General features: G+C 43.1%; 1 protein-coding gene and 1 long non-coding RNA gene across 3 annotated transcripts; one reads left to right on the forward strand and one right to left on the reverse strand.

Moving 5' to 3' along the window:
* Nucleotides 1-12,195: 12,195 nt before the first annotated feature.
* On the reverse strand, nt 12,196-23,781 carry PPP1R3B (protein phosphatase 1 regulatory subunit 3B). 2 transcript variants are annotated; one of them, XM_043893601.1, is made up of 2 exons: nt 23,535-23,781; nt 12,196-17,098 (listed from the first exon to the last, which is right to left on the reverse strand). In XM_043893601.1, exons 1-2 carry the CDS (start codon nt 23,669-23,671, stop codon nt 16,216-16,218), a joined length of 1,020 nt encoding a protein of 339 aa, XP_043749536.1. In that variant the 5' UTR covers nt 23,672-23,781; the 3' UTR covers nt 12,196-16,215. The 2 variants fall into 2 exon arrangements, with proteins under 2 accessions (XP_043749536.1, XP_043749537.1); XM_043893602.1 differs by lacking the exon at nt 23,535-23,781 and adding an exon at nt 22,711-23,007.
* Nucleotides 20,668-36,999, forward strand: LOC122687874. Its single transcript, XR_006339248.1, has 2 exons — nt 20,668-20,956; nt 35,931-36,999. It is a non-coding gene; the product is annotated as an uncharacterized LOC122687874 (long non-coding RNA).
* Nucleotides 37,000-72,089: the final 35,090 nt, after the last annotated feature.

Genomic DNA, 72,089 nt, shown 5'->3' on the forward strand with positions numbered 1-72,089 from the left:
AGTCGGTAGCAGGGGATGTGGCTTTGGAGGTAGGCAGAAGCCAGATGACAGAGAACCTGCATCAAGACGCATAGTGTTTTTTAAGTTTGGAAATCAAATGGTATCTCAGATATAGCTTCATCCCTAGGGCTCTTGCTGCCCCAGCAGCCACCACACTTCCGTGGACGTGATCTGGTTTTCAGAGTTCCTCATGATCCCCAGGGTTCTCTTTGCATGCACGCTGCTCACATTTTCAGACTTAGCAGTGCTGGTGAGATTGTTCCTGGAGATCCAGGACAAGGAATGTGATCCAGGAGGGAATAACCAGCCCAGGCAGACAGCCCCATGTTTGATGTCACCTCCAAATGCTGCAGAGGAGCTGGAGCAGGAAGGACCTTTGATTTACTGGGTCAAGGCAGCGGTGTTTGTGTTCTTCCTAGATGTGCCACACTTGCTGACAGTGCTGGGCTGGCACCAAATATCCTGCTGGTTCTTTGATGGTTCCTCCAGCTGGCAGACTTGGATGGCCCCAAAGGCCATGTGACCCAGCATGGTGTGCCACTCCCCAAGCTACTGGAGTCCCTCCTACTCTGAACTGCAATGTGGAAGTTAGGTGATTATATTTACCCTGGCAACACACGTTCTCAGTAACAGAAGTGGAGCAGTATGTGTTGATGCATAAAAACAGGAAGTTAAAAAAAAAAAAACTCACTCACTGGTTTGGAATGAGCAAGTAGAATCCACCCAAAAGGCAAAATGTTGAACTAGCAAGTACAACTGTCTCCAACCATGTGAGAGAGACACACCCAATAGAAATTTTGTTCAAATAATAGAATTACTAACAAGTAGAAGAACAAGAAATTTTAAAATTGAATGAAGATGCTTTTTTCCAGTTTTCTAGACACAAATGCTAAGCATGATATTTGTAGGAGATCTCTCTTTTAGGTACAGGGGAGGTTTTCCTTAAAGTTTCATGCAACGTTTTTCCCTTTGTTAATTCACTTAGACGTGTTTCCTCAGTTAGTATTTTTTCTTCTCCATAACAAGAATCTGATCAGTGTTCATTTGGTAAGAATTAACAGCGAGTTTGTGGGAGTATGGAGAGATGTTCCCGTCTTTTGAGGGCTGTATAGATGCCAAGGTAGAAACCATCTTGAACAGAAAAAGTCTATGAGATTGTTGGTACTTGCAGTTCACTCTGGGTCCTGTGGGTGCTGACCACTTTCATCTAAAATGCTTCGACGTGTATGTTCTGAACTGGACACTTGAGAAGCATACGCTTATGACTATTTTTAACTGTGACTCACAGGAGAGAACTCCAGTCCAACAGCCTGCTCTATGCAGTTTTAATCCATGTTTCATTGTCATTTACACCAGTGCTATTCTATTAATAAGTGACAGTCTCCGATGATATGATGGGCTTGGTGCAGAATGTAAACCAATGTATTACTTCCTTCGTGGAGAAAGTCAAGCTTTGAAAAACCCATCTGCTGAACCACAGCATACTTTGTGAAGGGTTGATATGCAGTGTGGTGTAAGCCCTTTCTCCTGATGTGGGTGGTGAAATCCACAGACCAACCTGTCTGCAGACTGCATTTTGACACACACCAGCATACACATTACTGTCACTTATGTCATTTTTCTAATCTATAACTATTAATGTCTTTATAGATTTTCTTGAAGTATAGTTGATTTATGATGTTGTACCACTCTCTGCTATATAGCAAAATGACTCAGTTATACGCATATATACATTCTTTTTTAAACATTCCTTTTCATTACAGTTTATCATAGGAGACTGGATATAGTTCCCTGTGCTACACAGTAGACCCTAATAGTTTATCCATTCTAAATGTAATAGTTTGCACCTGCTAATCCCAAACTCCCAGTCTATCCCACTTTTTCCCTATAACTATTAATCTGTCTTAATTAAAAAAAAAATTTGTAACAATTGCAAACTTACAAAAAAGTTGGAAGACTAGAACTAAGAATTGTGTACATTGCACACACACCCTTGCACATTTCACTCATGATATGCTTGGTAGCAAACACACCATTTCCCAACCACATGATCTAGTCTGTCTAGATCTTGAGTTTCATGCCCTTGACCTTTATGAAGGTTATGTTTCCTAGAATGATCCCTAGCTTAAGTTTATCTTGTGCTTCCCCATGATTAGCCCCAGGTTATGCCCTTGGAGCAGGAATATCAGCAAAGTGCTATTATTTTCGTGTTGTCTCATTAACTTTGTGCCCCTGTGATAGCTTTTGATCCCTTGATTTAAGAGAGTGTGTCCCATTTCTCCATTGGAAAGTTACCTTTTTCTTTTGTAATTAATACATATCATATAAATATCCCATTACTCGTTCCACTCTCACATACTTGTTTTAGCTCCCATTGATGTTTCTTACCCAAATTTATTACCCTGATATTTGCCAAGTAGTAATTTTCTGATTGCATCCTTCTTACACATTTACTAGTGGGCATTGTATTTCAGGGAGGAATTCTCATCTCCCATTTGTAAATGTATCTGTTTATAAACAAATAAGTTATTATTCATTACAATCTATTATCCAATGTGTTATAATCCATTATTTTCATTAATTATTTTGATGCTCAAATTGACCTAGATTTTGACAACAGGAGCCCTGAGAAAAAGTCTTCTGTGTCATTTTGACTTGTGCCCAGCATTCTTGAACACTGCCTGCACAACAAGCTCTTCCTGGTGTATCTTGTACTTTCCCTGTCCCAGCTTTGAATCAGTCAGTTCTCTAAGGAACCTTGGTCCTTTTCATGGAGAATGATATTTAGAAGCCAAGATCTTGATGCTGAGTATGCCTAATGCTACCAGAGTATTGCTTCTCCCAGGCCCCCCCAGAGGACAGAGCTAAGAAGTATATGCATTTTTTTATACACACATGCAGGCCTACACTTGTATGTATTAATACATGCATACCTTTACATCTTTATTTCTGTTTCTCTGGGTCCCCTTATCTTTAATATATTTACTTGCTCAATCCCCTGTGTGTAGCCATTCTCCCTGCCAACATGAGTCTGCCTTTCCACCATGCTCTGATATTGTCTTTGTAAAGATGATCCTTCCTAGCTAGCACAGGCTGCCCCTGTCACCCTGCTTCGATACCATCCTTTTCCAGGCCCTGTTAACCCCTTGCTTGTGTCTACCCAATGACTGTTGGACTGAATTAGGATGGAAGGGAAGAAAAGCAAATTTTTGTTTTAAGAAAATATAATTAAGATTAGAAGAAAAAAGTAAGCAAAAGTTAGATGGAAATTATCTGCAATGGTTGCTTTCTGTTTACTTTAAGATTTAAACTATTAGGCCATCCACCAGTATGGTAAAACTGTTGACATTAAAGAGTTTCAAGGGCCTCTAAGTCTACTTTCGGACTGTAATTATGGCCAGGAGGTGGGGAGGAGGTAGCTGCCTGTGCCTTCTCTGCTACATTTGGGCCTTGGCTGTAATAGGGACAGCACTGTCAGCATAGAATGCTTGTCGACGGGGCTGTACATGTATCATGCCTAATGAAAGAAGGACAAAAGCAAACAATTGATTTTTTTCAGTGGTTCTCACCAAGAGGTTATACTTTTTACTCGCAAAGTGGCCTTGACCTCTGCTAAAATAAGTACCAGAAAACTGAATGTGTTCCCATGATCGGTAATGACAGTTACCTCATTATGAGTTCACATTTCCTGTCACTTGGGCAATAAGTAATTGCCAGCCCTTCAGGTTGATTGTAAGCTCCTTGAGGGCAAGGGACAGGATGGTTACTTACGTAATCACCCACAGTGACTTGTAATTAGTGGCTGACTAGTGACTGATGAATCAAGGTTTTATTCTCCTCATTCTCCACCCAACTAGACCATTAACCTAACACTGGGGGAAGCATGTCTACTTTTCTATCATGTTCTAGTCACCTCCATTATTCACATGTTAGAGAGGACTAAAATCTGGAAACTTCTGAACTGGTTAAGGGAGGCAGAAGCAGAAATCAGCCTTTTAAAATTTCATCTTCTTGTCCTGCCTCCCTCCTTGCCTCCCTCCTTGCCTCTGATTGAAATCCCAGCAGAAGATGATGCAAGAATGACTTCTGGGGACTTCCATGGTGATCCACTGGCTGGCACTTCACTTTCTAATGCAGGAAGTGCAGGTTCAATCCCTGGTCAGGGAGTTAGGATCCCACAGGCCTCTTGGCCAGAAAACAAAAACATAAAAAAAAAAGAAACAACAACAACAAAAAGAAACAGCAGCAATATTGTAACAAATTCAATAAAGATTTTAAAAATGGTTCACATTTTAAAAATCTTTTAAAAAAGTGACTTCTGATGTTGGTAGGTAAATAGCCCTGCTGCTAAATTGTGCTTCCTCGAGATCAGAACCAGCCATGTGACAGGACATCCAGGCTCAGGACTGCAATCAGAGCCCTGGTTGTAGGCTGGCTTTCCCCAAGAACTTTCTGTTCAGCTTTCATCAAGTCTCCTAACCTCCCTGGGCCTCATTGTCTGCATCTATAAAATTGGAGATTGGAACTCATGGTCTCCTAACAGGCCCTGGTTCTACAGTTGTCTTACTCGGGCCTTATGAAATACTTTGATTCATGGACACATCCTGAATGAGAGCACAAGGGTAGCAAATTAACAAGGAAAACTGAGAGTGAAAGTGTAGTTTTTGATAACACTAAGACCATTCTCCGATGCTTAAACCGAAACTTTTTTTTTTCAGTGTATGTGTATGCATTTGCTTGCAATTATAGGAAGAACTATAGAAAGCCACTTACAGCTGCTGCTGTAGATTATTTTTATTTTTACTTTTTATTTTTTTATTTTTTTTTTATTAGTTGGAGGCTAATTACTTCACAACATTTCAGTGGGTTTTGTCATACATTGATATGAATCAGCCATAGATTTACACGTATTCCCCATCCCAATCCCCCCTCCCACCTCCCTCTCCACCCGATTCCCCTGGGTCTTCCCAGTGCGCCAGGCCCGAGCACTTGTCTCATGCATCCCACCTGGGCTGGTGATCTGTTTCACCATTATTTTTAAATTTTCATGAAAAAATAATCTCTAGAATAGCTAAAATAATCATGAAAAAGAAGAACAAAGTGGGAAGGTTCACTCCCTGGTATTAAGTCTGATCATACAGCTAGAGTGATCAAGGCTGTGGAGGGACAGACATATTTATCAAGGAGCCAAATAGAGAACCCGGAAATCAACCACACAAATATGCCCAACTGCTTTTCAATGGAGATGCAAATTAATTCAATGGAGGAGAGAAGGCTTTTTCAGCCAGTGGGGGTAAAACAAGTGGATATCTATAGGCAAAAAGAATGAACTCTGAGCTAAGGTTCTCATATAAAAGTTAACTTAAAATGAATTGAATATTTGAATTTAAAATGTGAAACTATAAAACTTTTAAAGGAAAATGGGGGAAAATCTTTGGGTTCTAGGGCTAGTCAAAAATTCTTAGACTTGACACCAAAAGCATGATCTCATAAATGGGAAAAATTAAACTGATAAAAAGTAAAAAATTTTGCTCTGGGAAAGTCCATGTGAAGAGGGTGAAAAGGCAAGCTACAGAATCAGAGACAATATTTTCAAACTACATATCTGACAAAGGACTAGAATGGACAATACATAAAGAACCCTCAAAACTCAACAGTTAAAAGAATTCCCCAAAATCTAATTAGAAAATGGGAAAAGACATGAACAGATATTTCGCCATAGAAGATAATAATGGCAGATAAGCACATGAAAAGATGTTCCACAGAACTGGCCATTAGGGCAATGCAGATTAAAATCACCACTATACACCTATTAGAATTGCTAAATACAAAATAGTGACACCACCAAAATCTGATGAGCATGTGGAGAAATTAGATACATCACCGGTGGCATTGTAAAATAGCATAGCCACCTGGAAGACAGTTTGGCAGTTTCTTCTAAAACTAAACATAGGGCTCTTCCCTGGCAGTCCAGTGGTTAAGACTTTGAACTTCCAGTGCTTCCCCCTGTAGAGGCGAGGGCTGGATTCCTGGTCAGGGAGCTAAGATTTTTCATGCTACTCTGCGTGGCCAAAAAATGAAAACAACAACAACAACAACAACAAAAAACCAGAAAAATAAACACAGGACTACCATGTGACCCTGTGGTTTTACTCTTGGGCATTCACCCCAGATCAGTGAAGACAAGTTCACAGAAAAACCTGTATATGAATATTCATAACTGCTTTATTCCTAACAGCCCCAAATTAGATACACTGGAATTGCTTTTTGGTGTATTAATGGTTAACCAAACTGTGGAGTATCTATACCATGGAATAATACTTAGCAATAGACAGAAACACTTTCTGATCCATGGGACAAGTAGGCTGAATCTCCAGGGAAGTATGCTGAGTGGGAAAAGACAGTTCCCAAAGATTACATACTGCATGATTCCATTTATATAACATTTCTCGAAATGACACAATTATAGAGAGGGAGAACAGAGAGGCGGTTGCCAAGGTCAAGGACTCAGCGGGCGGGGGCAGGGGGGCTTAGGGAGAGGTAGAGCAAGGAAGAGAAGCCGTGTGCCTATAAAAGGACGTAAGAGAGCCTCGTGGTGGTGCAAAGTTTCTCTGTTGCCTGCACGCATGTCAGCATCCTGAGTGTGACGTTGTATTATGGTTTTGCCAGATGTTCCCATTCGGGTAATCTCAGTAAGGAGTTCATGGGCTCTCTTTATTAGTTTTAAAAATTGCATGTGAACCTACAATTATCTCAAAATAACAAAGCTTAATTTAAAATAAAAAAAACATTAGGCTTCTCTTTGAGCTTAGTTTGATACAAGTAAATGGAGTAAAAAGATGTACAATTTGGGAAAAGACTTGAATAGCCATTGGAGAGATTATAAATAGCTTGGTGACAGTGATGTGTCTTTTTCTTTCTATATCTGCCAGAGTACTTGGCCCCAATCACAATCTTACCCATAGAAGCACTCAGTCATTTTGTTGTACGTAGCACTGTCAGTAAGGAGTAGAAGTTGCCCTGTGGAGCAGTTTATTTTTTGTATTAAAGTGTAAGACAAGCAGGTACGATAATATGCAAGTCAGATGTGGTTCTGTATGAACAAGCGAATGATTTTTTGTGAAACATGGATGGTAATTAACCTTGATAACATAATCGTAACATAACCAAAGTCCTTTTGCATAATATAAGGTTAAATCATTGTGTTTTCCTCCCATAGAGGGTTTGCTTGTTAGCTCTCTTTTGTTTTATTTAACAGAGTATCCTTGACCCACATTCACTAGCATAAAAGCAGGGACAATGTACTCTGGGCTTGAAGGCAAAGGGCCTTGCCTCTATTTCAGAAGCTCAGGGCTCTTAGGAAGTGTCTCAGGAATCTGGGGTGGGGTGTTGCTCCCTTCCTGTGGTATCTACCTTGGGCAGCTCCCTCTCTGTCTATTTTGCAAATTGATTTCTTGTAAGATTTGGTTTAAGAACAGATTCCAGTGCTTCACAAAACCTTTGAACCGCCAGTGGTTCACCGTTACTCGGGGCTGAAGTTGCAGTCAGAACCCAGTGTCTCAAGTCCCCAGTCTGGGGAGATAGTGCAGAGGCTGAGCAGAGGACAGTGAGGGTTTTGTGGAGGGGGAGAGGCACCAGTGCCTGGCGGCATTCCGTCTCTGCTGCTGCAGCCACCGCCAACCGTGTTGGGCATTCAGTGTTGCCTCTGCAACCCTGGGACAGAACACACCGCCTGCAGAAACTCTGGGGTAGAGACTCCACATTTCAAAGCGGGAAAGGGAACCAGTGGGAGAAGGATGCTTGCAGAGCAAATACGTTTTGGTTTCACTTCAGTCACGGCTGACTCTTTGCGACCCTGCAGACTGTAACCGGCCAGCCTCCTCTGTCCATGGGATTATCCAGGCAAGAATACTGGAATGGTAACATACAAGAAACATAAGTCCGGAGGACCCAAGATAGTGAGGTCATCAATCAGTTGGTAAGAAAAGCAACTGGAGGCTGGAGAATTCAAACTAACAAATGCTTCTTGCATGAGGAATGGGCAAAGCAGTGTGCAAAAAAGAATTTGTGAAAATATCTGGCAGATATTTCGGTGTTTGTTTCAATAGGCAATTGATGAATGGTGAATAATTAATACTAAAATAAATTGTAATAAAATGGTGTGATAAGATCAGCAAAATGCCACCTGGCTAATTCCACATTCAAATGGGACCAAGATGTCCACCAAGGCACTGAACAAGGTGGCCGTGGGAGTGAGCCCAGTAGGAGTGGGGGCGGGGGGTCATTTTCTTTCTGCAGTGAAGCTTGTGACGTGTGACATGTCCACATTCCCTGAAAAGGAGTGAACTGGGGAAAGCTGAGCCCCCCTTGGATGTATCGGGGCTTCATAAAGACATTTCCGAGTCCCTGCCGCTCTCATACTGGGGTCCTCTTTACACTGTCACCCTTCCTTCGGCACTGGGTGGTGGTGACTGCCAACTGTAGGAGGTGACAAAACCTGAAGAGCCTGTGTGTCCACATCACCAAGATGGCCACTGGCAAGGGAGAGAGGATTTTCAGAGTCCGCGCCCAAAGCATTTTGGAGATGAATTTCTACTTGTTTGGTCTTCTGTGGGGCTTAAGGCCTGTTGAATGTGCTGGGCCAGAGATAGATGAGCTGAGACCCTGTGGTTTGCAAAATTCCTGGGAGCACTTCAGTGGTAAATACTTTCTGGCGACTGGGGCTTGGAATACTGAAAGATTTAGCCTGTGTCTTGGTCCACAGTGAACATCTTTCTTGGGGAGCTAGGCCATGCATGCCCTATTTTGGGGCCCAGGGGTGGGGGTGGAGAGAAATAGGATGTAAGCCCAAACCATTAATAACCCCTTTCCTTTTAAATTCTCTGCTTTTAAGACTGAATTGGCTGAAGTTTCCAGAGGGCTTTTGGCCATCAACACTACCATTAGGAAACAAACCTAACCAACAAAAACACATTGAAACCACAGACAAAATCACCACTCTGATATAACCCATCTCCCCAAAAGCACTATCCAACCAGAGTTGATTCTGGCTCATGACTTGCTGGGGTTTTCTCTTTTTTTTAATCGTTCTTTTCCCTTTTTTAAAAGGCATTAAAAAATAGTTTCTTCTGGCTTTTAAAATTTTTTAATTATTATTTATTTATCTTTGGCTGAGTGGCATACAAGATCTTGGTCCCTAACTAGGGATTGAACCCATACCCCCTGCATTGGAAGCAAGTAGTCTTAATCACTGGACAGCCAGGGAAGTTCCATAAGTTCCATGGCTGGGGCTTTCGGAGTTCCTCGAGGTTGAAGGAGATCCTCAAGTCCAGGATAGGTGAGCCCGGCAGGCCTGACACAGTAGGGCTTGCCCAGCTGCTGGTTTCCATGAGTGCTCCAGGGTCCTTCAGAGCAGCCCTATTCATTCTCAAAAGCATCCCAGTTTAGACCATAAATTATACGGTCTTTAAACAAACAAAATAGAAAGTCGACTCCAGGCCTCAGCTGAGGGGCGACAGTCTCCTCTGAGGGCTCTCTCTATGTGATTCTTCAACCAGGGTCGGCAAACTACAGCCCTTGGCCGGTTTGCATTTGGCACACAGCTGAGAATGATTATTATATACATATATTTTTTAAAAAAAGAACATGTGACATAGGTAAACATGATGTGCAAATCCTAATATAAGGACTATCTGGCCCTTTACAGGAAAAGGTTGCCAAGCCCTGATCTTGCCACCTGATCTCGCATTTGGTGTAGAGGGCCAAGGTCCTGGATCATTGTTGTCTTTGGCTCCAAAGAAGAGTGAGTGTTGTGCAACCTCTTCCTACCTTGTCTTGACTCAAGTCCAGCACAGGGTCTGATACTGGGGAAGTGTCTGGGGAGTGTCACCCCCTGGAGAACCCCACTTGGACGAAGACCTCTGTTGAGATTACTTGTTTCCTCTCCAGGAATGGTTGACGTCGCAGGGGAAGAAATGAGGGTTGGGGGTCCTGGGCCACAGGTGAAAGGCAGTGTGGGCTTTGAATCCTTAGATGCGTGGGTAGATGGGGCCCTTTGGTTGTTTCCTACCATCAATCACAGCCTGCTGTCCAACTGGGCCCTAGGATACCCAAATCTTTTAATGATGACCTTCATGCTTCCATGTGGTCAGTGGTCCTTGCCATGTGCCTTTTGGGTGTGAAGATGCATGTGTGTTCAGAGGTTTCCCTGGCTGTCCAGTGGCTAGACTCTGCACTTCCACTGCAGGAGGGGCATGGGTTTGATCCCTGGTTGGAGAACTAAGATCCTGTAGACACAGGGTACAGCCAAAAAAAAAAAAAAAAAAAGATGCAAGTGTTCATGCCTCCCCAGGGAATCACATCTCTCCAGCATGAGGAACTTCTTTTCAGAATCACCATTTTAGTTTCGGTTCTGTGAGAGAGCCTCCAGTCTGGGGGGACAGTTCTTGGAAAAGAGACTCTCATGCGCAGTCCCCTCAGATTTGCCACCAACTGACTCTGTGACTCTCGGGAACACACCAAGGGCCTTTGCCTCTTAATCCATAAAAAGAGCTCCCAGATAGCCCTTTCAGCGTGAACACCGATGGTTTTCTGAAGTCCACACCGTTGTCTGGAATGCTTTTGTTCCTGTGATCCTCATGAAGAATGCAAAGTGTACGTGGCACTTCTTACAAGTTTATATTTAGAAGCATTTTAAAAGCAAACATGTTGGCCAACTCTAAGAAGTACTCAGGGCACCGCCAGAACCCCTAGTTACCTTATTCCTGCTAAAAATACTCAGAACCCTGTCAGCAGAGAGTTGACAGGGGGCAGCAGGGTCAAGGCCAGACGCCAGGCTTACCGACTGCTGATACCCCTGGCAGCACCACCCACCACTTCCCACGGCCCCTAGAGGACTCACCTAAAACGTGACTGTCTCATACAGGGTTGGGTAGAAACAGCACCTAGACGACCTCCCTGGTGGTGCACTGGGTAAGAACACGCCTGCCAATGTAGGGGATACAGGTTTGATCCCTGGTCCGGGAAGATGCCACGGAGCAATGAAGCTCATGTTTCCCAACTACTGAAGCCTGCTCGCGTAGAGCCCACGCTCCACAAAAGAAGCCACGGCAGCAAGAAGCCCATACTCTGCAACTAGAGAGTAGCCCCGGATCACTGCAATTAAGAGAAAGCCTGCATGCAGCAACGTAGACCCTGCACCCAGTACGGGCAAAACTGAAGTAAAAAAAAAAGAAAAGAAAGAAACAGTACCTAGAAATGGGCTTGCCCATGAGCAATAAATATTCCTTTGAATTATTCACATAGCTGGATATTTGCTATTCTGGGGACGTTGCTTTAGAAAAGTGGTTTGGCTTTTTTTTTTTCTTTCCTTGTTTCTTTTTACTCTAGACATCTCCTGAATGTCTGTCTCATAAATGAGAATTATGTAATGATTATGAAAACCACATTGTATCTCAAGTCGACATTCATAAAAACGAGTGTTATTTTTTTCCCCTTATTTCTGGAAAGCCAAAACATGGGCAGTGTTTGCCAGGCTTGAGAAAGACGGTTACGCTTGTAGCTCGCTTTGGGCACTTATCGACCAGGTGCTAAGACTGAAAATGCTCTTTCTACGGCAGAACCACCGCTGCCTTTCCCCTGCAGCTGAGACTGATTGGCAGAAAATATCTGGCAGCAGTTGACCTTGCCTGCATCCCATCTTCTGAACTTTGAAATAAAACATCTCTGAACTCTTACTTAGGGTGAATGTCCTGCACCCCATGGAGGCAGGGCCCCACTAGGAGCTGTGTGGTTTGCTGGTTGCAAAGTCTGTCTGATTAAGCAGTTCAAAGTTATGATAGCTGCTTATTAGTTTTCCCACTGTTGCATACACTAAACCAAAAATACTCTTCGAGAGCAAGTGAGAGGGTAGGAAGAGACCTGCCCTCAGATCATTAAAAATGATTCATAACAACTCAGGCCCCTGTGCCTCTTCCCTGGCAATCACTTTCTTAGTTGTAATCAGCCTTGGCTGCTTTAACAGCTTAAAAAGCAATTACTCCCTTCTCTGCATCTTCCAGCTTTTCAGCTTAGCCGCTGATTGTGTCCTAGCCCTTTTGGAAACTGGCTTTCTATATGTGGAAACACACTGATTGAAAATGTGGCTCCCCATCCTCTGACTCTAAGAGAGTCAGTTTTAAAATAGGACACTTTCCGTTTGGGGTTTTCTACCTTTATTACATTTTTGCATTTGAGATCCAAACAAACCACTCTCTTATACCACACACAAGGCATCCATTCTTGTGATTTTTAAAGTGCATTTCCCCTTTGTGTACAAAAATATGTATTTTTTTTAAAAAACCTGTGAACTTTCTCGACAAGGCACTTTTAGGCACAAAAATGAAGTTGAGTCTCCGGTTCTACATTCACATAGAAGTAAGAGTGGACTGCCACCATCACAGCTGTGTTCTTGGAGTCCTCACAGGTCCAGACGACTCTAGAAACTGATAAACAGGACTCAAAGCATCCACAGCGTTACAACTTGCACTCCAATGCTTTACAACCCTAACAAGGAAAAGCTGCCCGTCCGCACAGCTGTCTGTCCTTCTCCATTCAGATGTGTCCCACTTCAGGAGGTGAAGATACGCTGGCAAACTGTCTTCAGATGACCTGAGAGATCGCATTGTAAGTATAACATCTCAGCCCCAATGTCTGTGGTCATTTCAGGAGAGACGAGGACGTCAGGACCTCCCAGGGCAGAAGCCATGGTGCTTTCTCTAGCAAATCACATCCAGTCGAGGGCTCTGAAGGAAGGACACTGAAGTTTTCACTCACTGTCCATTGAGAGGGAAACCCTAGCCCACAGCACTTCTGAAAAGTGAGCAAATACTTTTGGGGGGTTTATACACACACACACATATATATATAGAAGTCATTTAGTATCCCAGTGGCTACAAGTAATGCTTGTTTTTAGAAATGTCAAATTATAGGCAAAGATCAAAACCACAAAATATTCTTTTAGCAGTTTAAAATTTACATCTTCAGAAAACATTGAAAGAGTAATGTTTTGCCACCGTTCAGATTCAACCTTAGAAAATACATCCTACCCTGACTCTGAAATTGTTTTAATCTCTGGAGAACTATGTAACTTCACTGTTTCTCACCTGTAACAAGAACACTTGAAGAAAAAAACAATCTTGCCCAAATGCTGCCATCTTCCAAGAAACACTGAAAGCTTATTGTATAAAATCTATCTTTAGAGCACCTAGTTTATTTATTGCACCTAATTTGCAAACACTCCCCAGGACACATGGGGGAATAAATATGAAACAGAAATGAAGCTGCCTCCCCGCCCCTGGACAGCTGCACCACTGGCAGAAGGCTGGTCCTTTGCGGGGGCGGGGGGGCAAGTTGGGAACGGGGCCACTTGTCATCATAACCAAGAGGGTCAGACCTACAGGTCAGGCTGCAGTCATGTCTCCAGATAAGGAACCTGTCCCTTTCTGAAGTGTGCAGACATATTCCTGCTGGTGAGTTAGCAACCAAGGAGAGAGCCCCTGGGAGCAGGTCCTGAGACCAGCTGTTGATATCCTGGAAGAGAATTGGCCCCAGAGCAGACAGCATGTGTGCCTGCTAAATCACTTCAGTAGTGTCCAACTCTTTACGACTCTATGGACTGTAGACCGCCAAGCCCCTCTCTGTGGGATTCTCCAGGCAAGAACACTGGAGTGGGTTGCCAGGCCCTCCTCCAGGGGATCTTCCCAACCCAGGGATCAAACTTCTCTTAAGTTCTCTGCATTAGCAGGTGGGTTCCTCACCACCAGCACCATGTGGGAAGCCCAAGAGGAGACAGACTGACTGGTAAAGAGGAGATAGTGCTCTTCAGAGGCCGAAACCTCACTGCCTGACAATGCTGCCAGGGAGCTCGGGCAGGCACTTGCTTTAGTCAGAGAAGGGTCTTTCTTTGCCAGCAGGTAAGGACTTGCCCAGTGGGGTGAGCAACCCAGGTGCACTGGTGAGGGGGTTTGCAACCAGTGCCCCCAGCAGAAAAGCTGGGGTGAGCTGGGAGGAAAGAAGGGTAGGGGGAGGGTTTGTGGTTGTTTTGAAAGAGATACTTATCACTGAATTACCATATTTCAAATTTTGACATGGGAATGCCTTCAGATCACAATGACTGAAAACCATACAGAAGTCACTTGAGACATTTTTCTTACTAACAGAGAAGGATCTGGTCATAAGGAAATGACAGTACACTTTGTACCTTCCATAAACTGCAGGAGGAGGGAGGGGACTTCTTAAAGCAAAATAAATTCATGACCCGTATAAAATTAGGTTTGCTTCCAAATGATGTAGATTTACACTCTTGTATAACAATTCTGATCACCAGATTTGTAACACAGAGAATCTTGTCTGTGTACTGGATGTAAGACATGCTTAGATAAAACTCAGTTCTGCCCAATGTCGGCGTAAGAAAAAAATGTGATTGTCCCTTATATTACATTAGCATGTAATCCCCCAGTGCTGGCCACCTGGGAGAGACATAAAAAATAAAGCACTAGGTTGCAGACTAATCACAGCCAGTTTTAGGGATAAGAACTCTGTGGAACACCACTTAAGAGCATTTTAAAAAATCAAAACTAAAGTTTGAAAAAGAAAAGGAAAAAAAAACCCAACCACAAAACTCTAGGAGCCAAGACACTTGAGATCTGCTCAATGCTGATTTACAAAAGCCACAGAAAGCAGGAGGTCTCTTCCAACTGATCTGGAGAATGCAAGCAAAAGAAGACTCTTTGCTTGCAGAGTCCAGGGTCTGTGTCCCCAGATCTAGGGAGTGAGGCACCCCATCTCCTGCCTCCCCTTAGGAAGACCTCACTATAGTAAGATCAGGCAGAAGAAAAACGAGACGGTCTTTTAATTAAGTTCCAAAAATAAAAACAAAACCCAAACCTTCTACAAATACACATATAAAAGTACTTTTTAAACACTCCCAAGTACCAATGAATCTTGCCCAAGAAAAATCACAGGGTTTGGGGATCCATTGGACAAGGAAAGTCCCAGGAATTTCACAACAGTGTGAACCAACAGACTTGTAATGCTTTAGTCCAATATGGTTAAGAACAATGAGTCTATGATATTTCAGAGTTGGCAAACAGTAAAAATCAAATCTGAGAACTTGGTGAGGTTTTTCTCCCCATCCTTTTCCACACCCACACACCATAAATAAGAACAACCAAATCAAAGTCTGTGGGGGCTGGTAAAATGTTGTTTACAACGTGGATGTTGTAAATCACAGTAAAAATAAACCAAATGTTTTCTGGAGGTGTGGAGGATATATTGAATCTGCAAATCCAAACATCCCAAACACGGCGTAAATGATGACTCTCCAGGAAAAGAGATTCTAAAATCCTTTTGTGAAGAGAGAGACACGGGCAAGTCAGCTGAGCAAGTTACAACAAGTCTTGTAACCAAGCTGTCCGGTTACTCAGGGTAAGAGTGAGGGCTTAGAAAGCTCCCCCAAAGCCAAGAGGAGAAGCTAAGTGTCCCCCTCGTGCCTGTCCTGCTGGCATCAGCCTAGTGCACCGCTGGTGAGACCACCCAGGAACCAGCTGACTTCCCAGAGCTGGTGTGTCGTCCTCTGCTGGGCTGTCAAAGCGGGGTCAGAAAGAGGAAATGCCCGTCTCCATCACAAGTTGATAGGCCTGTATCATCTTTTCCTGAACATCAGCTGAACTGTGGAAGAAAACCAAGTGCACAAAAATGCAAAGATAAAGTGTGAAGCCCATGTAGACACAGGGCAGCTGCAACAGGTGAGAAGGCCCTGGCTGGGTGGCGAAGACCCCCAGAAGAGGGGCCACGGGGAGGACCGAGGGCTTGCCAGGGGACTGACTTCCCACACCCAAGAGGAGAGGGACTCCTTATCATTGAGCCAACATCCTCTGGCCTGGCCAGGGCTGCCCACAAGCCCGGGTCCTGTCCAGACCCTTTCCAGCATCATCCTCCTCAGACCCTCATTGCCAAACAGACCAGCACAGCCATCTCCTCCAAGCGTGAACCCAGTCCTGTGATCTAAACCTGGCTGTCTTGGTTGATTGAAGGAGAAAAGTGACTAGGATCCGTTATTTTCAAAACTGTGTCTGATGGCAGTTCAGCTTTTCTCTGGGCTTCCATCTCCACCCCAGGATGACTGCAGCTTGGCTCGTCCGCGCCCACTGAGCCCGGCTCCATCCCAGGCTGTCACTAGTAGTACGGCCCAAGCTTCTCATATCCTAAATAACTAGGCCACTCGGGAAACAGACCATAGGAACACCGAGGGCTTCCAAACTGGTCAAAGGCTATTTCAAAATCTGGTCCGTTTGGCGGCTGGGCTGTTCCCTGGGTAGACTGCAGCTCCGCCCGGATGATCCTATAGTTTTTGCCTTTGTTGCTGTCCCAGTACGTCTGTCCACTGCACTCGTAGCAGACAGCGAACTCCATCCTCTCGTAAGACTGAATTTTCTCAGGCAAGCTGATGTCAAAGGAGAACGTGTCCTTGTCTGAACCTGCGTATGTGTCCTTCACGTAGCAACAGGGAAAGTCTGTGAAGCTCTTCCAGGTGTCAAAGGTCATCCGGACTTTCACCGTCTTCTCAAATGCAAGGTTCTGCACCTTCACGGTGCCCGCAATGGACCTGTCCTTCAGAACGCAGTTCTCCAGGCACACGTGGTCGGTCTGAAGCCGATTTCTGAAGTCCAGGTAGTCTGCCGACGGCTGCGAGAAATCCAACACAAAGCTCTCGCTCTCCGCTGTTGTCAGGCTCACGATGCTGTCCAGGAGTTCGGTGATGTTCAGTGGAATATCTAACGGGTCATCGAACTCGGAGAACACCTTGACCATCGTCAGGGCCAGCCCCTGGTTGTCGGCAAAGGACACCCGCTTCTTCACCTTTTTCTCCTGGACCGTCGGGGCCACCGTCCCACTGGCTTCATTCTTGCCGCTCAGCTGAATACAAGGCCTCAGAGGTTTGCTTGGCTTTGGGGCGATCGGGAAGGCGAACCGCTCTCTGCGCAAGGAGGGGGCCATGCAGCTGTACCTGCACTCGATGTCCACGGCCATCACGGGGCTAGAGGAACACGCTAGAACCCTGGCCAAGGAGAAAGACAAAACAGAAAGGAGGTCAGACACATTCAGACTCATCCTTCCAACAGGGACCGGCAAGCTGCGTTTGCCTTCATCTCTGCCCACGTGGCCACAGCTCATTGTTAACTCAAGAGTGGTCCAGTGTGACCATGGTTTCAGGGGACATTAAAAGTGTAAGTGGAGGGTGGGCGGGGGCGGGGGGGGGAGGCCCCAGGTTAAAACCAAAGAAGTGTGGAACCACTGGTCTTAAAACCAGTTCATGGGCTTCCCTGTCAGGACTTCTTGAGGCCTTCAGTACACTGATGATTATGGGGAATAATGAAAAGAGGATGGTTTGTGGAGTTTCCAAAACTTATTCCTAATGAGGGAAGCCTCCATTTTTTGTGGCACACCTTGCTGAGCACAGTTTGGTAAATACTTTCATCCAATAAAAAGAAACGAATTCATCCCACAAATACTGATTGTCATTTGCCAGGCACATTTGTCTGTGCCAGGCATGATGCCAGACCCTGGATTCAGTAGTGAAGACAGACCCCCAACCTGTCTTCATTCAATGTACAGTTGATTTTTATATTCTAGTATGTTTTTTAAAAAGTGCCAGCAATTTAGTATTTTTAAACCTTTCGTATCAGTGAATAATTGTTTTTTTCTACAATGAAAACAGCCTCTATAAGAATAAAAAGCAAAGAGAATCATGCTAAAGATTACATTAAATCTGACTTCATAAAAACAATGTTTTTTGTATAAGGGAACAAAGTAAGTAAAACTAAAAAAAAAACCAAAACAAACTGGGAAGATATTTTCCAAAAAGCATGGCAGCAAAGTGTTAACACCTTAATATATAAAGAGGTTTTATAAAATAATAACAAAGTCAAATATTCCATGTAGAAAATGAGCAAAGAACATAAATAGACAATCCATGGAAGAAATTTAAAAGTGGCTCATAAATATGCAAAATGTCAAAGCTTGTAAGTAATTTAAGAAATTTAGATTAGAAAACAGTGCCTGTTTTTACCTAATGAGTTAGGAAAGAATTTTAAAAGATAATACAAATATCTGTATTAGTCCAAATGGCACAAAATTTCTAAATCTTATACTTGTGGGTTCTTATATCACATACAGGTGTTAAACTTAAGGGAATAATTTAAAATGCATGAAGATTAATGTATTAAACTATTTGATGCAACATTAAGTAGAGGGGGAAATGTGAGAAAATAAACTAAATGACCAATAACAGGTAGCCAATTAAATCAAATATACTATATTCATGTGATACAATTTTATATCATTAAATCATTATTTGTAAAAAAGACTTAAAAGGCATAAAAATTCATAATATATGATTAATGTAAAAAATGGGTTTCCTTGATAGCTAAATTGGTAAAGAATCCACCTGCAATGTAGGAGACCCTGGTTTGACTGCAGGGTTGGAAAGATCTGCTGGAAAAGGGATAGGCTACCCACTCCAGCATTCTTGGGCTTCCCTTGTGGCTTAGCTGGTAAAGAATCCATGTGCAATGCAGGAGACCTGGATTCGATCCCTGGGTTGGGAAGATCCCCTGGAGAAGGGAAAGGCTACCCACTTCAGTATTCTGGCCTGGAGAATTCTATACAGTCCAGTCTATACAATCAAGTCTATACTATACAGTTGATGGGGTCACAAAGAGTCAAACATGACTAAGCGACTTTCACTTTCACTTTCAATGTAAAAAATGGAGAAGATAAAATTATACAGACAGACTAGACTTGTAGGGCAAAATTACTACATATATGCACAGAAAAAAGACTAGAGACTTGTCAAAATATCAAGGTGATGGGATTTTAGGAGATTTCTGTTTTCCTGCTTTGTACTGTCTTATCTTTTCTAAAATAATAGAACTTCTCTAACCAAGAAAACAGAATGAATATAGTAAAACATCTCAGATATCTTAAGATTTGCCAAAACTCACCCAACACTATTTCCACACTAGAGCCAAGCCATTTGAATTTCTAATTACCATGGCAAATTGATATCTTGATTTGACAGTTCCAAAAGGCTAACTGAAGAAGTCAGTGATGAAATCTGGATTAAAATCTCTGGTCTGAGAATCACAGAACACAGGATCTGGATTAGTTGCCGATCACATCTTCCCTCATGGCAAAGGCTCTAGTGTGGCAATAGTGTGTGGTGGTATGTTGGGGTACCAACTCTCAGGCCTCCCCTAATCTCCCCTCCACCGGAGGGGTGCTCTGCTGTAGACTGATGATGGTAGTTCAGGAGAACGACTGGCAAAATGTTGCTCATCTTCTGACAAGAGTGGAGATCACTGGTCTCACAAACAATACCAGACCCATAAATAATATCTGCTCCTCAGCTTCTGATTTTGATGATCAAATATATAAAGAAAAGCGAGAAAGTATGAAGACATATTGGGTTTGATCCCATTTTCCAAAACAAACAAACAAAAAAAAAATAGCACTTCCTCGGGATGCAGGAATCACTTAGTGATGAACAAGTGGAGAAAGTCACACGTTCAGAGACAAAACAATAATAACACAAGTACCTATATTAGTCTGAAATGGCCCAACCTTTCTAAATGTTCTTAATTTATAGCCAGAATGTAGCCATCAAGATGCATGTTAAAGGATATCTGCGTTACTGTTTCTTCTCTAACAAAGTGAAACAAGTGAAAATTTTCGGAGCAAACTGGCTATTATATTTGTTTACACCCAGGCAATTGTTCTGGAAAGGCAAGTTCTGACTGAACTGGGCAAGACAACTTAAAAAAAAAAAAAAAAGTCAGTGGATTCACTAAGGGGTTCAATGGAAAACAAATAAACACCAAAAAACCCTACACCTAAAAAGTAATTCAAGTTTTCTTTTCCTCTGTTCATTGCAAAACTCTGTTAGAATGCATTGGAATCACACTTTCAGTTCTACTTTTAAGGCAGGCAGCTTTTGTTTTTTGAATGAATTGCTAATTAAAAATAACCACAGCAGGCAAAGCCGGGCATCCCAGCCCCTCCTCCTCTGCCACCCCTGACAACCTGGGTACAAACTAAGGGAGGAGGGGTTCCTCCTTGGCCACAGCAGCTTCCTCCTGACCTGAGTCAGCGCAAGGTCAACTGCAGGCTCTCTACGTGCGTCCAGCAAGCCTGCAAACCACCCTCATACGTGCTTTCCTGCACAACCTTAAAACAGATCATTAGAAAATGGCTGGGGAGCTCTCAAAATATTGTGGAAACAGAATTCTAACACAAGGGGATCAGTGAAAGCAATTGCACACTTGTAGTCGACTGCAATTGCTCTCAAGTTCTAACCCCGCCGGTTAGAGAGGCTTAGTTGAAAGCATTGGTAAAGTTTCAGTATCTGGACCCAGAGGTATAAATGTACCCCTGGGATCCCTTTTATCACCTGGCTTTAAGATCGGGGGGTTGGGAGGTTGAGGACGTGAGGCTGGAGTCAGAGCCAGACTCCACTGGCACTGTGGACTGGAATTAAACAATTCCACTGGTACTTTCCAGAGTGGAATTGGTTGTGCGACTTTCTCCATGAACGGCAAAAGGAAGGTAAACCACCTGGGGGCCCAGGCGTTCGTCTTGGACTCCGGCCCAGAATTCCTTCACTTTTTCTGTGTTGCCAGCGCTGGAGGGGAGGTCACTAACGCCTGTGGCCTCAACAGAGGGTGCAGTCTGACTCTTGGCTCCCTTGTCCATCCTCACAGATAGCTTCCAGTTTTTATTCACCAGATCATTCTCCAAGAACTGGTGCACCGAAGTGGTGGTTTGGTGTAAGCCTTCCTGACCTACTCAGAAATTCCCTGATGGACCCTGACCGCGATGACCAACACCCAGACGCACTCCTGTCACTGGAGACACGCAGGTAATCAGAGCTTCCTAAGTGTCCTGAAAGGCAGGCATGTGGACAGGTGTTTTAATCCTTAAATGGCATGAAAATGATCAGTTCCAACACAGGATGTGTTGGGCTGTACTCACACCCTCTCTTCTGACAGACTCTTTGGGAGCTCTGCCCTTTCCCTCGCCCAAGCCAGGTAATATGAGTCACCAAGGTTGGTCAGGGGAAAAAAAAAAAAAAAAACAGGAGATGTGGACACACAACTGAACCAGCAGAGATCACATCGGACCTGGATACCAGTTCTTTGCAGGACAAGGTCACGAGACTGTGAGTAGCTGTTACTCAGACCAGCAGGGATTCTCAAAACTTTTGCTTCCAAATAAATGCCTAGGAGATCAGTCTTGCCCCATGAGAGACTGGACGTGTCTAAGGGTACGTTTCAGTGTTTCGGGTCAAAAAGAGGACAAACCCTAACACTCCATGCAAATTAGAGAGAACATGGAGAGTTTTGCATAAAAGCTTTTCCTGTTCCACTAGTGACAAACAACACACCCTCTCAAGACAGCTGGCAAGGGTTACATATCATGGCGATTTTTCTCTAAAATCTATCAACTTGTACAGAAAATAACCCTATAACCTTCACAGTTTCAAGCAGCTGAACTACTGACTCTGGCTGTGCCTTTTATAGAAAGCAAATCTTTTTCTTTTGTATTGAGGCCAACACATTGCCTCCCCCATTCTCTTGCACTCTGATAAGAAAAGACAGAAATATCAGACGCACCAATAACTCACCAGGAACACTGAAGTTACATTGTGAAGGTAAGCATTCACAACCAAGCTACCAGGTATAATTTTTGTTTTAAAGATGTGGCCACCTACCCCTTTGGCATTTCTCTATTTGCTTGCTCCCAAAAGGTTTGGCTGCCATAGTGTGAACAAAGTTGGCATCTTTCCCTTGGTACTCTGACCATGGGGCCCTTATTCACAGCCCTAGATGCCACTTGGACTTCTCTATTCTGTCACCGCCATCCAAAGCATCTCTGAGATAAATATCTGTGGATGGGGTTGCATATTATAGGAAAGAGATAAGTTAAAATGGCACAGTGTCTGCATCTAAAAGTGTCCAATATGAAATATAGCGCACTGGCCTAGGAATGCCTACACATCGCTGTGGCACTCAGGGCAAATTACTCAACCTCTCTGGGCTTCAGCTTCTCCCTAGAGGTCCCTTTTGAGCTCTGACATTCTGGGTTGCTGATACTGCCTGATGGTTCTTCTTTTCCCACTAACTTTTCCCTAAATACCTCAACTTTACTTTTGGGGTAAATCCTCCAGCTGTCTTCACTTTAGTCTTGGCTCCTGGACAGCTCTGCCAAATGAACCATTTCCTCTTCTCCTCTGCACCCCAGCCTGAAGGCCTTCCTCTCCCTTCTCCTGGACCGTGGGTCTCCCAGGGAGGCCTGGCCACACAGACCACAGGCCCCAACATCTTCTAGCAACTCTCCAAGTTCTCAATTTACTCCTCTTCTGCAGCAAACAATACCAGAAGAGAGCCCAAACCTTCTAGTATGTTCTGGGCTCTCTGCTCCCTCTTTTGCACTGAGTCGCTTCCACACCTCTTTCTCTGGACTCAAAAGGGTGGCAGAAACAGGACACGGGGGCAGGCCAGGGGGTCCTGGCTTCGAAGATCCCCCAGGTCACTGCCCCCTGGGTCCAGCCAGGCCCGGGCTGCACCCCGCCCCCAACCCCTCCCCGTGATCCTTCGCCGGGCGGGAACCCACCTGTGGGGCCGCGGGGAAGCCCCCTTTCCAGCTGGCTCGCCGCATCGGAGAACCCGGAGGGAGGTGGCAGGGAGGCTGCCGCCACCAGACTACGTGAGCCCCGGTGTGTGTCCGGGAGGCAGGGCTTGGGCTGGGTTCCCGGAGTTGTGACCGGCAGGGGGAGGAAGACGACAAGGAGGAGGAGCCCTAGTTATCACACCGGGGCGGGGCGGCGGGGCCACCCCGGGCGGAGAGGCGCCGCGAGAGCGTCCCCGCGCGGCCACCTCGACCCCGCCGGCCCAGGACGGCCCGTCTGGGGGCCGGGGACCCGAAGTGGCTCGGCTCCGGGTGGCCCCAGCCGCCGGTGCGCTCCGTGTCCCGTGGCCCTCGGCGACCCGAGAGATCACCCAGTGGGTTTCCCTACGTTGTAACGGGAAGTCGAGGCGGGGTGAGAGACGCAGCGACTTTCCCGTGTGCTCAAGATCCCAGGGCTCAGCTCTAGGAGTGTCGGTTCCCAGCCGGGAAAGCCTAGTGTCAGGTTCGAACTCGGCACAGTAGGGACGCAGAGTGGTCTGGACTCCCAGCCCCAGCCTCCCATCGTGGCCAGGACCCCCTTCGGTGCATCACGTGGGTCCGGCCAGGCTCCATCCAGCCTCTGGTCCCTGCATTGCCCTCTGCACGAGGAAGCAAGTTTCCTCTAGCCCTTCTAGAGTGTCCCATGCCCAGAGTGTAACTGCAAGCTGGCCTGAGAAAGCGTGTGCGGCAGGAACCGGAGAGGGTCCCTGATGCTCGTCGCCTTTTCTGCGGCCGGGCATCAGGCCTTGCGGGCTAGGTGGGGGACGTACCTGGTACAGCTCATAAGCCCCGAGGTGCGGAGGCGCCAGCCAGCGGCAGCATCCGCGCCAAGGTGACAGGGGCAGCGGCGGCGACAGCAGGAGCGGGGGCCGGGGCTCAGGTGGGCGCCCTCCGCGGGCAGCCGCATCCGTCCGTGCGCTAGAGCAGCCCGCCCGCCTCCTCCCTGCGGCCCCTCACCTGGGACTCTAGCTTCCAGCCGCCGCGCGGCTCCCTTTAACTTTCAGGCCACCTCTCCCCACTCGGGACGCCTTCCCAGACCCCCCCTTTCACGTGAACGCCCCCCACAGCCAATGGGCGCGCCCGGGACGCGCGCCGTCCACCAATGACCGCTGAGCCGCGGTCCCACCGGAGCACCGCCGCGCCACGTGATAGGCTGCGCGCCCGGAGCGATAGGGCCGGGCTCCAGGGGCTGGAAAGGGGGCGGTGGGTCATAATTTCATCCGAAGCCGGGGGAACGGGCGCCAGGGGGCAGAGGCACTTGCCTGCTGCACAGCATCCCGTTACAGCCAGAGGGGTGGACGCCGGTGCCTGGCACAGTTCCCATTCCCTAGGCAAAGTCCTCGCCGGGCAAAGTCACCCTACGCGCGCGGACGGGATTGCAGTGGCAGTCACCCGTCCCGCCGGCCCCACCTTTGTCTTACTCTTCAGTTACGGGGTTCACAGGCGACCACTAGTTCCCCCATTACACGTGGAGCCCAGAGGAGCCCCGAGAGAATGCCAAATGCGTTTCCCTCCGTCTTAGGTGGAGCCTTTTCGGGATCAGTATCCCCAGCTTCTAGGACACTGTTGAAAATAATTACTGAACGCTTGATTTGTGCCCATCACGGTCCGGGTCTCCTTGTGACTGGAATACAATAAAATCCTTTTAATAAAGTTGTTATTGAGGCAAAGGACCAATACCCATCTCAGAATACTGCATATATAGTTGAGGGTTTCTCAGGTAGGTATATTTCCGAGGAAACTACCTGACTTGAATCTGTATGAACAGATTCAGCCTTATCTACAGGGCCTCTGTGCTTCAGCTTGAGATCTGTAGAGAATGATGAGTTTAGAATAGAGTTTAGAAGCCCCTCCACCCCTATGAGATCAATTTAAATATGCATGTATGTAGTCATAGATATCACCTCCTTGGTGATCAGCTCTGAGCTAACCACTTTAGGGATGAGGATCGCAGTTTTCCAGCTTTACTGAATTTTGGAAATTAATATAGGATTACCAGCTTTTTAAAGTGCCAAGTAAAGACATAAACAAGTCCTACCGTCTTCTGTTACCACCTTTTATTTTTAGAAGAAATACTGTATTCTTGCCTGGAGAATCCCATGGGTTTGCAAAGAATTGGACACTACCGAGCACACATGCACACACTCTTTAACAACAACAACAAAATACAGGAAGGGCCTAATCTCACAGTAGAGGCTAGTCCTTCATATTGCGTATATTTAGCTTTATAAAAAGTCATTATGTTAACCATAGCATATGGGGATTTCTGCTGTAAGAGATTTAAAAGCAGCTTCTAATTTTACTAGAAATGTAAGACGAAAATGCTGGTCCATTACAATAGTGCAGTTAGAGTCGTCGGTGCTATAGAGAGCTTCCTCAGACTCAATCTTCAGGTCTGAAGGGTGATCATTAGTCCTCTTCTCTTTCAGTGGATAAATCTAATTAAGGACCACCTGGGAAATTAACTATTGGTAGGCAGTTGGCAAATAAAATTCCTATGCAATAATTCCTTTGCCAACTCTAAACACCCTTTTATTAGCTGATGAGAAGTTTAAAATTTATGAAGCCAAGTGCTGCCTACATTTCTCAAGTGGAGGGAGCACGCTAGAGGAGTGGGCAGAGATAAACAGCCAACAGGTATTGCACAACATATGCAGGCAAAGGGTGATCTGAACCCAAGTGGGAAGGAGTTGGGACAAGTAAATACAATTTTATAGCATTTGGGTTTGGAAGCATCTTCCTTACATAGATCTAGGAAATCATGGGTAATAATTTCCCCTGTGGTTTAGGTGACTATTTCAGACCAGGAGAGTGGGGCTAAACTTAGTTGTGGCACACCACAGTTTTGGTAGGTAGGAGTGGGGCATCTAAGAGTTTGAAAAGAGCACAGTCTTTGAGATTGGAATAGAGCTGGGTTGCAAGCTCTGAAGAACTGTTCCAGGAGAATACACATCAGTCCCGAGCCCCAGAGAGCTGGACTGGCCCTTAGACAATCGTGCTTCATTCTTTCATTTTCTAGCAACAGAGGGAAACTGAAAATGGAAAACTTCAACCCTTTAGTCAATGCTTACCAAGTCCCTTTTCTAATATCTGGCATTGAATTATAGCCTTAATTTTCTTTAATAAGCCTATCCTCCTCCCCCAAATAAACCAAGAGGCCAGTGGCTAAGCATAGCCAATGATCATTTTGCCATAAACTGCGCTTTTTCATGGTTGTTAGTGGTAGCTCTGCCTTATTCTTGCACTTGGGTTCACCTGTGACTTTTTTCAATTGTGTCTTACACATTTGTTCGTTCATTCTATAGTGCACTATTAACTAACTTAAGCCTAGGTGCTCGAAATGGAAAAATTAGTGATATATTATCTTACTCTCAAGAAGCTCTTAAACTGACAAATAATGATGTGGAATGAACGTGTGAAAGGCAGATCTCTGGGGAGCTAAGAGACTGTGTGTGTGACAGTGGGGGAGAGGAAAGAGGGTAAGGTTAGAAAAGGCTGACCTTTGAGAAGTGACCACTGAGCAGGATCCTGAAGGGGGAGAAAACATTTAAGGGTAATGGAAGAGAGAATGGCAGGAATTGGAAATGGCACAGAGTTCTTTTATATGTTCCGCCAAGGAATTTCCACTCCATTGATTAAAAATTAGATCCTCCTTCCGGCTTAAATACTAGATAGTGTTTCCTTCTGCATGTGTTAACATCAATTTTTTTGCTCATCCAGAAAACTTTAAAAAATGTTGTTAATGCCTTATCTCCTCCTCAACTTAACAATTTCAAAAACAGTTCAAATACACAAGATTTTGGAAATCCTTTTCTTTCTTCCTGTCGTCTTAGAGTTCTAACATTGCTTCTCTTTGAATTTAAGTGATTGCAAAGTGAATCTAAATAAAAAATTACCAGCATGGAGAGTCAGAACTAAAGAAGAGAGCATTCTTTTGCTTGATCAGAATAGAAAGTGGGAAAGACTGTTTCCAAACTGCCTAAGTCCATTTATATTTAGATGAGAGGCGTAGTTTGCACCTGTCAGAGCTGCAGACGCGCTCTGGGTGCATCATATTACCTGGGGCCCTCTGTCCCTCTTTCAGAATTGCTGAAGGGGACTTGCTAGGTCATGTTTTATGGGACAGGCAGATGAATACCAGCAAAGGGATTCTGTAAGCCTCTGTCAATGAGAATATGTCCTTAGCACGGGAGTGAAGATCTTTGAAAGATCTTGAGTAGTTTACATGTCAAAGCTCCTAGAGCCCATCAGTAATTTACATAGTTGAGAGTTTCTGAGTTTCTGTATGATGCTGATGTAGGGACCATTCCTTTAAAAGTTATATTAACAGAGCAGCTTTTATTCCTCAGCTTTATATCTAGTGCAGTGCTTTGTATGATCCAGATATATCTTTAATTTGTACTGTGTGTTATGCTTATGATTATAAGACTATTACAAGATTACTGTGGACATTGTGGAAAATACAGAAAAATATTGTGATGAAAACAGAATCAGCACCACCCAGACAAAACTACTGATGTAACTTGCTGTTTTTTCTTTCAGTATTTATTCTGTGCCCAAACATATTATCAGGATCGTAGTCTATATAAAATTTAATATTTTAATTTTCTCCTCATGACTGCTCATTTTCAGTGTATTGATATTAGAATTTTCCTGACATGCTTTTTAATGACTGCATAATATACCTTCACATAAAGAGACCATACTTTATTTTCTTATTATGGGATGCTTAGATTTTTTTTCTCCAAATTTTCTCTATTATAAATATACTTTGATAAGGACCTTCATATTTAAATCTTTGTCCGCATCCCTGATTCCTTTTTTTTAACTTTTCATTTTGTTTTGTTCTTTTTATATTAAACTTTTTGTTTTGTATTTGGAGGACAGCATCCCTGATTCTTTCTTATAAGTCTGTTTCCCACAGGATATGCACCTTCTTTAGACTTTTAATTCGTGTTACCAGATCATTTTTAGGAGGATCAGTATTGACTTTTTAGTCTCACTATTGAGGAAGTTTAAGTGTTAAGTAATCCTAATAAGGTCTTGGTTTATGGACTTTGGGCAAATTATACCTCATCTTACCAAAAAACCATATGAGAATTTTCACTAATGAATCAGATACTCTGTGCCTGGGTGAAAATAGCTCCACACTTGTCTTTTGCTTTAGCTCTGAGTCTCAAAGTACACAGCCATTTTGAGTTATGAATGGGGACTTCATAACCATATTATTGACTTAAATGATATTAAGTGGTGGCTGGTCAGAGAGAAAGGGAGAGGCTGGGAACCAGAGAGTACCGCTTGGCCACAGGCTTAAAAGGAATTAGGCAGAACCCAGTATGTATTTATATTCTTTGCTCATTCATCCCCCGTTCATGACTGGTTTGATCATAAATTATATTTGAAACTGTAACTATATACACGTGATGCAACGTATAGCACTCAGAATGTCATGACAAGTGGCATGCGTTTTTGTGAGGAGAGTGACATGTCAAGCTGCTTGGAGGGCCGCGACAGGCCACTTGGCTCTTGCGTGCCTTGGACCTTCGGGCTGGGCTGTTCTGCCACGTGCCTCTGGAGTCAAATGCCTCAGATGCTGAAGGCACTTTGGGCTTTTGTGTAAACGATTGTATTTTGGCCGGTTCCATCCTGATATTTATAAAACTGCCTGGACTGTCCTCTTAGAAATGGGCAATAATGTAATTTTATTAAGAAAGCAATGACCTGTAAGTCAAAAAGATAAAAACAAATATCGTATAATTAACGCTTATATATGGAATCTAGAAAAATGTACCGGTGAACCAATTTGCAGGACAGGAATAGACACACAGATGTAGAGAATGGACTTACGGACATGGTGCGGGGGAAGGACAGGGTGGGACAAATTGAGACAGTAGTATTGACATATATACACTACTGTGAGTAAAATAGATAGCTAGTGGGAAGCTACTGCATAACACAAGGAGCTCTCAGCTAGGTGCTCTGTGATGACCTGGAGAGGTGGGCTGAGGGAGGACAGATGGGAGGCTCAAGACAGAGGGGAATCTACATATACACATATAGAGGATTCATGTTGTTCTACAGCAGAAACTAACAACTCTGTAAAGCAATTATACTCCAATTTAAAAAATAGAAATAAATAAATAAAACAATGACTCATTAGAGGGATGAGGGAAAAAGACTATTTAGGTACAAAAATGTCTAAATGTACACACGATGTCTTCCCACAACTTTACATTTCTATCACTCCTCTTTTTCTTTGAAGTTTAGCATCAGAAGCTGAACTGACTTCACGGTTTTCCTTCTGATCATTTGATATCCTCTAGAGAATTAGAACTTAGAGACTGCATTCTTCCTTCTTGAAACTCCTGGTAATGATTTCTCCACACACAGCCATGATCTGTTAGGGCAGTTAAAGCTAGGAAGTCACCACGTGTGGGGAATATTCTATCTCTGCGTCTTGCCTTGATTGCACTTCCAAGGAGGCAGAAATCTCAGAAAGCAGTGGGAGAGTCATCGACTAGTGTTGTTATTTTACCTACTGCATAGTAAAATGCAGAGGACAATAATGCATTTGTTATAAAGGCTACTCAGTTTTGTTATAAAATTACACTTCACCAAAAACAACAACCCAGTAACTATTTGTATGAGTCTTACTTGGTAAGCAGCCAGGACCATAAAATATACGAAGCAAGACTTTGACGTTCTAAGCCTTGGAAATTGATCTGACCATATAGTAAACCTTAGCAAAGATATTTGGCATCGTTCCTATTTTCTTCTGTTAATTCTCTGGTCATCTTCAAATGCAGAGCCCCTTGTAAGTAGGGTTTGTTGTCTCCTATTTTTCTTTGATCCAAAGGGTGTAGTAACTTAAAACTTCTTCACTGATTTTGATCCTGGCTCTTTTCTATTTTTTTTTTTTTCGGTTGTTAAGTATAGTACCTTATTCCTCTTTTTGAATAACACCTTTTGTGTTTGGTTATGGAATCTAATACAATTTCAGCTATAGGGACTCTTGAACATATTAAGTGTAAAGGGGAAAATAAAGACTTTCTAAATTTCCACAACTTGGACAAATACATGTTTTTGTTTGTTGGCTGGTTGGTTGGCTTATTTCTTTATTTTATTGGAGTGTACTTGCTTTGCAATGATGTGCTAGTCTCTGTTGTACAACAATGTGGATCAGCCATATGTATATGCACATCCTCTCCTCTGGAGCCTCCCTCCCACTGCCTTCATCCCACCCCTCAAGGTCATCACAGAGCACGGAGCTGAGCTCCTAGTTCTATGCAGCAGCTTTGCTTTAGCTCTCTGTCTTACACATGGGAGTGTATATATGTCAGTGCCACTCTCTCAGTTCTTACCTTCCCCTTCCCCACTTCTGTCCACAAGTCCATTCTCTATGTTCGCGTTTCTATTCCTGGCCTTCAAATAGGTTCAATAGAATGATTTTTCTAGATTCCATATATAAGCATTAATAGACCCTGGTTCTTTTTCTTCCCACCTTTCTTTCTTTTTTTGGTATGATCTTTTAATTCATAAAGATCAAGGAATTTTTTAAGATTAGTCAATAAGTGTTTCTCTTTCTTATAAATCAACATTACCTATCAACTTTTAGGGACTATCCAAAGTCATTGATTATGAGAAGGAACATATTGCAAAATAGAAGAGAAGGTTTTTGATTTAATTTCCTGCAAAGATTCCTAGGAGGACATAAAAATATACAGACTCATAAAACCTTCACGCCCTAGACATAGTGAAATGTAGTGTTTAAGAACTTGGTCATCTGATGGTCCTGGATTTAAATACCGACTCTGCCACAGTGAGCTGTGGACTTTGGCGAAAATACTACCGAACTTTGTGCCTCTGTGTTCCTCCTATCTGTAAAGTGGAAATACTAATGCCTGCCTGGAGGGTTATTTTGAAGATTTCCCTGAACACTTTCTGTATAACCAGGATGACTCACTCCACAAAACTCAAGTGCCATGAAAGTCACATTTCTGGATTGTTCTAAATACAATAAAGTCTGGATCTGAAGCTTCTCCTTACCAAGTCCAATAAGAAGCTTAGTATTGATTGATGTGTGCAGTCCCTCAAAACTGGGGACGGGCCCTTTGTTCTTAGACTGCCTGCTCCTTCTGCAGCGCACCCTCTGTGGAGGTCACATCCTCACCACCCACTGCAGTTTCTGCTCAGGGCAGGCTTCAGTGATGCCCTCTTGGCAGGCCTGGTGTGAGGGTCCTTCACCCCGGATCTCAGAAGTCAGTCTGGTGTTTTTTCTTCCGTCAATAATCTGTTTTGCAGGGGGTGTCAGAAAACCACAGAGAAGCATCTGAAAGAATTTAGTACTCATACATTTTTATATGTGTACGTGACCTTTCTTCCAAACATTTCCAAATTTTCTTACCAGATTCTCCCCAATATTACAAAATATACCAAGGAGACTGAGTAGTATTTTTTTTAAAGTAGTGCTAGCTTACCCACCATGCTGATTTAGTTCCTTGATGAGGTTCTCACACTGCATGTAATTGTCCATTTTGTGCTGCCCATTCTCCTGGGTTTTAATGATCGTCTTATCTGGCAGTGGGCGTGTTATTTGCTGCTGAGCAAAGAGGTCTTTCTCTCCCAGTGACGTCTTGAACCTTCCCTCTCCCACTCCAAGGGTGGTCTATTGTTTTCCTTACCAGTGGGAATTTGCACTTTGTGGGCGTAGTGTTTGCTCAGGTGGAAGAGCTCCACATACCAAATCTTTGCTCTTTAATTTCACTCCAAATGCCAAGACCTTCATTTATAAATCACACTGCAAAACCAGAGACCCTGGAGTTAAAAGGACTTTGTGTTTTCCAGTTTAATCACCCTCTGTTTACAGGGGAGAAAACGAAAACCCAGAAAAGTGCCATCACTTGTTTAAAGTCAGAGATTCAGCTCCTGTTTGAGTTGGATGAACTGGGCTCTCTGCATTTACCTCCAGGCAGAATGAGGAGAAATTAATCGAAAGGCCCACGTGAGCAGTCTTTACAGTGAGGAAGGGGCTCCTGTGAGCCTATGGCCAAAGACCACGAAGGGCCAAGTGTAAAATTCCTGCCCACTACTCAAAAGCCAGTGAATTTCCAACAATTAGTGGAGACTACACCTTCAACATGGCGCTCTGAAATAACCAAAAACCAAAGCTATCCAGTACAGCAGAGTCTGAGGATACAGGTGATATGCCTTCAGCCAGTTCTTCCGAGTCCTTCCAAGTTTGAAGGGCTGTAGTAACAAGAGCATTTCCCCTTTTAACAAGCAAACTTGGCTCATGATATCTGACATCCTATCTTCAAACACTGACCAAAGTCAGGGTCAGGATCACCGCCCGCATTTGTGGATCCCAGAGCCTTTCTGTTTGGTACTTGGGTGAGTCAGGAACTCATTAGATTGCAAAAGAGGGAAGCCCTGGGACTTCCTTGGTGGTCCAGTGGCTGAGACTCTGCACGCCCAGTGCAGAGGGCCTGGATTCTAGGTCCCACTGCTGCAGTTGAGACCCGATGCAGCCGAATAAATAAATAATATTTTTAAAAACATAAATACATTAAAAAAAAGAGGGAAACCTCACCCCACCTAGCTTAATCAAACAAACAAAATGGAGAAGTAAATTGGTTCATGTAGCCGAATACTAAAAAGGCAGGAGTGGGGTTGTTTCTAGGTTAAAATTCTCAGCATCGTGGGGAACATGACTAGTGGCTTCTTGGGGCCAACACCAACCCCACATCGAATGCAGAACGGAAGGAGGGGATCTCTCACCTGGTGTCAGTGTACACAGTTCCCAGGGGTCTCTGGTTGCTCATTTTCATTTTGTTGTTCTACTTCCCGCCACTACCCTCCCTCCTGCAGTGGAAGTTCAGAGTCTTAACTGAACCACCAGGGAAGTCCTTCCGGGAGGGACCTTGAACATCTCAGAGAGATGGCCCAGCCTGACTCCACACCCACTTCTCTGTTAAGGAGCATCTTCTGTCACTAAATTAAAAGAATGGGCAGGAAACGTGTTGATATGAACAACAGCAATGTTTCTGTCATTACCTGTAATGGGGAGAAGATAGCATCTGTCTTTCTGATGTTGCCGCCACCTTGGATTTCCAAGAAAGAAGGAAAGAAATGAGTAATTCTCTTCCTTTGTCTTCCCCTTTATCACCAGTCCCACTTCTGAAAGGTAGGAAATGCTGTCTCCTGGTCAGGAAAGACCACTGAAGAGCAAGGAGCTCAGGATGTGCTCTGGGAACCGAGAGTCTGCGCTGCATGGTGGAGGATTTCCATCCTCTAACAAGAGCCACTTCCGGGGGGCTTGGGGATGCTCTCTCCCCTCCCCCACAATAAGATAGTCACCAGCAGGGAGGGCAGGAGGCCAGGTTCACATGGCACCGGGCAAGAAACACACTCCTGGTGGGGTCCTTTTGGACAAAGAGGAGATATCCTTGCTGAAATTCCAAAATGATGACCTTATACCCTATTGGGGAGCAGTCCTTGGCTCCATCAGTGTCCAGCTGGCTGGTGCAACTCCATCAAAGTAACAGCTGTGACTTCCATGGGGAAAAGCCCTCTTGCCAACTCCTCAACTTCATTTCAGTTTTTTATACTCCTCAGAACAAATCTAAACAATAAGGATTGCCACTGATTGAGCATTGCCTCAGTACCAGGCACTTTACATACTCTATACCAATGTCCCGAAAGGGAAAGTAGTTCTTTTATCCCCTCTTTATAGGTGAGAAGCTCAGAGAAGTTAAGTAATTTGCCCAAGGTCACACAGCAGCCAATGGCCGAGTCTTGATTCAAAGTCAAGTCTGTCTGAACTCCCAAGCCCAGGCTGTTTCTAGCACACCAGGCTGCAGCTCACAGCAACCAGATGAAAGAGGCTGAGAGCCCCAGCTCAGGGATTTCTTGTCTTGTTCCTCGAGTCTGCTCAGGTGAATTTTAGAGTCTTCACTGGGGCCCCAGCAGAAAAAACTGTGCATTTTGCAAGCATAGCCATTCATTTAATTTGACTGCCAGGACAACCTCCTCATTCACAGGCAGGCGGTAGGGAAAGGATGCTTGGGTTTCTCTGGCTGGAGAAGAAGCGATTTTCAGCCTCCGTGGACAGCTGCAGCAGAGGGGCAGGAAGGAAATCTGGGGAGGTGGAGAAGGAAACCGTAGGGTGGGAGGAAGAGAGGGGGCCTGTGGGGAGGCGGGTTTCTGAGGCTTGTGCAGGGTGAAAGGGAAAGCCCACACAATGGAGGAAAGTTGCCAAAAATCCCTGCTTTGGGGAAAAAGCCAGACACGGAAAAAAGTCTTCCTACCCCAAACAATTCTTTAGTCCACCCCACATCCTGACACAGCATACAAAAACAATAAACGAAGCAACCTGCTATAAGTGCAGTGAAGGTAGGAAATTCCATAGTAACCCGGAAGGAGTTAATCCATTCATCCCTGCTTTGTGGCAGTCGTTCAGGCCGGGTGACTGCCTTGGCAGTTAGCAATCTGCTGGCCCCTCTGGCTTTGTCCCGACCTGGGGACACAGGGCTGCAGTGGGTGAAAGGGATGTCACAATGGGGTCTGTGGTGTGTGGTTGGGAGAGGAGGTTCCTGGTTATTGACCCTCATGCTCTCAGCTCTGGGCCCCTTCCATGGCCCCCCGCTCGGACGGGGACTTGTCACCTTGCATCTGAAGCAGGCAAGACTCTTGCATGATGTCAAGAGAGGGGTAGTCGCTGGGGAGGGGGACAGTTTGCCAGTGGGTTGTCTTGGACATCTGTTATGTTCTCCTGACCTTTGTGCTTTGAGGACTCCTGAGATCTGAAAATAGACAATTTTCTCAAGAAGCTCATATAACCTTAAAGACATGCTGCCAAGAGAATTAACTTTAATTCTAATTCACTCCAATTTAAAACATGAATATGTGCCATCTGACTTTTTTTTTTTAATAAGAGGAAACATTGTATAAGCAAGTAATGAGAATTTCAAGGTTCAAAAAAAGCACTGTGGAGTCATCAGTTAGGGTTATAAGGATTCTGGAAAAACCTTTAGTGGGATAAGCGTTTCTAATGCTTTTCTGGTCACTACCGGCCATGGAACAATGTCGTAGAGGCTCTTCCAGACCCAACACTCTGCTGCCTGCTTGCCTGGAAGTCTATCTCATCCTCTCCCCGAGTAGGTAGAACACTAACTGTGACCACCGTCCCTAAAACAACACTCAGCGGCCTGAGAGTTCCCAAGTCCCTCTCTCTGTTAGCCAAGTCATGTCTGACTCTTTGCCACCCCATGGACTGTAGCCCTCCAGGCTCCTCTCTCCAAGGGATTCTCCAGGCAAGGATACTGGAATGGGTTGCCATTTCCTCCTCCAGGGGATCTTTCTGACCCAGGGATCGAACCCATCTCTCTTGTGTCTCCTGCATTGGCAGGCAGATTCTTTACCACTGCACCACCTGGGAAGCCCTGCCAAACACTTAAAGCTATTTAATTTTAATTTCAAATGTACAATACCTATGTATTTAAATCAGACTTTTTGATTCAGGAGCAGACAAAATTGAATAGAGGAAAAACCAGGAAAGGAAAGTCATGTTATATTTAGAAAAATGGAAAAAAGATGGGAAAATGTAATGAAATAAAGGAAAACAACAAAGAAGCTATATGCTATTGCCCCCAGAGTGCCTTGGGTGAAAAAACTAGTCCCAAGAGAAGCTCATCACTGAAAGGTTTCAGGATCAAGTAGTTCTGGAGATTCTGACAATGTCAGATTCTGATAATGTCACCCCATTAGGATATTCGCAGTACTTCAGAGCATGTTGGAGGCTCTGCCACATCCTACAGCCTGTTTATTTAACCCAGCATTTCCCAAACTGCCCTGAGAACTCGAGTTCCCTGCAAAGTTGTATTTTACCATATGGAGAGGTGGTGGTGGTGGTTTAGTCACTCAGTTGTGTCCAGCTCTTGCGACCCCATGGACTGCAGCCTTCCAGGCTCCTCTGTCCTTGGGATTCCCCAGGCAAGTATACTGGAGTGGGTTGCCATTTCCTTCTCCGTATGGAGAGGAGCAATGATTTAAAAGAGAGAGAGAAAACATAAGTGAGCATAACTAAAACTTTAGGAAAGAAATTCTAACAGAATGGGGACATGTATTACACATGATTTAACTCTATGTAATCTTAACCCTCCATCCAGAGCAAGGACGGGAATTGTTCCAGCAGACGTGCCCTGAACCCCCGTTTGAAGGACAATCAGCAGGATGTCTTCTTTCACCCACGCACAGAACCAAACGACAGTGCAAGAAACAGAACCAAGTGGAAGAGATGAAATCAAGCAGCTCAAAGCTTATTGGTAGGAAATGAAGACATGCGCCACAGACACACAAAGATGAGATGCAGTGCTTCACTCGAGACCAGCCCTAGGCCTAGAGATAGACACACCCACAGCAACGTTTTATGGGGGTTTGAAAAGAAAAACTAACTTCTTTTAAAAATAGAGGAGTTTGGACAGAAACATAGAAGAGAAGGCCATTGGGAGACAGAGGCAAATACTGCAGCGACTCAGCCACAAGTTCGGCAGCGCCTAGAAGCACCAGAAGCTAAAAAAGACAAGCAAGGGTCAACCCCTCTCCCTAGAGCCTTCAGAGAAGTGTGTGTCCCCACCAACACCTTGATTTTGGACTCTGGCCTCCAAAAATGTAAGAAGATCAATGTCTATTGCTTTAAGTAAAAAAAAAAAAAGGAGGGGTGGGGAGTAGTTTTTATCTTTGTAGATCCCAATTTACTCACTCATTCATCCAATACAGTTGGCTGATTGCCTGTATGTGCCAGTCAGGACTGAGGACGCAGGGTGAGTGAGTCAGGCTCCCGGCCGCATCAGCTGCTCCCATTGGACAGAGGAGAGATGGAAACGACCACAGGCCAGTGGCATGAATTCTTTGACAACACAGTGACCAGGGCTGCTGGACTGAACTCAGAATGCAATCGCTCTAGTGTGACATATCCATTTTAATCTGTATAGCAATTGAACAGTTCTTTCTCAGTCACTGAAGCAAACCAACAGATGGTTATTTAATTGTTTGTAAAACCAAACATTAACTACTGGTCTTGGTAATATATCTCTTCTGCTACGGGTCAGAAAACAGATCTCAGGCAATAGTCTGGAAGACGCTAAAAAAACATCCAAAGACAAAATGTGGAAACTAAGATTTCAGTTTTGTTGTTTTTTGTGTTGTTTTTTTTTTAATTAAAAAATAGAAGTACAATTGATTTACCATTTTTCAGATGAACATCAAAGTGATTCAGTTATTCATATATATGTATATTACTTTTCAGCTTCTTTTCTGTTATAGATTATTACAAGATACTGAATATAGCTCCTTGAATCAGTCCAAGAGTCAGCACAGCACCTTGCCGTCCAACTGTCACCAGCCGTCCCTAAGAGCTACAGCTTCGAAGGTCACCATTTCCATGTATCCGCCTCTCAATGGTGCTGCCATGTGTGGACTGGGGAACTGGACCCTCAGCCTGTTTCTGAAGGCCCCGGATGAAGCATCTGTTCTAGTTTAGTGTGAATGTACCAATGAAAATTGTGCACGCAGCCCAGCAGGCTTCCCTACACTTTTCCCTCCCCTGGTGGTGTCTTCCTTCCCCACCTCCATTCACCTGAAAAGTCATTAGCCCAGAGAGTCCCCAGACCACCCTCCGCCCTAGATCCTTCCTATCTGTACCCTTCACCATCTGTAGCTATTACTCTTCTGTCTATTTTCTTGTTGGTGTTCTGTCCTCCCCGACTAGACAGCGAGCCCTGGATGGGAAAACCACGTCTCCTCACCTGCCGTCTGCCTTTCCCAGAGCACAGACAGGTCCCATTGACTGAGTGAGAAAGAATAACGAGAAAACACTCTCAGAGATAATTTTGAGTAGAGAAGTAAAAGGACGATTCCCTGCTGCTTTTATTCGTGGAAGCGCGTGTATTTTCCTCCTCTCTTATCAGTCACACAACTGACAACTTCTGGCTGTAACTCGAGCGCAATGTTGGGCGGTCTCCAGCGCAGACAGCCATCTAGGCTTCCGAGTGTCAACCAGAAACCAGAGCTAGGCGGGTGCATCTATTTCAGGATGTGCCTACCACCTTGTCGTGCTGAATGAGCTGTCAATAGATACCTGAGAGTCAAGGATGAAATATACATATGTATATATATTTTTTAAAGTAGCTGGCAATAGTGTCACCAGAATCAAGAGGAGCCCAGAGCTGAGAGTAATCGGTCTGCAAAGGCAGGCAGGCAGGGACCAAGCAGTCTATGAGAATTTAAGGCCAGGTAGCAGAAAGCAGAATGCAACACCACCTTAAAGATTCTTGGTCCGGAGAATAGTCCTCCCTCCTGCATCTGGGCATCTTCTGGGACCCAGGTAGCAGGAACCAAGAGAAATGGTTAAGATCCTCTAGCCGAGAACATCCAGTTGGCCACGTTTAGTGAAAGGTAGGCAGGAGATGGGAGCTTAAGAGCGAAGGACAGAGAATCAGCAGTTACAGATGAGCAAATATTTTCATACCCTCAGAAAAGCAGCAGGTCCAGCAACTAGAGTAACATCGATCCATCCATTATTCAGTTGGCATATTGTAATGGACCCACAGCCTTATGCCAGACCATGGGGATACAGAGAAAAAAACTCAACAATTGCATTTGAGGAGTCATGGTCTAATGGGGGAGTGCACGCATGTGTGCTCAGTCACTTCAGTCGTGTCCAGCTCTTTGCGACCCATGGACTGTAGCCCACCAGGCTTCTCTATCCATGGGATTCTCCAGGCAAGAATACGGAATTGGGTTGCCATGCCCTCCTCCAAGGGATCTTCCCAACCCAGGATCTAACCTGCATCTCTTATGTTTCCTTCATTTGCAGACAGGTTCTTTACCACTAGCGCCACTTGGGAAGCCCCTAGTGGGGGAGACAGGCATCTGAACAGGTAAATACAACACAGTGATCTACGCTGTGGCAGAACGAGTACTGGGAACCAGGAGCGCAGAGGGGGAAGCTCCCTTCCCCCTGCAGGGCTGAGGAGGTGGGATTTGAGCAGATCCTTGAAGGAAGACTTGGGGTTTTCCAGGTGGAGAAAATGGGGGTGGATACTTCTAGACAGAGAAGGAAAAGCAGCTAGATGTGGGCGAATCTGGAATGTTTAGGGATCCACAGGCATCTCGTATGGATGAAATGGGAGGCATGAAGGGGAGCTGAGGGTGGGATGGGGTGGGCGTGGGAGCTATACTAGGGGTTGGCCCTGCGGTAGGAGCCCTCGTGTGCCTTGCCACTGGGAAGCTTGAGTCCCATCTTCTGGTCAATGGGAAGTCTCTAGAAAAGAATAGCATGACCTGATTTTCAGTTGTTTTACACACATATGAAATAGACAAATCTGGGTGGGAGAAAGTGTCTAGAAGAACACAGGGTTGGAAATCTGGCTTGATAAGAGGTCATGAGGGATGCCCAGTCAAAGAAACCTGGACTTTATTTTCTAGACCAAGCATCCAGATCTCAAATGCTTTCAGAGGCCAGATAATAACAAACCTATGAAGTCTCTGGGTTTGATTACACTGCCTAAAGAATTCAGACTCAAAAAGTCAGGAAGACTCTTTGTCAAACCAATCACATGAGTGTCTGATATGACTTTCCTCTGTGAGCCTGTGATCCTTACTGTAGAAAATGGGGAGTTGTAGATGGGTTTTGATGAGGGGAATTGTAGAAGATGATGGTGATGCTTTCTGCCCAGTTCCTATTGGTTCACCCTGGAGGCTGTCTGCAGACAGCTCCTTTCCAGCTGATGGCTTCCTGCCTTTTTCTGCCTGGGAGTACTCCCTGGCCACATATGGGGTGGTGAGAAGTGTCAGGGTATTACATCTGACCCCTCCTGCTCCACCAACAACCCTCAACCAGTGAAGGGGTAGCTAGGTAAACCCCTCCTTCACCCCCACACCCCCTGACTTCCTTGCTCCTTGACTGGCCAGTGCTGAAGTCTACACAGTTTCTCAAACTGTCACCAGGAAGACTAAGTCTCAGTTGCCCACAGTAGTACTTTCCTCATTAATGCAACTTTATCAGCTGATTTTGAAGGGGTCCCAGGACGACAGGGGTTTCCCTGGGAGCTCAGCTGGTAAAGAATCCACCAGCAATGCAGGAGACCCAGGTTTGATTCCTGGGTCGGGAAGTCCCCCTAGAGAAGAGGTAGGCTATCCACTCCAGTATTCTTGACTGGAGAATCCCCATGGACAGAGGAGCTTGATGGGCTACAGTCCATGGGGTCACAAAGAGTTGAACATGACTGAAATGACTAAGCACAGCACAGCACAGCTCTAAGAAAGGCCCAGAAGTGAAGATTTGCCTACAGGAAGTTTATTGGGGAATTCCTTGAGACCAATACCTATGAGGAAGAGAAGAAAGGCTTGCTCAAAGGAAAGGGTGGGTGAGAGCCATGTTCAGTACTAGATAGGCAGGTAAGAACAAAGCCTGAGAAAGCCCAGCTAAGTGACACGGAGGTCTCAAGGCCATGGAGAACAGGTTTAGGAGCCACGGGATTCAAGCAGATGCTGGGATTTCCATCTGCTTTCTGCTCAAGGGGACACTGCACTGGGAATGGGACGTTTAGGTTACAATCACCAAGTTCCTGGTATCCCACTCTGGTGCCCTAGTCTTTATCTCGAGAAATAAAAACAATTAGATTTTGGGAAGCAGTTAGCAATTACATTTTCTGTCAGTGGATGAAATTTTACTGAAGCTTCCAGGCCTGGTCTAAGAATACAGTATGCCCCTTCTTTCTCGGAGACTTTAGGTGCTGTGCTCAGTTGCTTGGGTTGTGTCCGACTCTTTGTGATCACCGCCCACCAGCTCCTCTGTCCATGGGATTCTTTGGGCAAGAATACTGGAGTCGGTTGTCTTTTCCTTCTCCAGGGGATCTTCCCAACCCAGGGATCGAACCCCTGTCTCTTATGTCTCCTGCATTAGCAGGTGGGTTCTTTGCCATTAGCGCCTCCTGGGAAGTTTCTCAGAGACATTAGATTGGTCCATACGCTGTGTGCATTTTGTTTGCATATTCCATGATTGCATTGGGTGGACATTGGAAACGCTTAGAAAAAAAAATCCCTAAATGCAAGTGGCTGCTGCTGTGTGAAAAGCATTTGTCAGGGAGATTTTCTGCTTTCTATATTTATGACATGTGACATAAACACAGGAGATAAAACCAGAGATGGCATGGAAATGGTTCACAGAAGAACATGAATGAGGGACTCAGTCCAGGAATTATCTGAGCTCTGACTCTAACTTAGCTTTGACCGTGGGTGAGTTGCTTCACCTCTGTAGTCCTTTGTTTCTTCATCTAGAAAATGAAAGTCCTGGCCCTGGGTGTTCTAGTTAAGAGAAAGATTATGATTCATCTCTGGCCAACCCACCTTTACCCCCAAATTCATCAGCAGTGTCCTCATCAATAATTTATATACACCTGCAGGTCACCTCTGCATTATCAAATTTCTCCTACTTGTCGTGCTTTCTGTTGAATTAGAACTCCCTATCCTCTGCCATCTGAAGACACCACCCAAAGTCTGTAATTTTACAGGTCAGAGTTGATGACATCTAATGTGCTTTCAAAGTCCAACATTTCTAGGAAGGGACCATCAGTAAAGTGCTGGCTGATCTTAGAATTCCTTAGTATTCTGAAAAATGGGCAAGCTCACTCATCCTGTGAGCCCGTGAGGAATCTGGATATACCTGCATATCTGGTTACTGTATCAGCTGATTTGCATCCAAAGGCCACAAGGCTCTGCTTCCTGCAATTCAAGTGTGTTCTTCCGAAAATGCTGATGATACCTAAAGAATTAAGCAAATGCCTGACCAAAACCATTAAAGTTATTGGGTAAACTTGAATGAAAGAACAGGATATTATATTGTTGTTAATGATAAGTCAGAGGGGCTTCCCTGGTGGCTCAGCTGGTAAAGAATCCTGCAATGCAGGAGATGAGGGTTTGATCCCTAGGTTGGGAAGATCTGGAGAGAGGAATGGCAACCCGCACCAGTATTCTTGCCAGGAGAATTCCATGGACAGAGGATCCTGGTGGGCTACAGTCCATGGGGTCGCAAAGAGCCGGACATGACTGAGCGACTATACTTCTTTCTTTGGATTCCCAGTGGATTCTACCACAGAAGCAGCTCTGTGACCTTGGGCAGCTCATGGTTCCTCATATAAAACCAAGGCTGACCTAAATCCTGCCTGGAATCAGTTTGCAGTTTGATTGGTACAGATGTTATTCTGCCAATCCCAACAGTTACCATAGAGACATTTTCCACTGTGTGGCTCCTAACTTGGATTGTATGTGCCCTTCTTTTCTTGTGGGAACCAAGGGAACCAGAGACCTGCTAAGCACAGATGCCTGACCAAGGCAGAGACGGGGAGAAACCAACCCAAAGCAGAAGAGTCAGTGGAGGGAGAGAAAGTATAGGGAGAGAGAAATATAGGCAGACTGATGAAAGGTTGTTGAAATTGGCCTTGGCTCAGCATGACGTGTGGAGTGGTGGTGGCGGGGGTTGACCTCAGTGGGTCTTGGTAGCAAGATAAGGAAGCTTTAATAAACCTGGCTTCAGCTTCTCTCTCTCTCTTTTAACCCCCGAAGACAGGTGTTTCCCCCTCTTCTAGGGTATAGTATTTAATATAAATACACAAGTTTTGCCAGGCTAACTTCTCCCTAGGAGGGTATCCTCAGGAGGTCAGAATTAAATCAGAATTTTTGTTGCTGACTTGGCTTGAGTTGATATTTGCTCCATCTGGTTGAAATGAGAGGCATACTTTTTCTGCTGTGCAAATGAATAATAATAAGACAAAAGCTGAAGATTCTAAAATCAACTTGGCAAAAGAACTTGGGTGGTTCAAAATTCCTGAAGGGTTTTAGGAAAAAACTTAACTTCTATACTGTCACTTAAAGTAGCATTATGGTGTGTTCTTCGGGTTTTCCTTTGTTACTGGGTTCATACAAGTGGCCAGGAAAATAATGATATAGAGAAAGAGTCTAATGGAAGTAGCTTTAGAGGAAGAGGAGCAGTCTTCTCCCAAGTTGGATGGATTTATCAGAGTGATAATGACAAGACTGGTATCCTCATCTCTTCCTATGGATTATCCTTTTAAACAATACAGTTAAAAAACTGATTGGAGAATAGTTACTTTACAGTGTTCTGCTAGTTTCCGGTATACAGCAAAGAGCTTCAGTTATCCATATCAGTCAGTTCAGTCGTTCAGTCGTGTCCGACTCTTTGTGACCCCATGGACTGCAGCACGCCAGGCTTCCCTGTCCATCACCAACTCCAGGAGCTTACTCAAATTCATGATCATCGAGTTGGTGATGCCATCCAACCATCTCATCCACTGTCGTCCCCGTTCTCCTCCGCCTTCAATCTTTGCCAGCATCAGTCTTTTCCAATGAGTCAGTTCTTCCCATCAGGTGGCCAAAGTATTGGAGTTTCAGCTTCATCAGTCCTTCCAGTGAATATTCAGGACTGATTTCCTTTAGGATGGACTGGTTGGATCTCCTTGCAGTCTAAGGGACTCTCAAGAGTCTTCTCCAACACCACAGTTCAAAAGCATCAATTCTTTGGTGCTCAGCTTTCTTTATAGTCCAGCTGTCACATCCAGACATGACTACTGGAAAAACCATAGCTTTGACTAGATGGACATTTATTGGCAAAGTAATGTCTCTGCTTTTTAATATGCTGTCAAGGTTGGTCATAGCTTTTCTTCCAAGGAGCAAGTGTCTTTTAATTTCATAAGCTGCAGTCACCATCCACAGTGATTTGGGAGCCCCCCAAAAATAAAGTCTCTCACTGCTTCCATTATTTCCCCAATCTATTTGCCATGAAGTGATGGGACCGGATGCCCACTTTTCTGAATGTTGAGCTTTAAGCCAACTTTTTCACTCTCCTCTTTCACTTTCATTAAGAGGCTCTTTAGTTCTTCTTCACTTTCTGCCAGAAGGGTGGTGTCATCTGCATATCTGAGGTTATTGATATTTCTCCTGGCAATCTTGATTCCAGCTTGTGCTTCATCCAGCCCGGCGTTTCGCATGATGTACTCTGCACATAAGTTAAATAAGCAGGGTGACAATAGACAGCTTTGACATACTCCTTTCCCAATTTGGAACCAGTCTGTTGTTCCATGTCCAGTTCTAACTTGCTTCTTGACCTGCACACAGATTTCTCAGGAGGCAGGTAAGCTGGTCTGGTATTCCCATCTCTTTCAGAATTTTCCATAGTTTGTTGTGATCCACACAGTCAAAGGCTTTGGCTTAGTCAATAAAGCAGAAGTAGATGTTTTTCTGGAACTCTCTTGCTTTTTCGATGATCCAGCGGATGTTGGCAATTTGATCTCTGGTTACCCTGCCTTTTCTAAATTCAGCTTGAATATCTGGAAGTTCGCGGTTCACATACTATTGAAGGCTGACTTGGAGAATTTTGAACATTACCTTGCTAGTGTGTGAGATGAGTGCAATTGTGTGGTAGTTTGAACATTCTTTGGCATTGCCCTTCTTTGGGATTGGAATGAAAACTGACCTTTTCCAGTCCTGTGACCACTGCTGAGTTTTTCAAATTTGCTGGCATATTGAGTGCAGCACTTTCACAGCATCATCTTTTAGGATTTGAAATAGCTCAACTAGAATTCCATCACCTCCACTAGCTTTGTTCACAGTGATGCTTCGTAAGGCCCACTTGACTTCGGACTCCAGGATGTCTGGCTCTAGGTGAGTGATCACACCATCATGGTTATCTGAGTTATGAAGATCTTTTTTGTATAGTTCTGTGTATTCTTGCCACCTCTTCTTAATATCTTCTGCTTCTGTTAGGTCCCTACCATTTCTGTCCTTTATTGAGCCCATCTTAGCATGAAATTATCCATATACATATATTCATTCTTTTTCAGATTTTATCATATAGGTTATCACAGAATATTAAGTAGAGTTCCCCATGCTATGTAGTAGGTCCTTGTTGGTTATCTGTCTTATATATAGTAATGTGTGTGTGTTCATCCCAAGCTCTTGTTTTATCCTCAAAAAACATATCTGGATGCTTTCCAGGAGGCCAGGTACTGGGGACAGAACCACTAATAAAATGTTCTTCCCTCCCAACTTTATTATGTCCTTTTTATAGTATAAAAAGCCACATATATATTAAAGAACATTTGGGGGGAAAATATCACCATTCTAATACAACTGCTGTTAGTATGTTGATATACATTCTTCTTGGGTATATATGTATGTGTTTGTAATAATACTGAATATAAAAAATATTATCCTGCTTTTTCTGGAAATGACCATTTTTTTAACACTAGCAGCTAGGATGCTGAAAGGCAAAGGGACGGGTTTCTAGGAACATTCCACTGTCAGGGGCAGGTGGATAAACCCATGCAAATGAGGGCCTTGGGAGTTTTGAGAAAAAGCCTTCAGGGTTTTGTTTGTTTGTTATTCTAAGGTGTTCACCACCCTTCTCCCTCATTCTCCACATCAAAAACCCAAAGCAGTATTGTCCAGGGTATCAGAGCTAAGGACATGCTAATAATTTAGAGGCTTAGCCACCCCTTAGAGACAGTTTCTAAGGAGTCGGCTGCCAAGCTAAGCACCCCACCTCCTCCTAAGGACTCAGGCAGCTTCGCTCTGTTACAGGCAAAGAACACCCATCTGCTGGCAACATCAACCTTCTTCTTTTTCTTTCTTAAGGTTTCTTTAGTGCTGCCCAGGGAGAGTTTATTCCCTGAGAAACCAGCCCTGCTCCAGTGTATCTTTCAGGATGACCAAAAGATGAGCTGCCTCTGCCTCTAAAGAAGCCTTTTTCACCTTGTTCAGATATCAATCGTCAATAAATAAATCAATGAAAGTCAAAAAATAACTTCTTGCTGTTGGGTTGGACGGTACCAAGTCCAATCATTAAAATAATGCCAAACCCTTGCAGAAGAGTCCAGAGCCTTTGGGAGACACCGCCCCCGCCCCCCATTGCCTCCGCCCAGAGTTTATCTTCCCTGGTGTTATCTGATTTACCGTCACCCTTGGTGGATTCAGGTTTGTGGGGCCTGGAGCTTGTGCAGTCCAGGAGCACAACTATAGGAAAGCAAACAAGTGAATACTACAGAATTTGGTGCACAGTTTTGGAAGAATTCCAAACAAGTGAGAGGCCACTCACTTCATTTTGTTAGTTTTTCTACAGCCCTGCCCTGGGGGAGGTGGCCTCAGCTTCCCTAATTTGCCCCAAGTGAGGAGGGTCAGGGTGGGATGGGAGAACACCCTTGATCCTGGCCCTTAGCGCTGAACACTTCTTCCCAGAGAGGCTGGTATTTTCAAAAAGAACGTAAGCAGCGATGACAGGAAGAGTTAGAGTAAACTAAAATGATTAGGATTCTAAGGTAGAAGTCTGAGTTTACATATAGGAGTTGAAGCATGCAAGGGGTTTAAATATTAGCCTCGAAACCTCTTAAACTACAAAAGCTACATTATGGCCCCAAAGAGCTTTATGTCTTGTCTGCTGGTCTGCCTGAACCCACGTGATGGGAGCCCCTGACCCTGTGGCCTGAAGGAAGAGCTGTCCTGTCCTTTCCTGGCATCACTGCAGATCCCTTTTCTTTTAAAATAGTTGTTTTTTGTTTTAATCATTGGAGTAAAGTATAGCATTTCTATTACTGGAGTATATTTACAATGTTGTGTTAAGTTTCTGCTGAACAACGAAGTGAATCAGTTATACAAGCTGCATGCTCAGTCACTTCAGTCGTGTCTGACTCTTTGTGACCCAGTGACCATAGCCTGCCAGGCTTCTCTGCCCATGGGATTCTCCAGGCAAGAATACTGGAATGGGTTGCCGTGTCCTACTCCAGGGGATCTTCTCCACCCAGGGACTGAACCCAGGTCTCTTATGTCTCCTGCATTGACAGGCAAGTTCTTTACCACTAGCGCCACCTGAGAAGCCCAGTATATATATATCCCCTCCCTCTTGGACCTCCCTTCCACCCCACCTCCCTATTCTCTTCCTCTAGGTCATTATCTTTCCAAGGTCATATAGTGATGGCTACTGAAGATAGGATTCAAACCTTCATCCTCTGCTTTAAAATGCACTTTTCTTTTTAAAACCACTGTAGATTTCTTCCCTATCCTTAAGGGGAATCGTAGCCTTGGAGAAAATCAGTTGCTGTCTTGTTACTTCAGCATCCCTATGTATCCTTAATTGGAAAGATTTTGGAACAAAGAAGTAACTAGATGTATTATTTCCTGGGTTGAAAAGCAGATGGGATTATAGATATTTCTTTGTTATTTCAAATTGATTTCTACTATAGAAACTGTTCATGCTCATTGAAGAAAAACCTTTCAAATGCAGAAATTTATTTGAACAAAAATAATTAGGCAGCCATAATTGCCTTGTCTGGATGTAATAATTATTAACATTTTGGCGTACACCTCATTTTATTTACATCTGATAATTTGTTCATTAAGTTGATGCCCTATTACATTTTTGCCTTTATAATTTTTCCAACTTAACATTATGTATTACATTGTAAATATTTTACATCATAGATGTTATATTGATGTCATAATATATCATAGATATTTCCATGATATAGTGAAAGACTAGTTTGAGTATTTAAATATTCTTTAAAATACCATTTTGATGACTTCCTAATATTCCATCATATGGATAGGCTACAGTTTATTGATCTGTTCCTTAATTTCTTTACTTCTAGAGACAGGGCCTTTACAGAGAAGTATACATTTTGCACAAGGGTTTCTGTCTGAGGTGAGGGAAAGGTGAAATCCAGCTAGCATTCAGCTCCCCAGGGAGTATAACTACACAGGCTCCAGGGTAGGGCAGGAGGAGTGAGGAGTAAGGCTGGAGAACATCTTTTTCTAATTATTAATAGTACAAAGGCTTCAGGAGGTAAGTAGTAGCCTTGATGGTAGATAATACTCTGCTGAATTGAATACAGAAAATTCTTGAGTATTATCTGCTGTTGGCAGTTGCTCTCAGCATGAACTTCTGTACTTCTTTTTTCAAATAAAAAAAAATTAAAAGTTCATAATACTGCAATTGATTTTTATTTTTACTACTAATTCCATTGCACCATTCCCACCCCCACCCCCGCCCCAGAACTAGTGACTCAGAATCATGGTTCTGCAAGGAATGAGCGGTTTTTCCATTCCCTTTTATTTTCACAGTGCAGAGTCATGGATATTTTAAATGTGGTAAAAATATATCCCCATTAAAGATCAGTTTTAGCTATGGCAATTATTATTGACTGAATGTATACTAATGCAGTCTACACAATAATGCCAAGTCCTTAGGTTTCTATAATTCCAGGGGATTGGTGACTTTTGTACCTTTGAGAGATGTGTCTGTAAAGCTGAACAGTGCAGAACTTTTCCCAAAACTGGTATTGGAGAGGGCAGAAGGTCATCCCATTTTTAGAACGGTCCTGCTCCATTAGAGATGTCATGCAGAATTGTAAAGAGGAAAACTAGCGGTGCTTACGATGATTCTTTTTAGATTAAGAATTAAAATGACATTTATTTTGGAAATGTTTCTTTAGCTGCCTTCGCCACAGGAAACTTGTTGGACGATAAATGACCTAATACATTTTGCATGTCCCTGAGTTTTGGCTGATGGACCAATCTCTTCATTAGAACATCCATTTACATGATATTAATCAGCCCTGAGCACAGCTCAGAGACCCAGGCAGGGGTTATTACCCCTGTCCCAGCCAGCATTCTGGTGTGGACCTTGAATCCTTTGCTTGGAACAGAGAGACTGCAAGTGTGCAGACCAGGGTTTGGTGCTGGTCTGGGGTTAGACTTGCATTTTCAACTAAGAAATGCCAGGGAAGTAAAGATGAACTATGACTTAATGGAGCACCTGCCAGTTAAAGTATGGACACCTGCCAGTAGGCTGTCATGATACCAACTTCATCATCCTCTTCTACTAAGGAATTTGAGTTTTAGACATTCCTAAAAGATAAAGAAACTCATGGCAGTAACAATAGTCTAGGGATCAGGAGAGAACCACGTAGTTCTTTGAAGAACTTCAGCTTTAATTCAATTCTTCCCTGGCAGCTCAGATGGTAAAGAATCTGCCTGCAATGTAGGAAACCTGAGTTTGATCCTTGGGTCAGGAAGATGCCCTGGAGACTGGAATGGCTACCCACTCCAGTATTCTTGCCTGAGAAATCCCAGGGACAGAGGAGCCTGGTGGGCTATACTCCATGGGATCACAAAGAGTCAGACACTACTGACTAACACACACTAAAGAGTAAACATTGCCCTTTGTATGGAATATTCAATTGTTTTAACAGTGTAGTGAGTGTGTGTGTGTGTGTGTGTGTGTGTGTGTGTGTGTGTGTGGTGGGTCAGCCTCACTACAGCTTGTCAGGGGTTATAGGAAGCTTTCTGTTTCTTTGTATTCTTTCTTTCCTTTTATCTTTGTAAGGTTTATGTGTCTTCGTGTGTCTTCGCAGTGAGCAGACGTGTGCCTCGTGTCTATTTTCCAAGCATTTGACACAGCAGGCAGCAAGAGGAAGCAGCAGAGAATTTAGAGTCACTTACACATCAGGTGACTTTGACGAGTCACATCATCTCTTGGAGTATCAGTTTCTGCACCTAAAATAGAGATGCAGGTTATCAGAAGTATCAAGAGGTCGAAGTCTTCCAGCAGTGTTGAACGTGTGGGTACTCAGTCGCTAAGCTGTGTCTGACTCTTTTGTGACCCGATGGACTGTAGCCCACCAGGTTCCTCTGTCTATGGGATTTTCTAGGCAAGAATACTGGAACTGGTTGTCATTTCCTCCTCCAGGGGATTTTCCCAACCCAGGGGTCGAACTCGAGTCTCCTGCATTGGCAGGTGGATTCTTTACCACTGAGCCACCCACAGTGTTGGTCACCATGAAAAAGGGACAGAACACATCTCTATAACCCCCACTGGACAAGACTGGGCTAAGTCCTGGCCCCTACGTTCCAGCTCTTGCTGTCATCATGTATGACATAGATGAAGAGCCAGGAACCAGGAAGCTTGTCGCTTAGTTACCACCTTAAGACTGAGAAATTCATAAAACCCCAAGACCTGTGGGGGGCTCATCTTTCTCAGTAATAAATGAGAGGGAGGCACTGTTCAGGGTCCTTCTGGAGACAGACTTCTATGAGTCTAGAAATCAATACAATAGAACTAACAAATGGGATTCTGCTCCCTCCCCTCTGGGGATCAGAAGAAATAATGATTTAGCACTTGGCATTTTGGCCAGTTCTGCTGACTTTTCCCCAGCCAGTATTCTTCTCCTCTCTGGTTTTGCCCTTTTGATTTTGAGACGTCAGACTGTTGATCAATGATATATACTTTGTATGTTTTGTTTTGTCAACAGAAGGTGATAAAAGAAAGCCACCTTTTCTTTTCCTGTAAACAAGCGCTTGCTTATGACTCCAAAGGGGATTGATGGGAAGTATTGTGTTCTCTCCACATGCATGCCCCCCATCCCACCCCAACAGTGATAATGTGCTTTAAAAGTCTAAGAAAGAAGGTGAGTTTTATTTATTTCAGTACTGCCACTCAGCTCCTTGGCAGGGTCACAGGGGCTAACTCAGCCTGTGGGATGCTGGCCCTTACTCCCCTTTCCTGAATAAGGTTCTGATTCAATTCTAAACTTTCTGCCTTTAATAACGTCCAAGGGGTCTGTGCGAGGTTTCAGTACTGTGACTTTCCCAGTGCTTTGTCCTGGATGCCTGCCATGGCCATGTTGCCCTTGTCTGGCCTTTCCAGGGATGGGAGGCAAGCATTTGAAGTAGTGTCTTATTCTTTTTCAGTAAAGGGTGTGTGTGTGTATGTGCGTATTTTCCCAATCACAGAAAGTAGAGACTAAGTAACTCAGCTTGATTTCCTCCTAAAGTGAAGGTCATTTGTTCATGACTTCAGGAGCATTGAAAGTCCTTTGTCTATTTCCTTCCTACATCCATGGACCATGTTGCCATCTGATAGGACGTTTCAGTTGCGATGGCTTGGAAATAGCTTTTGCTCTGGCTTCCCTGATAGCTCAGCTGGTAGAGAATCTGCCTGCAATGTGGGAGATCTGGGTTCAATCCCTGGGTTGGGAAGATTCCCTAGAGAAGGGAAAGGCTACCCACTCCAGTATTCTGGTCTGGAGAATTCCATGGACTGCATAGTCCATGGGGTCACAAAGAGTCGAACATGACTGAGTGACTTTCACTTTCCTTTTCTTTCCTCTCCTTTCCTTTCCTGACCCTGTCCCATCCACGCGGGGATACAGGAGAGCCAACTCCTATCCTAGAAGAGCTTCCTGGCTCTACACTCTGCTTTCAGCCTGCCTTTGACCTTGGGTGCCAAGGACGGTCTGCCTTCTTCGACGCCTCCAGGATCCAAGATCCTATGGTCTTGCCTCATCACCTGCTGTGATGTTGAATGGGACCTTGTAGTTTTGAAGTGGTTTGGAAAATGTATTTTCTCCAACCCAGCCAAAAAGTCCATCTGAACATTCCTAAGCACTTAGAGATAATTGTGCTGATAAATAACAATGTAAATAGTGCTCCTGCAATCAAGTAACAAACAAGGACAGGGGAATAAAAGGTGAGATTATCTTTCTGTGTAATCATTTTAAGAAACCTAAGCTATTTGAGGAAAAAAAAAAAAGTGAAAAAGCAAGACTTACCTGCCTAGCTTCAAATCCAGGATTTGAGCTGGAAAATCAATGGTAGGTTTTCCCAGCAACCTTTAAGTCAGCCTCCTTCATATAACTCCTTAATCTGAAATGCCCCCTCTGCTCATGCCTGTACCACTTACAATAAGAGCTTTTATTACAATTATGAGCATGGAACACGGAAACATATCTTATGTTTGGCAAGCAAAACTGTAATACTCTATGCAAGAATTCTCTTATTAAAATGCACACAAACTCAGACCTGAGATTTATTGGTCTTTTGTCTGGTTGCGTTAAGTTCTTAAGCTGATTTTTTGATTTTACTCCTGTGGCATTTTAAAGCTTTTGTGCTTAAACTGCACATTCTGCTCCAAGCACAGATATTTCAAGATGAAGTAGGCAGCGTTTTATGGAATTTCAAAGAGATAGGGTGGCCAGATGATGAATGAACGTATTTACTATGTAACAGAGGAATGAAATGGGCCAAGATTTTTTTCCAGAAACTGGGCTTGGTTCGATAATATATTTTAATATTTCCTCCTCTTCAGGATGGTGTATATATAGTAGTCTGTGCTTTTCTCTTTATTTTTCTTGACTTAGGGTCAGAGTGACAGCTTATATGAATAGGGTCGCCAACCTTGGCTAGTTGTCTTTCTGTGTCCTTTCCTGTCTGCGGGCATCTGTGTTACATTACTCCTGGGGATGTTTCAATGGCTTCCTTGAGGTTCTTCATCTCCTTTTTTGTTCAGTTTTCTTCCTTTAACAGACCACTCAGTAATGGCTTTGAAATCTCCATGTTATTTATTCTCATCCCTTGACCAGCCAGCAGTGTTTCCGGAGGTAATCTGATGAATTGGCTTGAATAGCTCAATTTGGAGAATAGCTAACAGGCAGGGGAAGTGATGAGTATGATAACGGAGATGGCTGAGGCCCCTCATTAAATCAATACACAGTGGGGGAGGGGCCAAGTGTCAGGAAACACGGGGCACAAGGACTAGCATCGCTGGGTATTAAGTATTTACATTTTTAGATCCGAGGCAAGAAGAACTGACAATCCATTTTTCCAACTCGGGCAATCTTGTGGGTGGAGAGCTCTCCATTTATTGTTTCACTGTTATTAACCTCAGAGAGAGGAAGGGTTGTCTGTGTTTTGCCTGGTGCTGCAAAATCAAATTAACATTGACCTGAGCCCTGCTCCAGGCTACAAAGCTATGTGGAGGTGCCTCTAGGGGTGCAGGCCAGCACTAGCTCCGGGGAGGGGAGGTTTAAAAGCAACTGGAAACCACAGTGGAATTTCTAACACAAAGTAGCCTGTGATCAGTTACTTGATAAGTGTGTGTTAGAACTTGAACAGGTTTTCTGAGGTCAGTGTCAGCCAATAGGGACAGAGCAGGGCTCTAAGGATGGGAGGACTGAGATGGTGAAGGGGGAGCTGAGACGTCCTAGGTAAGAGGGTGGCAGCAGCAAATAGAAAGAGTCCCAGCCAGGGGCTAGAAGATCTGCCTTTCCACCTGCACTCCGAGTCTGCACTCCAGCATCCTGTGGGTAGGGGGCAAGCGACAGGGCCCGTCTGAATTTTTGTTTCCTCAACAGTAAATGGAGTTGTTAGGTGATTCGTCCATTCAAGGGATATTTTCTGAGCACCTACTGTGTGTCAGACACCATGTTAAGCACCACGGGTATAACAGTGAGCTGCATAGGTGAGAATCGTGCCTTCGAAGAGGATAGTCTTCTGGGGGAATATCACAAGTCATCAGGCGCTCAGTTCATTGGGAGTTAAGTCCTATGACCAAGAACAGTAAGATATGATGGGAACACCAGGCGGGGAAGCTTCCGGTAACAAGAGGGATTGAAACTGAGACAGGAAGGTAGGTAGAGGTTGGACAGCAAAGGGGAGGTGGGGGAAGGCTCTTCTGAACCTGGGAGCAACATTCCTGTTGGATGGGGATATAAAGTTTGACATGGTAGAAGCCCAGAGCTCTGAGGCTCTGGAGTGTGTGCAAGACGCTGAGTATAGCTTCCTGTGCTATTCAGTAGGCCCCAGTGGTTTATCTATTTTATGTACAGTAGTTGTGCAAGATATTGAATATAGCTCCTGGTGATATATAGTAGGTCCTGTCGAACAAGATATTGGATGCTCTGAGATGTTAAAAAGATCCAGCAAGTTCTATCATGAACAGAAGTGCTACAAACTACCTGAGTGATCTCAAACAACTCACTTAACTTCACAGAACCTAGCTTCTTAGTCTGTATAATGGGACGCTAATGGCCTGTACCTCAGAATATTGTGTGGATGAAATTAGATGATGTAGATAAAGTTTTTAGCATGGTGCTTGGAATGTAGCAAAGCTTTATAAATATTAACAGCTGAATTCTCATTGTCCTCATACCCTCTGAGCCCCCGGGATCCTTGTGAGTCTCTTTGCCATTAAGGTCAGCACACACCTTCCCCAGTGACTGTGGCCTTCTCTGGGGAGCCAAAGGTCTCCATAATGTCAGCTTAAGAAATTTCCCTGGGCTTAATTCTGGAGAGTTGCTTGCACTGGCTTAGCTTTCCCTCTTGTTTCTAGGGGTTACTGATTTAGTTTCTTTTTTTTTTCCCCAGTATTTTCTCTCATATTATTGTACCTAGGCATTTCCTGTGTAAAATCCAGATAAAATATTGGTACATGTATTTCTATCCTTATGAATAATATGGGTTTCTATCTCTATTCTTTTGACATAATGACCAATGAATAACTAGAACAACTGGGAAGCTTTGGAAAAATAATGTAATCTCTGCTGTTTAAAATGATTTTGGTCATCACTTTTCTCCTTGACACTAAGGTTAGAGTTATACCCATATCTGCTGTCTCTCTTCCAAGTACAGATCTTACTTTTAGGCTGTTTGAAAGGTTAACTTGGCCTTTAAATGTGTTCCTCCAATTTTTTCCTTCTAGCACAAGTGATTCCTGAAATAGTCCTATCAGAAAAACCCAGTACTCTAAAAATCTGGTTTATTCTAGGCAGACGACTTCCTATGTATTTGTTGCATACGTGGCACACATTTAATTGAGTATGTACATTTTAGGGCTTCCCTGGTAAAGAATCTGCCTGCAATGCTGGAGACCTGGGTTCAATTCCTAGGTTGGGGAGATCCCCTGGAGGAGGGCTTGGCAACCCACTCCAGTATTCTTGCCTGGAGATTTCCATGGACAGAGGAGTCTGGCGGGCCATGAGGTCACAGAGAATTGAACACGACTGAGTGATGAAGCACATCAGGACATTTTAAAGCACTTCAAACATGCTGTAAGCATGAGAAGTTTTGAGAACTGAATCATATTCAAAACTTAAGGACCCTCAGAGACACATTTGGCGCTCTCTGGATTTCCCAGTCCTCCATATTCTGACCTTGAATAGTTCTTTCTTTGCTGTTGACCCACGATCCAGCAGCAGATCTATGAAATATTGCAGTCAGCAAAAGGGTTTTCCTATAGTTTGTGCTTTTTTATCAGTGAGTTGAACGGTGTTGATTCACAAGTCTACGCCCTAATTCAGTAATGCAGTTCTGGAGGAAGCAGGAGCTGAGACAGGCAGTTTCATCTGAAGCCATGTGGTTCTATCTAGAGTTTAGATGCACACAGGATTTATTTGAACATGACACACGTGGTTTTGAAACAATCCCTCTTTGTCCTACATCTGTAACCTGACCTTCTAAATGACTTTGGTTAAGCAGAATCTAGGGCTTTCCTGGTGGCTCAGTGGTAAAGAGCTACCTGCCAATGCAGGAGACATGGGTTTGATCCCTGGGTTGGGAAGACCCCCTAGAGAAGAAAATGCCAACCAACTTGCCTGGGAAATCCCACGGACAGAGGAGCCTGGCAGGCTACAGTCCATGGGGTTGCTGAAGAGTCGGATATGACCTAGTGCACAATCTACTGTCTCTTAAACAAGAAGAAAGAAAAGAGATAGAAAATCTGGCAAGATGAATGGTAGATGAGTCAACGTTTGGACTACTAGAAGTGGAAGACATATCCAGAAATAAAAAAAAACCCACCTTTCAGCAAACTGAGCGCATTGATTAAGCTTTGCAAGGAAGTGTTTCTTTTGTATTTTTCTTTTTTGATGCACAGCAAAGGTATTGAAATCAAGAGAATAAATAAAAAAACAAAGAGATGGGAATACCAGACCACCTGACCTGCCTCTTGAGAAACCTGTATGCAGGTCAGGAAACAACAGTTAGAACAGGACATGGAACAACAGACTGATTCCAAACAGGAAAAGGAGTACATCAAGGCTGTATATTGTCACCCTGCTTATTTAACTTATATGCAGAGTACATCATGAGAAACGCTGGGCTGGAAGAAGCACAAGCTGGAATCCAGATTGCTGGGAGAAATATCAATAATCTCAGATATGCAGATGATACCTTCCTTATGGCAGAAAGTGAAGAAGAACTAGAGAGTCTCTTGAGGAAAGTGAAAGAGGAGAGTGAAAAAGTTGGCTTAAAGCTCAACATTCAGAAAACTAAGATCATGGCATCTGGTCCCATCACTTCATGGCAAATAGATGGGGAAACAGTGGAAACAGTGTCAGACTTTATTTTTTTGGGCTCCAAAATCACTGCAGATGGTGATTGCAGCCATGAAATTAAAAGACACTTGCTCCTTGAAAGGAAAGTTATGACCAACCTTGACAGCATATTAAAAAGCAGAGACATTACTTTGCCAACCAAGGTCCGTCTAGTCAAGGCTATGGTTTTTCCAGTGGTCATGTATGGATGTGAGAGTTGGACTATAAAGAAAGCTGAGCGCCGAAGAATTGATGCTTTTGAACTGTGGTGTTGGAGAAGACTCTTGAGAGTCCCTTGGACTGCAAGGAGATCCAACCAGTCCATCCTAAAGGAGATCAGTCCTGGGTGTTCATTGGAGGGACTGATGCTGAAGCTGAAACACCAATATTTTGGCCACCTGATGTGGAGAGCTGACTCATTTGAAAAGACCCTGATGCTAGGAAAGATTGAGGGCGGGAGGAGAAGGGGACAACAGAGGATGAGATGGTTGGATGGCATCACCAACACAATGGACGTGGGTTTGGGTGGACTCCGGGAGTTGGTGACAGACAGGGAGGCCTGGCATGCTACGGTTCATGGGGTCGCAAAGAGTCGGACACGACTGAGTGACTAAACTGAACTGAACTGAGCAAAGATGATGTCTATGGGTGGTGGAATTAAAACTCTTACTTGTAGCTATGCATGGAATAATCAGGGTAGAAGCCGATGCTGAACATAGAAGCCTATGTTCTTTTAGAATTCATCCTAGTGGGAGCTGGGCACGGGGCACAGGGCTGGGGCTGTAGAGACACAAAACCATGGAGCAACCCCCCACCCCCAAGCTCAGAACCATAGTAAAATTCCTCTTGGGATTTGGTTTTCCATTCAGTCCCCATGGCTTCCCCCAGGATCTTTCCCTTTTACCCACTTGGTTGCTTACAGTGGATCAGGCACCTGGAACCAGTGGCCCCAGGTGGGAGAGGCAGGTCTTGGCGGTGGTACTTAGGTTTTCTTTGTTTTCGGTCTTCATCATGATGAAAAGCTAGTCATGTTTCCACTAGCAAAGAAAACCTAGAGCCATGTGTTATGTACTGGTTCCATGTTCTAGCATGTTTTGAAAAGTTAACCCTTTTATCTTTTGGAAGTTTGAAGGGTCACTGAGACATGGGTGTGCTTGGGCGTGTTCCCCTCCACCATGTTATGTTTAGAACCTCTGCTCTTAGTTCATTCCTACCCAAATCCTACAGGCACCGTGTCCCTGATTCTGTTCCAAGTGACTCTAACAGTGTCCCCTAACAATGAGCTGCCTTTGTGGCTAATTCCAGCTCCGTGCATGGAATAAGCATTTCAATTCACTTCTCAGGGGCTGACAGGTTCAGGAGCTGCCATACTCACTTACTTGTTTTGTATTGTCATCAGCATTACCAGGCAGCTTTTTCAAAAGATGGACATGTACTTAGATATAGATCTCTTACTCTCTAGAAGATTGTTGCTTTAAAACTTTATACTTGGAATCCAACCTGGAGAGTCTGATTCAGTGAGTCTGGGATAGGGCCCAGGAATTTGTATTTTTAACAGGTATCTTGGGTGATTCTTATCATCAGAGAAGCCTGGAAAACACTGCTTTATTGTGTACTAGACTTTCCTGTTCTCTCTCCCACCCCAGTCACATAGACCTGTGAAATATTTGCATGTTGTTTTTGTAAAGAAGCTGTATTCTTCTATTTGGCAGCATGAATATATATGGTGATTTTGAGCCCTTGTGATTTATTTATTTATTTTACTGAGCCATGCAGCGTGTGAGATTTTAGTTCCTTGACCAGGGATTGAACCCAGGTCCTTGGCAGTTAACATGGTGAATTCTAACTATTGGGCCACCAGGGAATTTCTGAGCCCTTGTGATTTTTTAGAAATGGCGCTTTACCAGATTGATCTTCTTGATATATTTATAGTTCACTGCTTGTGCTTTTATGAACTTTGAATTGTTAAACAACTCTGATGTTTTTCTTTCTGTTTTTGTGTTTTTTTAATTGAGAATTTAGCTCATTAGAGAAACATGCTAAGGCAGATATTTAAAGTGGTAATTGACATTTTTGCTTTTTGATTTTTTTTTTTCAATTAAAAATTGGAGGAAAAGGGAAAAGGGGGAGTTGTTTCCTGGCTAGAAGGGTTCAGTTTTGCAAAATGAAAAGTGTTCTGGAGGTTGATTGCACAACAATGCAAATGTATTTAATACTACTGAAATATACACTTAAAATGATTAAGATGCAAATTTTATGTAATGTGTTTTTTATGACAATTAAAAAAAGGTCTGGGGAATTGAAGACAGGTTTATCATTCAAATAAAAGACAGAGGATAAACCTGGGTACTTCCTATTTGGCCAGGCAATGTGCTAAGAACTTTCCTACTTTTTCAACTTGCTATTTTAGTCTTTAAATGACCCTGTCCCAATTACACAGATCAAGAAATAGAAGGTCATTGAACTCAAAGGCCAGGGTCACTCAGATGTGGAGCCCAGGGTTACTCAGATGTGGAGCCCAGGGTTCTGCCCTGCTCTGCCCACCTCCACTCTCATGCTGTTTCTGGATGTCAGCTTCCACCCCGCTTAGGTCCCCTGACTCCTTCTGGAGCCTGAGCACACCCGAGCTGGAGGGGCCCTTCCTCAGACACACCTCTGTGCATGTGCTTCTCCAATGCATATTCACTCTGGGTCCCTTCAATCTCCTGAGCTGGTGAGATTTCATGTTGGCAAATTTGGAAAACTTGAGGCTTACCTGTAACAATCTTGAGCTGTGTGTGAGGGCCTCTCTAAACGGATGAATGGAGAGTGACAGAAGCCCCAGTTTGGAATGATGGACATGCAGTTCACCAACCCTCTTGTCCAGTCCTGGGTGCATAACCGATGCCCGCTAAAGCTCCCTGGGATTCGCTGTCGTCCAGTGGTGGCGCTGGGGACCACTACCCTTTGCCCTCAGCGGCTGAAGGCAGCGTCTCCGTCATGTCCTGTCGGGACTTGCCCTCCCTTGTCATAGGTTTCTGTCCCTGCCCAACCCTCCTTTCCGTCCCCTGCAGCCTGGAGTCAGCATGCCCTCGTGGACAGATCAGAGTTTTCATACTATCTGCAAAAACTTCTGTGCATCTGAGCTCAGTGGCATCAAGTTTAGAATTTAATGTCTTGGTTTCATGAACTGTATTCCTATGATTCTGGGGACTGCTTTCCTAATGTATTCCTACTCAGCTCCGCACCGCTGCTGGGCTTCTCTCACATATTTGCTACAACATGAGTCTCTTTGTCTCCTTTCTTCTTGACATTATGCCTCCCCCCAAAAAGAAAACTTTTAGGCTGAGGGCTTCCTGGATAACATATTAGACAGAGGATTTGACAAGTTTGTGTTCACCATCAAATGTGACCTTCTGTTTCTATCCACTTAGGATCTGTATCCTGCCTGCCATCCATTTTTCTACCCATGATTTCATCTTGTATAAGTCACTTCATCTCTCTGGGTTCCAACTGTGTGGTGGTGATTTAGTTGCTAAGTCATGTCCGACTCTTGCGACCCCATGGACTGTAGCCTACCAGTCTCCTCTGCCCATGGGATTCTCCAGGCAAGAACACTGAGGTGGGTTGCCATTTCCTTCTCTACTGAGTTTCAATTACTCATTTATTAAATGAAGGTCCTTTCTAGTCTGAGCATTCCAAGACTGCATTGATTTCCCTCGCTATTCCTAGTTCATTAGCCCTGGATTGCTCTCTTTACTTGGAGAAAAAGCAGGGTTGACACAGCCCACCCTTGGTTTCTCCTACCAGGGCCCCCAAAGACACTCTGGCACCTCCTCCTGGCCTCTGGGGCTATGATGACTTGATTTTTCCAGATGGAGGTGGAGGCTGGAGCTTTGTTTTAGGAAGTGGCTCAGAGAGACTGAATCAGAGCTCAGGATAATCTAGTCTTACTATATAGTGACCTGATAGCTCAGTTGGTAAAAATCCGCCTGCAATGCGGGAGACATGGGTTCGATCCCTGGGTTGGGAAGATTCCCTGGAGAAGGGAAAGGCTACCCACTCCAGTATCCTGGCCTGGAGAATTCCATGGACTGTATAGTCCATGGGTTCACAAAGAGTTGGACACAACTGAGCGACTTTCACTTCCACCACATAGTAACTGGTATCAGAGGAGCCCTAGTGATATAAGCTGCCCCAGTTTTCTTACTCACATTCCTTTGTAAGTCCCCTGCTTGTAAAATAAGGTTATGATAATACTCTGAAAACCTAAACCAACCCTCAATAACTTCTATCTTTTGCTGAATATGTTTCTTAAACAACTTTTCTTCAATTCCAGCTAGCTTTTGAGTAGTTTTTTTTCCTCCACAGAGTTTTAAGAAATGCTTCCTCAGCAAATTGAGAATAAGATGGTATATAAAAAGGTTGTCTCTCACTATCTTCACAACTCATTCCAAAATATTACTTTAGAAGCTTTTGTAATTCAGATGTAAACTTCATAAAAGTGACAACATATAAAAAAGTCTGCAGGATCATTCCAGAGTAGTCAAAACTGAAAGCAGTCAGAACCAATATCTTTAAAGATGCCAATAAAGTTGATGATGAGTGTAGCTATGTTTTGGGTACCATGATCTGTGAGAAAGACATAGGAGGGCATTCTTTCTCGGTTATGGAATATTATAGAACACTCAGCCTTTATATAATGGGAGTGCTTACAATGAAAGAGCATTAAATTGTTAAATCTGAATCTTACTTTCCATTAATGTATTTGTTAATGATTCTGTGTTGATTCTGCATTCATTATAAATTTCATTCATTCATTCAAGTATTTATTCAAAAATCATCCTTGAATCCTATCTGTCATGTTTCAGGGTCTGGGTGAAGCTTTGGCATTCATTAGAGCATTGGAGAAGGAAATGGCAACCCACTCCAGTATTCTTGCCTAGAGAATCCCGTGGACAGAGGAGCCTGGTGGGCTGCTGTCCATAGGGTCGCACAGAGTCGAACGTGACTGAAGTGACTTAGCATGCATGCATGCATTGGAGAAGGAAATGGCAGCCCACTCCAGTATTCTTGCCTGGAGAATCCCAGGGACAGGGGAGCCTGGTGGGCTGCCGTCTATCGGGTAGCACAGAGTTGGACACGACTGGATCGACTTAGCAGCAGCAGCTGCAGCAGAGCATTGAATAAGGCAGGTAATGAATTAAATAATAACTGATTGTGATAAGTGCCATGAAACAAATAAAATGGTGTAACAGTAATAGGCTAGGAATCACTGAAATCTTAGCTTGCTTACCCTTTTGGTTTTTTGATTTCTGATTCTATTTTCTTTCCCATTGTTCCTCCGGACCAGTAATTCCCTAACTCAAGTTCAATCAGAAAACAACCAAGTAAATGTCTAAGAGAGCTGAGCTGTATTTGCGGTTGCAGATAAACAGGCCTCCTCAGTAAACACTCCCACTTAGCACCTTTCTTGCCTTTTGGATATCCTCATTTAAAAAAAGATTTTTTTATAAATGTCTTCAAGGTATGGTCTTGAATCATAAAGTTATGTTTCAAGGCAATTAAAAAATGCTTATATTCAACATAGCTCTGTTCAAATTCATGATGTTAATTTTCTGAAATAATATTGGCAGACAAGAAATGAAATTGACCAACATCCAAAGTGTGGACTCGCAAAGAGTTTTATAACTTCACCATGAAAAGAAGAACTTGTTCCACGGTTCCCCACCCTCTGTCCTTTGTTCTGGCCTGGTTTTCTGGAACCCTTAGTTCTGACTTAGGTTTCCCTACTGATTGATGGACATCAGCAAAGCACCTATCTTCTATGTCTTCTTATCACTAATTTGTCTCATTTGTGTACCTGTTGCCTGGTTTAGATGAGTCAGACCTTCAAGAATGCTCTTTGTATGTTTCTGTTACTTTTCTATACCTTTGAATATAAGTTGGAATTGCTTGCGTAGGTTAGCTCTATCTTCAAATTTTGTTTTGTCTGCAAAATAATTAAAAAGTAATGAGGTTTGTATGAATGAAATTTAACAATCGGTCTCCCCACCATGGAGCCTGTGCCAAGGCAATAAATTATAACTAGTGTTTAAAGCAACACGTCTGGTATGGAGGAAACCAAGTGGCTCTCTTCAAGTGAAAGAAAGACAGGAGAGGTTTTCTATATTAATGAGAAGCTCTACTTTAATTCTGTTGGGAGGGCTGCTGGTGGCATTCGAGGCTGTATTGTATTGGGTTGAACATCTGTCACTGGCTTACAGAGCTGTTAATCATTCATTTCACATTCAGACATCAGTATTCATTAAAAACTCTCCATTCGGGCAAGTCCTTCTGGGAGAAAGTACCCTATTTGGGGGTCTTAGTTTTTTTTCTTTTCTTAAAAAAAAAAGGTTCAATTTTAAACATATTTCTTCAGCCAGCAGCAAGCAGCATCTGGCAGGGGGAGGTGGGAACTTGTCATACATGCAGATGACCAAGCAGCTTGTCTCCAGGGGAGGCTTAGTGTGGTAGGAGCAGGATTCAAAATTAAAATTTAAAGTCACCAATTTCCATCTTGATTTCTCACCTACAAGAAAATTTCAAAGTCGGTGCAAATGCCATTCCATTAACATTGCTCAAGAGTCTTGCATATTTTTCTTGGGAGGTTGTATAAAGCCTGAGCCCAAGTACCTGGATGGTTAGGGCAGTCTTTCACTGCCTCACCTACTTGGAAATCCAGGCACACACACAACGTCTGAAGGTCTAAACAGAAAACAGCATGTCCTGCTCCAACAAAAATCGAATGATTTTTCCGTATCTGCAGCAGAAAACTAATCCAGCAGTGATTTCTTCCACCAGACCCACTTTACAGCTCTGGTGTATATTAAAAATGCAAGAAATATGCCCTGTGACCCATGACTGCTTATTCCCCATTTATGAGACATGACTATTCCTTGTGTTACCTGTATGGCAATTACCATACATCATCACACCCACAGCCTCTCAATGATTCATAGAGAAATTAATGTACACTGCATTCTTTTCATGTAGGCGAGCATATTAGAATAAATCTGTTAGGTTTAGTACAAATGAAGTCCACAGCCCTAACAACCCCTATCAAGAAAAAACAAACACTGGTCTGAGAGAAACTATTTTCATTTAGATGGAATGAAAAAAACAGTCTCCAAGGAATGAGAATATAAAGTATAAACTTCTAAAACCTCTAAATCCCAGCAGTGCAGGAGAACGTGGCCGGTGTAGCCGGAAGCCTGCAGAGTAAGCACGTTTGGTCTCAACTCCTGGGCACTCTCCCTTAGCATCTTTCCAATCCTGGAAGGCTCCATGGACATGCAGTCACGGACACCCACCCCAGGACCAGAACTGGTTTTATCCAGTACTGAAGGCAGATGCTTGGTCTCCTTTCACAGGACACCTGAGTGTTTATCGGTCTGAACACAAACTTTAGACCAGCAGAATATTTCCAAGTGGGGGGTCGGAGGCTGGGAGCCACATCCTGCCCCCCATCCCAACCCAGCATCGACAGAAGTCTCAACTCGTGGTCTGAACTTACTACCATTAAGTGTCTTTTGTCAGGCTGTATTTGAAGTGACTGGCCCTCACCAAGTTTTAGTTGCAGCTTAAAACTGAAGTGGCCAGAAAACAAGAAGAAAATACAGTGAGGGAAAACAAACAAACAAACAAGACTTTTGTTTGTCCCAGATGGCTTCTGTGCTTTGTAACAGCTCATCTGGATTCAGTCTCTTGGAACTCAAACAACGTGGTTATATGTGCCATAAGATGTGGGCTCTTACAACCCAGTGAATTCCCAAGTTCAAAACCACATGGAAAGGGCAAGAGGCATATACCTGCATAAAAGTATTGCTGGGAGCATTTTTTTTTCCTTTTTAAACTTTTATTTTTAAATAATTTCAGGGTTTAAAAAATGCAAATAGGTACTGTTTGTCCTTCAACCAGAGTCCCTGAATTTAACATGTGACATAGTCATAACTATGGGAGTATTTCAGTACAATGATCAAAATTGGGAGATTAACCTTGACACAGTACTAAGATCTAATCTTCAGACATCCAAACTTTGCCTGTTGTCCCATTAAAGTTCTTTTCCTGGTCCAGGATCCAATGAAAGATCTCATCTGGCATTTAATGTTCCTGTCTTCTTAGTTTCCTTTTATCTGCAATGTTTCCTCTGTCTTTCATGACCTGGACACTTTTGCAGAGTAAAGGCCAGTAATTTTGTGGAATATCCCTCAGTTTGGGTTTGCCTGAAGGCTCCTGGTATTGAGATTCAGGTTGTGTATCTTTGGCAGGTGGTGCTGTGAAAGTGCTGCACTCAATATGCCCACAAATTTGGAAAACTCAGCAGTGGCCACAGGACTGGGAAAGGTCAGTTTTCATCCCAATCCCAAAGAAAGGCAATCCCAAAGAATGCTCAAACTACCGCACAATTGCACTCATCTCACACGCTAGTAAAGTAAAGCTCAAAATTCTCCAAGCCAGACTTCAGCAATACATGAACCGTGAACTTCCAGATGTTCAAGCTGGTTTTAGAAAAGGCAGAGGAACCAGAGATCAAATTGCCAACATCCGCTGGATCATCGAAAAAGCAAGAGAGTTCCAGAAAAACATCTACTTCTGCTTTATTGACTATGCCAAAGCCTTTGACTGTGTGGATCACAATAAACTGTGGAAAATTCTGAAAGAGATGGGATTACCAGACCACCTGACCTGCCTCTGGAGAAACCTATATGCAGGTCAGGAAGCAACAGTTAGAACAGGACATGGAACAACAGACTGGTTCCAAATAGGAAAAGGAGTACGTCAAGGCTGTCTATTGTCACCCTGCTTATTTAACTTATATGCAGAGTACATCATGAGAAACACTGGGCTGGAAGAAGCATAAGCTGGAATCCAGATTGCTGGGAGAAATATCAATAATCTCAGATATGCAGATGACACCACCCTTATGGCAGAAAGTGAAGAGGAACTAAAAAGCCTCTTGATGAAAGTGAAAGAGGAGAGTGAAAAAGTTGGCTTAAAGCTCAACATTCAGAAAACTAAGATCATGGCATCTGGTCCCATCACTTCATGGCAAATAGATGGGGAAACAGTGGAAACAGTGTCAGGCTTTATTTTTTTGGGCTCCAAAATCACTGCAGATGGTGATTGCAGCCATGAAATTAAAAGATGCTTACTTCTTGGAAGGAAAGTTATGACCAACCTAGATAGCATATTAAAAAGCAGAGACATTACTTTGCCAATAAAGGTCCGTCTAGTCAAGGCTATGGTTTTTCCAGTGGTCAGGTATGGATGTGAGAGTTGGACTATAAAGAAAGCTGAGTGCCGAAGAATTGATGCTTTTGAACTGTGGTGTTGGAGAAGACTCTTCAGAGTCCCTTGGATTGCAAGGAGATGCAACCAGTCCATCCTAAATATCAGTCCTGGGTGTTCATTGGAAGGATTGATGCTGAAGCTGAAACGCCAATACTTTGGCCACCTCATGCCAAGAGTTGACTCATTGGAAAAGACCCTGATGCTGGGAGGGATTGGGGGGCAGGAGGAAAAGGGGACGACAGAGGATGAGATGGCTGGATGGCATCACCGACTCAATGGGCATGAGTTTGAGTAAACTCCGGGAATTGGTGATGGACAGGGAGGCATGGTGTGCTGCGATTCATGGGATCGCAAAGAGTTGGACGCGACTGAGCGACTGAACTAAACTTAACTGATCTTTGGCAGGTAAATAAAAAATGTCCCATTACTGGTAAGGTTCATTTTGGTTAAAGTGATGTGTCCTGGTTTCCTCCATTTTATGTTTTTTTCTTAATTTAGGTAGAGTTGATGTACATAATATTTTATGTTTCAGGTGTATAATATAGTGATTCACAATTTTAAAGATTATATTCCATTTATAGCTATTATAAAATATTGGCTATATTCCCTGTATTGTATAATGTATCCTTGGAGCTTATTTATTTTATACTTAGTAGTTTATACCTCTTAATCTCCTACCCCTGTCTTGTCCCTCCCCACTTCCCTTTCCCCGCTGGTAATCACTACTTTGTTCTCTATATATCTGTGAGTCTGTTTCTTTTTTGTTATACTCACTAGTTTGCTTTAGTTTTTAGACTCCATATATAAGTGGTCTCATGCAGTATTTGTCTCTGTCTGACTTATTTCACTTAGCATAATACCCTCCCAAGTCCATGCATGTTGTTGCAAATGGCAGAATTTCATTCGTTTATCTAGTTATTTTTTCCCTTTGTAAATACTAAGTCTCTTATAAGGAGGTAATTTGAAACTATATATCCTACACCATATACTCACCTATTACTTTTCTTACCTGAAGCAATTATTACTGTGATATTTTTCCAAATGGTGAGTTTCTATCATTCCTTCTATATTTTTTAGTTGAAAATATATAGTAGAGAAGAGGTTCCTTTTCTCTCTATTTATTTTAAAATTGTTTATATCAGTAAGAGCTCATGAATTCTTATATTTTTCCTATGAGTTATTAATCCATTACACTATCATTTATTTTCTTGTTCAAATTATCCCCAGGTTTGGCCTTCCAACGAGGTCCTTTTTGACATGTTCTTATCATTCCTTGGGTATGTTCTCACTTTCTGACGTATCAAGTTGTTCCAAGCTCATCTTCTTCTTCCTCTGCCCCAGCCCCCAAAATCAGCCATTCCTTCAAGGAAGACTGTTCCTTTTCTTGGAGAATGGTGTGTAGAGTCTAAGTTCTTGGAGTTGGTTGTTATTGCTACTAGGACATCATTACTTCTAGGCCTCTCAGTGGGCAGAGCTATATATATTAGAAACACATCTGTTTCTGCCTGTACACATATTAAAATCCACAGGTGCCTACTATCTCTAATTGCAATCAAATCCATGGAGCTCCCTTTTTACCTTCCTCCTTTCTCATTTGAAGCTCCTTTCTCTGACACTGAGAACTCTAGTCCTTGTATATTTAATTACCTGCACAATCCTAGAATATACGTAAGCTAGTTTAACATCTTACCTTAAGTGCCTGAGCTTTGTTACACAAGTGAGAAATTACATGTGAATTTTAAAATGTCATTTAAAAAATCTTCACTTTTCTTTCTCATATCATCATCCTTAGTAACTTTCTATAGTAATGTAAATTTTACTTTTTATTCTTCCAGAGACATCACAGGCTGTCTTATTTCTTACTTAGGATTTCACAAGAGAGGCTCTTTTTCAAGTCACTTTTATAGGGGGAGTGTTGGGAATGGAATAAAAGTACACTATTTTTCTTTCTCTGATTTTACTTAGAGTATTTCAAACAAAACAAAAGAGGATTGTTAGCCAGTCCTTCTATTTCTTTTCAATACAGTCACCTCGTCCTTTCATCTAGTTTAATTTTTATATTAATAGAATACAGAACCACCAGAGCTCTCCACATGAAAAGCACTGATTTCTGCCCAATTTCTGGATAAGTTAGGACGATGAAGAATGTGAAGCGTTTCTGGAGACCTGGAGATTTATTGAGATTATCCCAAGCAAGGATGCTACCCTCTTGTTAAAGACAGAACTGACAAATGCAGCAGTCTCAATATTTCTCTCTACTCTATAATACCCTAAAATCATTGGCCTGGGATCTTTAAGACAGGATGTAGAGCAACATTGCTGCCACATCGATCATCACTGCAGAGGAACTGAGATGCATGAAAATATTGTCAATGCAGTTTTTGCCATGAGAAAACAGTCCATGGATCTCTACTCTGTGTCTCTGCTTCAGTTAAACATAGGATGCCAACAGTAGGTCAAAGTCAAGGCAGTTAACACCCTACTGGTTACCCTCCGCAAATTCACCAAAGTCCTACATTTGTTCAGTGCAGAGTTGATCATTTCTTTAGGACCAGCTCTACCTAAAATAAGAAAGAGTGAGAAAAAAAATTTATAGAATATATAGACCCACCCCCTCACCTGTCCAAGATATTCGTACTATATTTCTGTTAGCTCAAGTAAGTAAAAGCAATCAACATTAATGGGTTAAACCCCATCGAAACAAAGATTGTTTCACAAACAATTCAGCTGCATTACTATTACAAGATCGTATCTTCAAAATAAAAAATGTCACAATAAGGTTTAAAATAAAGGGGTAGGAAAAGATAAATTAGGAAAGCATAATAAAAATACAGCAGGTGGCAAGATTATCATACAAAGTAAAATTAAAAACAAAAGGCTCTAAATGGGACAAGATGATATTAAAAATAATAAAAAATACAATACACAAAACCTAGAATTATAAAATGTCACGCACTGATTAGCATAACAAAAATGTACATAAGGCAATAAAACTATTAGGAAATTTATGAGAATTTAATAGATCTCAATATTAGTGGTAGATTTTAGCCTTACTCTTTCAGTTTTAAGACAGATTGAGTAGTTTCAAAATAAATAAGACCATAAATGTTTTGAATCTGTAGTAAACTTAATTGTAGACATAAAAAATTTTGTTCTTTACAGAGTTTTCTTCAAATCCCCAATGAACATTTGTAAAAGCTGATCATATATACTGGGCCACAAAGAGAATCTCAATAAAATGCAAAAATTAGTATTACTATAAGATATATTATTTGACTATAATATAATAAACTGGAAATTAACTATTAGAAGAAGACAAAATGGTATAACAACTTAAAATTTATAGCAAAACTAATTTTATCATACCTCTTGAGTAAATGAAGAAATCGAATCTACAATCCAGACTACTTTGAGATCATAAAAGTGGAAATAGAATGTATCAGAACCTATGAGTATTAATTCAGCCAAAACCATACTTAGAGAAAAATCCAGAGCCTTAAATTATCTTGTGATCAGATCAGAAACATGGAAATATAAAATTTAACTCAACAAGTTATTTTAAAAGTGACCAAAATAAAGTTGGAAAAATAAATTAATAAAGAACTAGAAAAGCGAAAGTTTAAAACGATACAGCTGGTTTTTTTCTTCTAAAACATCAAGAGAGAGTAATGCTGATAAATCTAGCCAAGAAAACACTAAAGAAGATATATGAGTACAAAAAGAGTGAGAAATGGAGATATAACTACACATATAGTTTTAAAATTATGAGGGAATGACTTTTATGCTAAAAGTGTTGACAATCTAGATTAAAAGCATTCTTTCAAGGAAAATTTAAAATATCAAAATTGACAAGATAGTATCAAACTTAAATATCAGAGATCAATAATCAGAGACTGACAATTTTGTTTAAAATGAATTATACTTCCAGATGATGTTACAAGAAGATGAACTTCAAAAAAACTGATAACTGCTATGTTATTTAATTCTGTCAGAGTGTAAAAAAAGATGGACACTCACCAATTCAATTTTTCAGGCTATCATAATCCAGATTCCAAACCCACTAAAAATGATAAAATTGTATACAAAATACTTTATAAATATACATGTAAATATCCTAAATAAAATTTTAGTACTAATCTAACAGCTAATTAAAAGAACAGCATGTCATAATTTAATCAGCTTTCTTTCAGGAATTATTACCAGCATCCAACCTTGTTATGAAGACTAAGTCAATGAGATGAAATAAGTATGATTATTTTCTAATGATATATTTTCATACGTAGAAAATCCAAGAAAATCAGCTGAAAAAATATTGAAACTAATAAGTATGATCAGTAAAATGTAGAGAAAATTATGTACAAAAGCCAATTGCTTTTTTTCATATAGAAATTGCTGTTAGAAAATGTAAGGGAAAAAAGATTCATTCATAATAGTAATAAAACTATTAATTTATGTACACAGAATATGATTAAAAAGAAAGGTGAAAAATCTCTTTGAGGAAATCTGTAAAACTCTGATAGAAATAAAGGGAAGAAATGTCCTAAATCAATGGAGAAAGAACAGGCAGAGGTTGGTGGTAGGCTGATTCTAGTAGGACAATGTTTATTGTATTTCCCATTAGTTAAACACAGCAGCAAACAAAAGCACTACAGTGTTCTTAAGGAAGTAATCAGAAAATATTATTAACACGGCATCGTTTCCATATTAAACAAGCTTCTGATTTACTCAATACTATTCAACATTTTTTATAGTTTTGAAATTTGGACAAGGCACATGTCACAGGTAGTCATTTGACAACGTTTTCTGTCTTCAGTGATTCCTCCTCAACCCTATATGCAGAACAGACTCATCATCCCCGAGACCCTGGCACAAAGCAGGAATTATCTACCGTATGTATCTTTTGCTGGAAAATGGCCATGTAGAATTACGTGTGCGGCAAATAGGAAGTTAACCAGGTTCAGCAAGCAATTTTCTCCCAAACCTAAAGATTGGTTCATCCCGGGAAGTCAGAAAGCTGATTAAACATCTGCTCTTTGAGACCCATCACCCTGTGTCAATCACCAACAGCTTTGAACAGCTCTGAACTGCTCTGTAGAGCACGTGCCGGTTACGATTTGAGACTCCAGAAAGATGCCAATAATACGCTACTTTTCATTTCATGAGTCTTTGGTCTCTAAGACCATAATCTCTGTTTACTAGATTATCTATTCTGGGACATGCATATTTTGTTCCCATCCACAGTCAATGTACCAAGACCTATACTTCAAACAAGCAGATTCTGTGATCTATGAAGATTCTGTGAAAACCAAATATATAATTAATCAGGGGTCCCAAACACATTCCTTTGGAACCATCATGACTCTGCTCTGTTCCTTTCACTCTCCTGTGGGATCTACAAGTCCACCCAGTAAGCCTTACCTTCAAGATCTATTCCAAGTTTCACCGTTTCTTCACTACTTCTGTCGTAGCCCAAACCTCCATTATTTTAGCTTAGATGGCTGCAGGAGCCTTTGACTAACCTCCCTACTTTCACTGGGGTCGGGGGAGGGCCTTTTGTTTTTAAATGAAAGTCACAGCATATTGTTTCTTTCTTGTAAACCTTTCAATGACTTTTTGTCCTTTGCTCAGGGCAAAAGCCAAAACCTATACAATGGTCCATAAGTACAGTGACCATATAGTTTATGGTCATTTTTAGAAGGGACAGTTTTAGAAGGAAAGGAGAGCTATTATAAATTATCCCAGAACAATAGGCATAAACAGGGCTATCTCAGACAAATGAGGTGTATGGTCACTCTGCTTATAAAGCCTTGTAGGATCTACCCACCCCCTGCTACTTATCAGCCCTCATCACCCACCAGTACCACTCTCTCTCTACTCTGCCCCAACAAGCCTCCTTGCTAACATGCTAAGCCTCCTCTGAACATGCTAAGCATGCTCCCACCTCAGGACATTTGCACTTGCTCTTCCCTCTAATTGGAATATTCTTCTCCTGGGTAAGTGCATGTCTTACCCTTTCCTCTCTTGTAGACGCTGCTTAAATATCCCCTTATTAGGGAGACCCCCTTTGACCATCCTGTAAATTATAGTCATCTCGTCTCCCCTACCCCTTCCCCCAGTGTTCCTTATTCCTCTCATTCTGCTAAATTTTTCTTCTGTTTTGCTTATTACCATCTGTCATGTTAGATGGTTATCTCTTATTGTTTATGGTCTGTTTTCTCCCACAAGAAGGTTAAGCTCCGTGAGAATGAGGACTTTAATTTACTCATGATTATATCTCCAGCTCTCAGAACTCTGCCCAGCATGTAGGCAGCAGGATGAATATCTGTTGAAGGAATGAGTGAGTGGCTGAAGTGAAGAGACATGTGGAAAATCATGGCGCTCCCTGGGGAGTAGCATGAAATATTTATGCTTAATCCCATCAATGCGAAGTAGAAATACTTTATCAGTGGCAAGTATGAACGTGAGGTCTTTGTAATATAAAATCACAAACACAAAAGTCCACAAGCAGTATCAGCAAAAATGAAGCCCAGCAAATGATTGAACTACCAAAGATGGGCTGTTTCAAGGTTTTTAGGTTCATATTTGCTTGCATCTTATTAATTGATTTTGTCCTTTTACTCTTGCAAGTACTAAAATTCTTGTAAGAGATACATTGGAGATAAACATATAATTTTGCACATCTTCTCCTTTAGCTTGACTGTTTCTGAGGAAAGAAATCCACTGGTCACAGATTTTAGTCATGGTGCAACCTGGAGTGTTCTGCTGACGTACAGCTTAAAAACTAGTGTAATAAATCAC

The sequence above is a fragment of the Cervus elaphus genome, chromosome 32 (assembly GCF_910594005.1).
Source record: "Cervus elaphus chromosome 32, mCerEla1.1, whole genome shotgun sequence".
In the NCBI taxonomy this organism is placed as follows: Eukaryota; Metazoa; Chordata; class Mammalia; order Artiodactyla; family Cervidae; genus Cervus; species Cervus elaphus.

Excerpts from the sequence above, each read along its gene's own strand:
- PPP1R3B (XM_043893601.1), bottom strand. The coding sequence starts at position 23,671 with ATGCGGCTGCCCGCGGAGGGCGCCCACCTGAGCCCCGGCCCCCGCTCC. Across the intron at positions 17,099-23,534 it reads GGGCTTATGAGCTGTACCAG|GGTTCTAGCGTGTTCCTCTA; the intron begins GTACGTCCCCCA and ends CTCCTTGGCCAG.